The following is a 63,880-nucleotide window of genomic DNA, read 5'->3' as shown; positions in this document are numbered from 1 at the left end:
TTTGTTTTCAATCCATTACTCACCAACACCACGGTGCTATTCAACTTTATTATTCAACATATTTACGTTGCATTCGTGTTAATTAAGTCGCTGCATATCGTGTGAGCTGGAAACGGGTGTCTCAATTTAACAAACATCTGAATAGATCGCATGCTTAGGCTTCAGGCCTGTGGGTGCGACAAGAAACGTATATTTGGAAAAATCAGAATAGAGTATAATTGATTTTCTTGTGAGAATCTTAACAAAGCGCGTCTCCATCCGTTTCATTATACAATTCAATCAATTTCGAGGTAGACGAAGGGACTTGGTTCTTTGAACAATCAGTTTTCGTAAGTTTGCCTGCTCCTTGCACTCCAATTGAATGCAGTAACGATTATGATGCGAGAAATTTTTTTTCACATGCTTGTGCGAAGTTTTCTAAATTTTAGAAACCTGTGATTTGAATTCACATCAAATATTACCCGTCGAAAGTTGAACAGTTTCTTTAAATGTATTTACATTTTATATTGTCAAAATCTTTGCAACATACAATTGGAGAGTTCACTCTGAGTAAATCTGATGCGTCATTCGTTTAATGATGGAACGTGTGTAGGTTTGGGATTGGCCAAACGGAACAACATGTTGTCATATAGTGTAATTTATTTCAATCCACTAACGCAACGTCCGTAATAGAATCCATCGATCGATTGATCATTGAAAGATCAATGGCAAGCAATTGATAATTTGATTGAATATTGAATCGACGGTATACTGTTGGGAATATCAGAGGGGCATTTAAGAACGAGCTCAACGAACTGCGGGATTAGCTACAACGACGGCTTTGGATTCAATCACATTCTCATGTCCGTAAAGGTCGGGAAATATCAGAGAGAACGTAGAGATCAAGTCACATTCAGAACTCCGCCGAGAGCAACTTCATACGGATAAACGTTGGAAGCACAGAGATGACGCGCGGAACACATCACACACTTACCTGGTAATATTAAGGTGGAAGTGTTCGCGTGCTGAGTCAATCAGGTTTGGACAACTGGGTCCAAGACAATGATTGGGATACAAGATAGCCTGGAGTTCAAAGATTTATGAGTCGACAAAGGACTCGGTGTTCATATTCATCCAAGAACAGCGGTAACGTCAAGCGTCGAGTCGCTGCAACAAGCTCTATTACGGGTGTACTCATTTACTGTGTGACAGGAGTTGAACCTCCCGATAGCTTCGTACAATTTTTTTTAATACGTCTTTCAAGTGACAAGTGTCCTCGAATTCATCCGTCACATCGCTGAGACTCGACGATGTTGATCAACTTGACCCTTATTTGGCCTGCTTGACCCGTCTTCACGGTAAGCACTGTGGCAAGGTTTGTTTTTTCTCCGTATGCTCGATGGAGACAAAACACGATTAGCGGCAACTCACCATTCTGAAAGAGTTTCCACATTTTTTTACAAAATCGTATAGTATTCGTGTCGACACTCGGGCGGATTGATCATCGCGATACCGAATCGTCCCCTTATTCTTGTTCGGGTATGGATTGACATTAACTACCGGTTAGTGCATGTTCGAGATGCGCCGGCTCGCTTGCAAAATCTCAAAGTCGATGGATCGATGCTAATTTAAGTCGACGTAATTACACAAATTACGTGACACATATTCATGGCCAGAATTAAATGAAAGTTTCCACTGCACCACGGGGATAAGCGTTGAACGAATGCGTTCATATATATATATATATATATAATTAACATATAATAATACGGGATTCGTTGAATAAATCACGCGCATTGGTCTCCCGAGACGTGAACCATGAAACTTGACCTTTTCAGTGTCCGCTTGACCCAGATGTGTCTCAAGGACCTTGGTTGTTTAAAAAAATCATTCAGCAACGCTTCCATTTTCCTCTTCTAACGAAGTCTATAATCGCCCAGGTATAACACGATCTTAAAATGGAATCCATCGAAATTGTACAGTGCGAAGGTCAAGCCTGGTACCCCGTCCTGTTTTTCCAGCGATGATCGAGCTTGCGTAAGGTGGATGAAAGGAGACTCGGCGAAGTCGAAAAGTCCAGTGAGATTGTCTTTCCGGGGCGTTTGAAGAGGGCAGGGTAGAAACTAAGGACGCGTACCCCCCAAGCCTCGAGGATTCAGAACCAGAAGAGCCGGGCGCAGGATGCCGAGGTGGAAGTCCTAGCTGGAGTAGTTGCTCAAAGTACACTTTCCCGGGTTATGTAAAGCTAGGTGATTGTCGTGGATATAAAGGCAGACTCGGCCCCCAACCGGCAAATAGTTAGTCGCCATCTCCACTCCAGAGACCATCGGACTGATCTCCGGGCATTCTGTTAAACGTGCCGCACGTGCTCCGTCTTCTGTCGATAACCACTCCTTCCGCACCTCATTTGGCAAGATATAATGTACAGCATGCGCGTCCTCCTGGTGAGTGCATCGGGGCCGTTCGAAGCGGGACTCTCGTTCTTCATGGGTGACCCAGTCTCAGCCTATCCGCCCCCTTCCATTTCCCCTTCGCACCTGATCGCCGCGTCTCTTTTTCCACCTCTTCTCTCTTCAACCCCTCTGGCGCAATTTTCATTCCGGTCTCCTTCAACTGCAACGCTAAATTCGTTAACATATAACGTTACGCGACAAGCAATTGGCAGAGATTATCGTGTTCGATGGTCGCGGAAGGCGAACAAAGGGAGGGGGAGAGAGAATATTTTTTAATTTTTTGCATCAGATTGCACGACGCGTCGATCCAGATGTGAATCGCAGGGCTCGTTGATAGATTATATACAGTATATGTAATAGATAGGCGGCTTCTGGCTTTGCATTTCTTGTGCAGTAAGAGTGAAACTTTTTTTTACAACCTACCTTCGGGTGGCCTTGCAGATCTGCAGTGATTGATAACCGCTGTAGTAGCATTCGTCTATGTGAATTTGCGAGATCTGTAAGGCTGATGATGATATTTAATAAGAAAAGAGAACAGCCACGAGAAGCAAAGAAGTTAAAAATAGTACGAATCAGGATAGATCAAATCATTGTGAATTACCACATACTCTGCATAAGTAAATGACCATTTTTGCCCCGGGCAAAACGGTGTTGAAGCTAAATTGAATTTGAATCTGTGTCACAGTTTTGCCGGAGGAAATCTTGACATTCAACAAGTGATTAGAAAATAATAAATATCTCTTATAACTTCGTGAATTACGAAACTGAGGTACTCAAGAATGTTTTTTTTCCAACACAGTTATCGTTGACCGAATAACTGCAACGCCTCAAAATTATTTCTTCGAGTATCCAATCGCAACAATTTGATTCATTGTTTGCTTACGATTTTTCTTTCAGTTGTTGGCCTTCAGCGCCGGGTTATCATCGAGTCAGGAGTACTTCCGGGAGCCGGAGAAGGTGATTTCCGCAGAGCACAACCTTGGTGACAATAAAGGGCACTATTCGTTCAACTACGAGACGGAGGGTGGAATCCTGCAGAAGGAAGTCGGGAGCCGGAAATACGCCGGAACATCGGACGAGACCCAACTGATCCAGGGCTCTGTGCAATACAACGCACCCGACGGTACTCCGATTTCATTGAGCTGGACAGCCGACGAATTTGGCACCCAAGTCGCCGGGGCTCATCTTCCCACGCCACCCCCGATTCCCATCGCCATACAAAGGGCGCTTGAGTGGATCGCCAAGCAGCCGTCAACGACGGAAGTTCCGGAAGAAGAAGAACCCACCAAACCACCCCCAAGACTCAGGCCGGAAACGACACTGTTCAATCAACAGACGCGAAACCAGCAGCCCAAGAAATACTAACGATTGACTGTAATAAAAACTACTTTTTCAAACCCTCCGGATGTTGTTCAAACCCTTTTGTCCTATCCACGATTTCGCGACAGCGTAACCGAACCCTGTGCAAAGTTTTGCATGATTGGTTATTTTCGAACTGAAAATACGCGCATTCATCGTTAGGCTGATAATGCAACTTGAAGGCAATATTGGGTTACAACGTTAACGTCTCCTATCAATGAAAATGACGAATTACTAGGTGGCAAGTTAGATACACTTGAAAGCACACATCCAAAATTGCTTCCAATTATGAAGCTAAGATAGATCGATCGAAAGTGTTGAAAGATCATTGACGGTCACTATAGATTATCGAATTGGATATCGTGACTTAAAGCGATGCAACATCGCTTCTCTTACATTATCAGAGTTCCAGCTATCCATTTCAGGCGGAAGTGGATCATACGGATGAAATTCTTCCTTAAGTGTCGAAACGAGTTTGGCTACCTGGAATTCCGTGAGTCAACCGGAGATTGCAGATCTTTCCCAGAAATCGTTTTAGCTCGTTTAGCTAACCGTTGGAGTAATTGCAAACGGGTGGTTCCGAGGGAAAGTGCCTTAAGGGTTTTGGCTTGCTGTTCAACTTTTCTGACGAAGTTTGTGAGCTGAAATTAGAAAAACGGAGCTTCCCGTGCAGAGAGATAGAGCACGGCGATTTTCGCTCCGATAAATCTGCCAAAAGTGGCGTGCCTATTTCCGTACGTTTGAACCCAGCCCAACGAACGCTGCACCTGCTGCTGTCTTAAGACGGTAGAATAAATCAGTTCCTAAGTCCAGTAATCCCCCGGGTATTACTAGAAAGGAAATAAATTGTTAGATCTCATAAAGCCCTCCCTCTAACGTTCCCCAGTCGAAATACAAGTTTGGAATAGCCTATCATCGAGTAGCGGAATTCCTAGTGAATTATAGACGGATAATATGAGCGAAATTTGGCGATATTCTCACGGAAGGGAAAATCTTTTATTCCGTATCACATTGAATGGTTGTAAATCGTCGGTATATAGATGGAACTCTAGGGTTACGCGACTCGGAACCAAATACACGAGGGACGTGTCTGGTGTTAGAAATAAGTTTGCCGAAGTTACCTCGCGGTCTTCCTTGGGTGCAAAAGTGTCACGTACTGCGTGTGACGGCACTCGATTCACCGGCGAATAATAATAACAATGACACATCTAATGCGAATTACGCGCATGACGATTTGTTTGACTTGAACACGTGTCCCCGTGTTCAGAAATAGCAACGTCCGAAAATTTGCACGCCGGTCCGGCCGACTAATTGAAACGCGTGGTTAATCGTCCCATTCACAAAAACGCCACAGCTGTTCTCTCCTCTCATTCGGTATTATCGAAGAGAGCTGCCGGCCTTTGGAGAGTAAGAAGAATAATTCATTTTAGTACGAATGAGGACTGATGCGTGGGCACAAAAAATCAGGGTCGGGGGTTTGTCAAGAAGTGCCAAACGCGAGACTGAGGCTTGGAAATCAATGAAGGATTTGGAAGATACGAAACGCCAGTCCCGTTTGCTATGCAAATCAAGTAAACCGTCGTTTGCCGTGCTGCTGCGAGGCATGCAGAGGGCGGGGAAATTGCGTAAACGCGTTTATAAACTCGGCGTAGGTGGACAGAGGCCTAGGTTTGAGCCTTTTGAGATTACATTGGATTATACCGTCGTCGAAACGCACACACAGCATCAATTCCATTCAGGTGTAAATTTATCAAGAGTAACTCTTCGCCGGCAGATCGTTCTTGCCAAATAATCATCCATCGCCGGAGCTTCGCGTATCGATAAACGCGACAAACACGCCCCAAAGTCACATGCATATTCCAAATAATAATACTTTCACTTGCATGGCTAGACCGAGATTAATTCATACAGGGGAAAGTTAATGTAGGTAAATACCAATCTAACGCTCGCCTTTCGACATTATATGAATTTGGATGAATCGAGGATTCGGCAGGAGAAAATTTGATCTCATGAATTCCGACTCGGTAATACTTACGTTAATTTCTGGACTTCACGTCTATCAATTATTTCCGTTCCAACTTACCCCCGCCTCACCGACGATCTTCGTTGGCTGTTCCTCTCAAGATCAATCTAGACATCCGGTCGAAAACTTCGAGTTCAACGTAATGTAGAAGTTCGTACTTCGGACCTTATTCTGACAATGAGAAGAGCTTGAAGGTCGTCGAACCGCGTGGCTGGAATGTCGTAGATCCTGAAGTGTGACGGTCTCCGAAACTCTGCACGGTTCCTCATCCTGACTTTCCACCTCCAAAGAGCGTCATCGTGGATGAATCCCCAAGGCGAATGATGCGTTTGGAGTGTGAGATGCCCACTTGACTTCCGGAGAGTCATCTCGAAGACTTGACGAAGACTTGACCAGAGAAGTGAGCTTCTGGGAGATACTATCGGGTACCTGCTCAAGTGGCAGAGGCGGCATCCAGACACTGCAGCTCTAACGTTGTGGAATTAAGACGTCGTATCGTCTGCGGACGGACGTTGAAGCGGTTGTGCACATGGTTCACAGACTGTCGCGCCGACGGTGCGGCAACGCCGTTCAAAAATCAGTGGACGTAGGGTGATGAATATTCATTGGTGTCGATCGGTGCCGATTATCATGCGTGAGCATCATTGAGATGGGTGGATGCCGGATGGACCTGGATATAACGAACGCTTGAGTTTTTTTCTAATATTTATCAAGTGGATCTCGCGTAGTTTTTATTAACTTTCTCGTCGCGCGCGGCTCGCTCTAACGATCCACTGATCAAGTTTGATGCCACTGATCATGCTACTGGATGTTTGTTTTACCTTCCATTTAGCCGTTCGTTCATCTGCGGCAAGGTTTGGTCTGGATTACGTAGGTATAACAAATTACGTATGCGCGATCGACACGCCGCGCAGACTTCTCCAAGACTCGGCCTCGCATTGATTCATGATTTTACTTTTACTCGGGGCCAAGCCCCGTGTCGGCTTTCTCGAAAATGGTTCTCTCTAATTTTTCGTTGCTTCGTTAGACACTTTTACTCATAGTTAATTAACTCGTACGCGCATGGTATACGACAAATGATACCTTGTCCGCATCTGCAGACGTCCGAGTGTCTAAAGCGTCTCGGGTTAATGAGGCATCGGCTTAGGCTGCAATTAACCGCGAGACGAGTCTCGTAATTAATTAACCATTCGAATTACCATTCTGCAGCGATACCTTTCGACCAATCCAATAAGTCCAAAGCTTTATACATGTATGTGCGTATCATGCACCGTAATAAGGTTTTAAAAACGCGACACGTTTTTGTCGATAATAATAAAAGATTTCTCTTACAGTTGTTTTAAAATAATAATTTATTTACACGGCATCATTTTTATGTTCTTTGCGTAGAAAACGTTTAAAATATACATTATACAATATATATATACATATATATATATATATATATATATATATATAATTATTATTTAACTATATTATTATCATGTGTAATAATAATCATACAGCGAGTATTGTGGAGACGGAAGGAGGATTAAAGTGAAGGCAAGCCAGCCGTGAGACACGGTAAACATCTTTTCCTGGGATCAAAGTTTACCTTCGACCGGAGGAAAAACCGCACAACTATTCCGCGTCTAATCCGCGCGTCTGACGGCTCGCTCGGTTATCCTCCCGCCTCTGAGCGAAGTTAGGATACTGGATGGATTGCAGGGTAGTTCGACGGCTGCGGAGAGTGTATCCTTAGTTGTACGGCTGCTTGGGCGCGTCGATGTCGTTTTCCTCTGGGTGAGCCGCTATGTACTCGAGAGCCTGGAGGATCTCCGCGGGGATTGGGGGTGGTGTCGGGAGATGAGCACCCTGGGGCTGGAATCCATCCTTGTTGGCGATGTACGTAACTTGGATTGGCACGCCGTCTTCTCCGGTGTAGCTGTAGCCTCCCTGCACGGACATGCCTTCGGCATCGGTTCCGGGATTCTCCAGGTAGCCCTGCTCCTGGGCCTGGATTCCGTTTCCGGTCTCGTAGCTCCAGCTGTAAGATCCGTCGGGGTTCGGACCGTCCTGCGCCTGCCGGAGGATCGGGATCGGCGTTGTGTTGTCCAGAGGAGCGGCCAGGGCGACGGTCGCCAAGGCGAACAGGCCTACGATCTGAAAGAAGAAAAACGGAGTTATTCTCACCGCGATTCGAGTCCTGGAAAGTTCGCAGGCCACCCAGCTCGCTCGCTCCGTAGGACGGTTGTCCCACTTTCGGGGGAAATTGTAACTCGGTTTAAAAACTCTTCCTCTCAGCGAGGACCGAAAGTCGCGATACATCGTTGGTGTTCTCTGCGACAAACGCGAGTTATCAATTCGCTGGACTTGTATTCTTTCAGTTCTAACTGATCGGGTCTAAACTGTCTCTCCTTGACGCGTAGTTGTGGGAGTTGGCGGACAGACGTCATTATTATCCGCGAGAATGACGCGATCTTTGAAGAAGAAGTTATAGTCCCGTGAAATTGGCTTCCTGCTCGACGAGTTGCGAAACGGTACATTCGTACAACGAGGCTCTTTCTTCTTAATTAGCGGACAGTGATATGAAGGCAGGTTGCGCGTGTTGGGGTCCGTTTGTTTCGTAACCGCGGGATGTAAGCCGATTATTTAGCGGGCCCTAACACACGAACCGGCAAATTTCTCACCGCACAGCGTGCAGAATCGTTTTTAATGTACAAACAGCGTAATGGTTATCGTTGCGAAAATCCCATCGCATCCTCCGTGTTTGTGCGCGGTTACGATCGATAAATTTTATTACAGGTACAAGTACGCAAGCAATTTGATTTTAAGCACTTTCCCGCAGTAAAGTTGACACGCGTTCAATATACCCGACCATTTGCGGAACCGTTTCTCGTATAACGTGTAACAGTGATCGAGATGTAGAAGAAGAAATAAAAAAAGAAAAAAAGAAAATCGAAAAAATCTCGGCGATCAGCGATGAATATTCATCAACTTTCAAATCGTCCGTGAGATTTTCGAATATAGAAATTTCCCGATCTAAATGGTAGAATTAATATAATCCACGAAAGTTTGAGGACGGTCACGTCGCAGCTGACTCTTGTTTATATCCGGTGACTATTTCGAACGAGGAGCCGCCGATCGGTTCGTCGGTTTTTTTCGCACTTTACTTACCAATCGATTCATGGTGAGAAAATTGAGTTCGTCTTGTGGGAGTCGCAGACTGCACTGACTTGATGATCACAGTGCGCCCTGCGCTTTATATATCCGCACCGCTAGAGTCACGGATCTTAAGGAGCGAGGTGGTACCATAAACACACACACACGCACACACGCGCAGACCGTGACCAGCCCCCACCCCCACCCCCTCTCCATGGACCCCGTGGGCCAGCAACGAGCGGTTCGCGGGCCCACCACCACGGCTACTCCGGGTCCCAGGCCGGGGCCTCAAACTGAGGTCAGGCCCGACCCAGCCAAAGGTCGGCACCTGAACCTCCTAATGCCTCATCCTCCGATCCCGTCCCCCCTCCGACGGCTACCGAAGATTCGCCCGTCTTTCTCGCTGCGGATATATTTTCGGCCTCTCTTTGCCTCCCGCGGATTATACCTACTCGCATGTGGCTCAACGGAGATTTATCAGGCACGCCGGGTCGCGGGATGTACCAAGGAGAAGTTATGTGACGGGCATTTGAAACGAGAGTTTTTAGGCGGACGATGTCTGGTACGCGTCTCGAGTTCTCTTCTGCTTCCTATTGTTATATTCCGTTGCTTATGGTATTATTTTCTATTACAGCAACGAGGGTGTCGGAGGCGTCCGATCTACAACCAGTCGTTTAACAACGCCCAACGGAGATCGTTTCTAGCGATAGTTAACGACAGCTGCCCGTATAATCGGACGTTCATCTTCCATTTAAATCTGCGGTAGCTGATATGTCCGTAATTGCCGGGTGCGCCGAGATCGCTTCACCGCTTATGTTACAAAACCCACGTCATTGTTAAGCTTCCATGACTCGCGAGCTCGCGTCAAGACTCTTTTTCACCTTCTTCTTCGTCCGAGTGAGAAGAAAGTCGTCGGTCGGCTAGTAGAGGAAAGGTCGATAATTCGTCATCCCGAAAAAGAATTTTTTAACAGACACCGCTTTCCTCTCCTTTATTACCACTCCCAATGGCAATACCGTCAGGACAGGACGCGTGGGCGTTATCCTGAAATTTCACCTTCCCACAGACTCTCGCCGCGTCTTTCCGAAAACGCGTCGAGCTCTATGATCCTCTTCTCCTTAAAACAAGCATCGCTGCTGCGGCCCGGTGACGAAAGAACGCCGAAGCAGATTTCACGCCGTATAACGTAGGTCATGCTTGTACCACACCTACGGTGTTCCTTCGCGCGTGATAATTGAGTCAAGGCCCAATACACGACGCCCCATAGTCCATTGTTTACTCGTATGCAGAAGCTGTATATCTTAAAGTACGCTCGTTTGCAGACTCGAAATATTTCAGAATATTTCGTTCGGTTGATCCGCCGAGGCATGTTCCCGCAACCTGATAGAGGATCGACGCGATGACGAGTCGATTTTTGGTTCCTTTCGACGCGTTGTTTGATCTGGGTTAAATGATTTGGCGAGCATAGAGAACCTCGCTCGTTTCTCATATAACACCGCGCCCGACATGCGAGCGTTGTTGCCGCCTCTGGGATCGAGGTTGCAACCGTCAGATGTGAACATTTTTTCGCCACTCTTCTCATGATCCTCCCACGAGTTGCTCAAACGCCAGAAATGCGAAATAACGATAGAGTTGCGCAGCCCTCTGTCGTCTGCCAGACGCCACCTCTGACACCATAGACACTTTCACACGGCCAAATCGCTGCCTTTTGTCAGGGTTAAGCGACAGCCCTTAGGTTCGATGAAAACTGGGTTATTATACCGGACCGAACGGCTCTCGAGTTCCTGCAGTCGGCAGGACGGAAGCGATATTTTATTTTCACGTTCTGAGAGAGCATCTTGATCGGTACCTCGGACGATGACGTGACGCGTTTATGTGATCGGTGGGCTGAGAGAAGAAGCAAAGAAGATAAAAATAAATAAATAAATAAAATACAAAGAAAACAATCTGGGAAAAGTGAAGGAAGTCGTCTCGGGGCAACTCGCTGTGTATACCATACTTTGCGTTTGACAAATTGCCTCGGTGCGCGATTTCTGTTCAGGGCGCTTCACCGCGAGACAGCGGTTCGTCGTTTTTCGTATAATATTACATATGCGGACAAGTGTTGCGAGACAAAAGATGATGACGCTGTGACCTGGGTCTGGAAGATGAAAGGAGCGTCTTCTGCGCCGTCGGATAATGCGAGCTATTGCAAACGCATGATGTACATCGACGTCTTATCCGGGCGATTATCGTCCTCTTTCGTAAAACACGGGGTGAAAGAAAAAAGAAATTGAAGAATGATCGGCTTTTGTCGGTGGGATTCTACTTTGCCTCGGAATCGTTCGCTCGAGCAAGCAATACGCGTACGAGTGTGTAATGGCTAATTTTTATGTAACGATCATATCTGATCCCTGTAGGTACGCATAAAGTACCGTATTTCGTAAGATCGTTCGCTGAATATAAACTGTATGGTATAAAGATTTAGTGTCGGATTTTCGCGGTTTTTTAACTTGTTGAAGCAAGGTGTGTGTGTGTCGTTTTTTTCTCTCTCGAATAGTTTTACAAGAATTCAGCACCGACTATTGGTGCCTCTTTTCACGTTTCCCACGGATTAAGAAGATGGAATATACGCGGTATTCTGAAACGAAAGGTCCTCGTCAAAAGTAGAGAATAGAAGAAGATAAAAAAGAAAAAAATTAAAAAAAAAAAAAAAAAAGGAAGATAGCAAAAAAGAAAAAACCACAGATTATACTAGTCGCGCATCAGAGCCGTGGATAATCGTGTATCTGCTGAAAGTAACGAATTGCTTCTCGTTACGAAACACCGATTGTCGTAACTGATAAATGCCGACAATGATACCAGCTCGGTGTAATTTATAATTCAAACGTCAAATAATGCGGCTGCAGTTTTCACCTCGTGCGATAAAAATTTTCACGCACAACCGTGGAATGAAGTTGTTACACGCCGATCCGGCCGCCCAATTTGTCGCTTGACATCGGCGGTGAAACGAAACCGGGGTGAAAGTTTGCTCGAATTTTTCAAGACGTCAAACGAGTAAAAATAAACAAGAACAAATGAACAAATATATGACAAACCCGCGCAACGCGTGCGTGATCTCTCTAGAATCCTTTGATAATGATCTCGTTCGCTTCGGCATAAATTAGCGCTTATGAAATGAGCATGGAGAAAAAGTGCGAAACCCGCGTGTGACCGACACCCATTATAATTGCCAAAAACGACGATTTCACGAATTCGGCTGCGGGAGTCCGTCGCTTTAGTCCTGAGGAAGAACGACAACCGGATTCGAACCTTTCCTTTTGGTAAAAACATCGCTATCGGCTGGTGCAATTATTTTCTGCGTTGCGCAGTAGCCGAATGCAACTTCGAAACAACAGATACAGTGTGATTATACATCGTTACTGCACAGACTCCCGAAGCTTTAGGCAAGAATAGATTGGCGAACGCAGAGCCGCGAACGAAGTTCAGTTACCTTTGCAATTAGGCAGGTATAGACAAGAATCGAGATGTTCGAAGATCCAGCCCTCATCGTCGCAATTAATCGTACTTTAATTACGCGCCACATGTATAGCTTTGAAATCACCCGGCATGAATATAACCGCGTGTAATATACGACCGACGTAATACCTGTGTAAGTATCGTACTTTGATTGCGTATAAGTGAAAATTTTCTCCGAGGGCAGCCGCTTGTTAACCATATTATAGCGAGTTTGCTCGTTGTGTGTAATAAGCAGATATTAAAACCCGAATACATGCATTGACAGCTGATTATGAAATTAAAATTAATTTGTTAACGTTGCCTCGACTCATGTTTTCGCATCGGCTAAAATAATTATCCATTTATCATCCAACGACGGCGCCTAAATGAGACACAAATTATAATCTTCACGCCGCAAAGACGATGCTATTTCGAAAATCCGGTGGGGCAGAGCGATCGATCGATTGACTTTGAGCGAACGAGTGAAGCGAAAACCGATAAGAATTGAGTTAGCTTTGCAAAAGCGTTGCACGCGCGCGAATGATCCAACTTTTATATAATTCTCATAGAGGTATGTATGTATATACGTGTAGGTACAGAGCTCGGGTCATGGTCAACTCGACGTAACTGCCCACACGGTTATACCGGAATGTAGAATCAATTAAAATTCAAGAGTCGCTCCAGTTCGGGGAACAACGAACTTCACCTGTCGTCAATGGTTGAATTGCCAAAATTGGAAAGTGGACGAAGCGAGAGATGTTACAGCTAACCACCAAGTAACCGTGCAGATTCATGTTCCGTTTTGCGACTGGTACACGCGTATAATACCCAACTGTTTAGAATGTAATTTTTATTTCTTTTTTTAAGAATGCGGTGAAAGTTATTTCGTTTCAAAGTCAGCAGATATTATGTATCGTGTGTGTTATTGGGCACCGTTTCGACTTTTGAGCACATTGGCGGGCGCGCTTTCTTGGTAGGTTCTACACCTACACCGAATCGGCGTGAATCTTCTCCGTTGACCCGGAGATAATGTATGAATTTCACAATCGTTGTGTCGGCATTGCAGATGCATACCTATACGTATACGCGTCTCGTTGTCTTGCGAAATAAGAAAAAGACGCTACCAACAACGATAATCCGAGAAATCGGTAGGATGTATTAATTGTTGAGCTAATACAACGACTTACACCGATAATCAAACGATGCCCGCCTAAAAATTGTTACGACGAAAGTTAGATTCATCCTGTTAATCTGATGCCACGGTCTTTCGGGTCACGGACGTACCGACAGGTAGACACGATCTTCCAGAAGATCCTTGACTGCAGGACGTTCGTGTTTCATCACGCGTACCGCGCACAGTCGACTTTGTACGTCGCGTAGCTCCTAAACGTGGCATCCGAGTCCCAAGAATCGATGCTTTCGTATCCAGTTCAGGATGAATTATATATCAGTTACAAAAATGATTCTGGCGGTCTGCACACAGTGTAACCTTAGTCCTTCGAATACGTCCTTCCCGCCCAGCATGTGGTCGCAATCGTTTATCAAGAGCTGATACGATTGCTCAGCGATTTTCGAAGGGAACGTTCGGGGCTAAACGGGGCTTCAGACAATTCGCTGGATCTATTTTCACTCCCGTCACGTGGTTACAGTCGGACCGCCCGTTTCGAAATGAAACCTACTCTCGGCCTGACTGACGTCAGCGCCATCTTTGACAACGAAGGTATTCCCGGTCGATTTCCCCGACTTGATTTTTTTTGTAATACGTTACAGTAGACACTAAGAACTAAGCGACATGTCAAGGCGTGTCAAGGGATGATTAGGAATTTTTTTTTTCACTTGAGCAAATTACATTCGTCATTTCTCATTGTGAGAAAACTTTTCCAGTTGGATCGGTTAAAGAATATTACGTTATTCTTGAAGCGTTTAATGTCAGATGATAAAAAGTACTTGTCGATCAGTCTTCAGTCTACTGTAAGATATTACTAAAGAAATCGAATCGGAGAGATCGACCTGAGATACCTTCCTTGCGAGTCGAAAGCTTTTCTTATTCTTATCCGTTTTGTTCCAAAGGTGAATGCGACAAGTGACTAGCCACATATGCACGTCACATCGATGCACCTGCGCCTCTCGTCTAACGAGTCCATGTGTCTAATGTTCCGTAATGGGAAGGAGTAGTCGCAGGAAAGACGGCGAGACACCCACGCGTCTGAGTCTAGTGACGTAATCGAGTTATCGCTCGAGGGCAGACATACTGGTTAGAAGTCAATTTCTTGCATCACTTCGCCCAGGCAAAGGGTCTCCGAGAGTTGATTCCCAGGACCTTAATCGTCGTTCCTGCACAACCGACCAAGTCTCTGAGCATTTCTTGTACAACCAAAGGAGATGACGCACTACTCACTCCACGGGAAAAATATACGTGATATTACTTGACTTATTGTTTGAAAGTGTCTTCCGCAGACTTCATCCTCTGATCGATGGGATGGTTTGTCATATCGTACAAATTCACTCGCGTTTCCGGTTCACAGCTGGGATTCAACGCGGCGGGGAATTGTGGGCGTAGAGCCTGCGATTTCGAGTCGAAGTGAAACTTTGCGCTGCTCAATATCAGCTGTTACTTAACTTGAGAATGCACGGGGAGCCAAATCACCGTGATACACGAAGCTCGGCCTGTGTTTTCTCAATAAATTCCACACGCACGTGAGAGTACTCATTACGCGTTAGTCACACTTGTGTCATCGATAGCTCGTATTAAACTGTAAAAAAAAAAAAAAGAAAAAGATCCTCTGCCGTAAAACTAAACGTAAGGTAAACGTCCGCGAACACGCGGTCGGGGCATTTTTACAACTCTTATCAATTTCTGTGCATTACCCCATCGAATAGAAACTTTTGGCGCATATTTCATGTTTTGCGAAATATTCTACATTTTACATTTAATGCGCGGTGCTGTCCGCACGACGATAACGAAAATCTCATCATTAGGCAATAAATATTCAACAGAATGTGGTCAAGAATTTGTCACGCGTGTATATATACGCATACATGGCGTCATCCACGCGATGATAGAAAATGTAAAAAAAAAAAAATTTCTGAAAAACGTGAAGAGTAGAGCCTCGAAGAGCAGTTTTTTTAGGGGTTTCGAATTTTCTTTTCCACGCTTTCACGCGCGGTAAATTAATCACGGGTTTAATCGTCGCTATATTCATGAATTTATAACGTGCTCCTAGCTTTCGAAGCCTTGTTGCCAGGATTTTCTGACAGCTTGTATTACACGTTTCCGGGGAAATATATAGTTATTGTACAAGAGGGCGTCAGAATATGCTGCGCTGTTTACAAAGTAAATCCACCACCTGTTGCGTTGCACGTTTTTTCTCATGCGGCTTGATTAATCGCTGTAGAGAAATGACGTTATAGACGAAGCAGGTGTATATAATATTCCGTCAGAGGTGAAGTTATTTACTGTCAGCCGCGATGCAATATAAAAAACGATTTGAGGCCGTATCGCACAAGAACCATCGGCCAAATTTCGTCACCTTATGCAAATGACATTATATTTGAAATCATTAAAACATTCTTAATATCGTTAATAAATTACCGTTACAGCTTTTCTCCGTATTATATTATCTCATCTAAGACGATAAAAAAAAAAAAAAATACCAAGCAGTTTACGATAATTGTTATAAATTCATTGTTAAAATATGAATATAACCGAAGAAGCAAGTAACAGGAAAACGGAACGTTCTATACGGTATTAAAATATGTATGTTCGAAGCTGATGCATTGGAACATCTGGTTCTCAAACTTCTTTCGCCTGATCATTGTCTGGATGAACTTAACAGCATAACCTTGTAGCTGCGAATGCTATGCGATACCCACAACTGCTGGTTACGTTCTCCGCTCGATTGAAGGTCGGGATTGATCTCCGTAATTTGTTACTAGCACATAGGATATAATTACAGAAGACGATTGGATAACAGAAGTAGCTTAACCGATATAAGCAGCCTTCGTTTGAATTGTTTCAAGCAAATCGTTTGGGTAGTGGAAAAATGCAACGATTGAGACGCTGCTGCATCGGATCGAGTTCATCTTCAATTCCCCTCTTGGGTTGTCTGACACCGATGCACACCGAGTGCATGCGGGGATCGGATAAGAGTTTCAAAGCCGCCCGTTTCGGTCGTTCATCCAAAAGACAGCCGTAAGTTTCGCGGTTGCGTTAGTCGGGCCACCGGCTGAGAAAAGAGCCTGCGAATTGCAAAACCGATGAACGATGCGATTGCCGGGCGACCCTTTTTCATCCTGCACCGTCGAACTTCGTATTTCGCCGTCACGCCGATAATTATTCACCGTTTGCACACGCGACTGAGATTTTTTTCGCGTCTTTTGCTCCCGCGGACTTCTGTAGAAATTTCACGCCTGATTGGTATATGCGGGATGTAAGTTAGCAAATCGGGAGACTTCGGGATACTTTTTTTTCTTCTTCTCTGTGAAATACAGAATGTTGAAGTTCCGGGGATAATTTTTGAGGAATTCTTTTTTTTTTTGTTTTTTTTTTTTTTAACACAAGGTTTAATCTCACTCGCTCATTCAAATGATCAACAACAGTCGGTCGGATGACGGAGGCTGAGATTCTGGATAACACGCATCGGGATATTTACGAGCTACTGACGTCACGGCGCAGATCATGACTGAGTCATTAAAACTAGCAAATTACGTTTGCTGATTGCCCAGCGACGCATAGCTGTCTGAGTATATTTACAGATTATCGGTGTTTAGGATCAGGATTTCCAGCAACGTCCCGTACGAGCGTATTTTTTACCGACGTGATTGCGCGTCTTCTCTTCTGGCAGATCGAGAGAAGACATTCGGAGAGGTGATTTGGACATCGGAATTCCAGCTCTGTTTCAAAATCTGCGCGACTACAATCTTTCGACGTTATTAGATAGCCGGTCGTTTTTTTCTTTCCTCTTGTTTTGCATCTCGGTTATATTATTATACTTCTTGCATGGCTTGTTTACACCCAGTTTTTATCTACGTATTTATGGATATTACCGCGATTGTATTATTCGCAATCAATAACATTTTGCGTGACTTTGACTACTGATCGTCATTATTGCCAGGCGCGCATACGATCATCGTCTTTTATAATTACAATAATCGAATCATGGCTCAACTACAATGGTATTTTACTACTTTTATTTCTACGTCGTATTCACTGCACAGCTATCTGCGCATCATCTTTTTTTTTTCCTCAATTCTATTTGCCTATTTTGTACGATCTCATCGTATACATTATGGCGTTTCTATTCCTTGAAATCGAGACTTGCTTACAAATATCCATAGTTTCGTAGCTTCAGACCCGATCCGTTGATCGAAGATGTGGAAGGCTATTAATATCACTGATGGAGTTCTTTCTGCGTTTCATGATGTTCGAGCGATATGCCGGCGACAACTACAAGAAAAACCGCTAATTAATCTCTCCTTATTTACATTCCAAAAGTTCCTGGAAACAATCTGTCGTGCTTGCGAAAACTCGTAAGTCAGTAAGTAAATGCAGTAATTATATTTATTCCTAACAGAAAAAACATGCGATACACGGCAAAACACAATTTTTGATCACGTCTCGTATTTTGAAGTGTTGGATTTTTTCATATTCGATAAAAAATTGAGTTGCCTTGTTATTCCTTGGCGTTAATTGACTGCCGAAAACGTTCATTAAATTTTTTAGCAAAGCGAATTCAATCATGTGCTTAAAAGACGGAGAAAAATCGTTGTTGTTGTTGTTTTTATTATTATCATAGCGACCCATTATTAGCGCATACCTTGGCGATTTGCTAATCATTTGCATTACGGCAAGATCATTTTTACACAAGGTATGAGGTAGTTACTTTGATCAACCTGTTTGGGTGCATTGCAATAATCCATCTACCCATGACGTAGAATGTGATTGGTGAAACTCAGGCGTGAATTATGATGATAAAATTCCGTTAAAAGGTTCTTATGATTGCGTAAGTGTTTTCGCAAAAGAAAAAAAAAAAAAACAACAGAAATGCTATACATGTGTAGTCACAGGTTATTCATATCGATTTCCAAGATTAAGTAGAAAGACACGAATTCTTTCATAGGGGGACAATTCACGAAAAAAAATCCCGGAAGTTACTAATTTCTTCTCGCGGTTTCGTTGGCGTCAAAAGTAGTCAAGATTTCCTGGATCCTCGTGTGCATCGAAATCAAATAGAATTTGTTTGAAAGATCGTGATAGGGAAGCAAACGATGAGGAACCTCGTCGATTTAAGCCGAGCTATAAAAACTAGATAAGTCGAAGTTGCGCTGCATAAGGCAGAAACATGTGTTCCTTGTTGTATATTTGCCTTTGCAGGCCTCGCTGCGCGGCGTGCGTTTCGCATAAATCCAAGTCACCGCGGGATAATAACGAGTAAATGTCCCATGCCGATTCTTGGGCCCTCGGAAATTCAGAGCGCGTAGAGACGAGCCAAGGTTCCACAAATTCGGTACATGGCTGAATCGTTAAAGATATATGTAATATAATGGCTGGTTCTGAAGTGAAGAAAAAAAGAAAAGAGGCAAAGAAAAAAAAAAAAAAACAGAGGAGAAGATAAAATGAAGACTCCTGACTGCAAAGTATCGGGAATGGCAACGAGATCGGATCGAGGAGCTGGGTCAATGGAACGGCGAACGTATAATACCAGCGTCGTTCAGAATTCCGCCAACGATTCTAGCAATTTTTGTCAAGAATTAGATACGCGCTGAATGTGAAATACTCGAAAATCTTGCATCACCTTGAAATGATTAGATTTAGTCGTAAATCGCCGATTCAACATTTCTGTTAGAGATGGCCACTAAGCTAAAAATAATCGGTGCATCGATTAATCGAGATCAAAAAAATAATTGCGAGGAAAAATAATCGTGTCGGTCGATTAATCGAGTATGAAAAATAATTGATTGGACTCGATTAATTGGGAAAAGATAATCGATTATTGTTCGTCATTCCTAATTGCTGTTACAGTTGGCCATCTAATCGTCTCGGTTAGCTCAAAGCTAAAAACGAATATTCATTCACTTCACTCGGATAACTGTTTTCCTTAAACTATGCTAGCATATATCAATTTTTACAGGTGAAGCGAAAGTAAAAATTCTAAGTACCCGTTCACCTTGCTGACAAGAATTAATCGTGGAGCTGATTGATTTTTTCAAGATTTAACAAAAAATCGGAATGAATAGCGTGTACTGCATGTAATTCGTTGTAACAACGATGTACCGACATCGTAATTCATTGGATGCATTTTTCGGGATCGTTGAGTGAATAAAACATTACCAAGATATTGATGTCGAGTATATTTTTTGTTACGCGACTATCATGGTATAGGCGTATGGAAATTCATGTGCCTAATTACGATTACTTTCGACTGGATGAACGAGGCAAAAATATCTTAGACTGAGTTACGACGGTCTCTGGCTGTGATTTTCAAAATCCGTGCGTGAGGTTTGTATTTGAACAAGACCGAAGGTCGTTGATTTTTGTTTGAATATAGGGAACTGATTGTTCTGTTTTCACGGGTAGCTGTCCGTATGGTTGCTGAGAAACGTCCTTCGCATGCGGTCTTCCTAGATCTGGAAACAAGACGCATGTATCAATTATTAACTCGTTAGATTATCTGACCGCAAGGAATGGTAATTCCCGAAATCCCATGGCAAAGGTGTCGATTTGGGATGATAATTTCCTGGATACACGATTTGAGTTATTCTCGGCGAAACCCATTAATTTCAAGGTGATAATTTGATCAACCGCCTGATCGAAATAAAGAGAATCAAGGTTGAAAAAAATTTTTCATGAATCGAGTAAAAAAATTGAGCATGGATTTCGAATCCTACCATTACTTATCAGATCTTCTCATAATTACTGTTTTTTTTTTTTCACTTTACTCTATGGCTAAATCGAATAACTGGTAAGAAAGAAATTATTTTTATGGTCGAAGAAAAAAGAAGGTTTACTGCAAATTTGCGGCAAGGATACTTATAACTAAATTCTACTAGGATAACGATGCCGCGGTGATGAGGAGTAATTTCGAGTAATCGATTGTCTAGTGCGTGAACGAAGACATACGAGAAGAATTCCTAAACTTTCCCCGGAAGATTTTAACTTCCCTGTTCGCGTCTGCGGTACGTCTGTCGTCGTAGACAAGCGCGTTGTGTTCATATGTAACGCACACCGTAATGCGTCGAGCAAAAATTATTGAAAAAAAAAAAAAATATATGACGAGCCGCGTGTGAAACGATACAGCCCGAAGCAGAGTCGATAATAACCGTGCGTTTCGCATCGTCTCATCACGGTGTAAGGCATACCCTAGCTGACCGATTATTGTTTATGACCCGAAGCTTGACACCGGTTCGCACGTAGAGCGTGGACGTGGCAAACGCCGGGAGAGAGATGAGTCGCGATTTCATAATAGTCGAGGAATACGCCATAAAATATGACGAATCGTCGTCGTGCCGTTGCGTAACCGGCTGACCAGAGGCCGGCATTTATGCCGATAATAGGTCCAGCAGGAGCTCCGAGATCGGTGGAACGCTCGGTATTGTGGTCCACGTGTCAAGAGCACAATGCGATTACACACGTCGCCCGTCGAAGGGGACAAGGAACCGTCGACAACCTGCGTCAAAGGTGGCATCGAAGGATTCCGACGAGACGTCGTCGTCGATCCGAGGAGGAGCGAAGCGAACGCGCCACCTGTGAAACACCCAGACAGATATACATTCGGACCTGCCACGCTGGCGACAGCTTCTTTGCTTTGGCCGTTTCGCAACACAACAGCGTTATACGGCCGTGCAATGTATACGCGTATTTGCATGGCGTGCCGAAGTGGAAGAAGAAGAAGAAGAAGAAGAAGAAGAAGAAGAAGCTGGAGTAGAAGTCAATACTCGTCTTTGACAACCCCCACCTGACGGGACCGGAGGGGGGCCATTTGCGACAGGAGGTTTCGGAGTCCCTATAAAGGTGAGTCCTCCGACGAAGATGTCAACGAGACGAGGTACGAAGCCAGCAATGAACACTTTGGTGAGTGGACACAGTGTGGAAAGCGTTCGCGAAGCGGCCGATTGTCTCTCGGGTTTAGCCACGTGGCTCTACCGAGCACCGGTTTCGGTACATCTGGACCCTCCCCTTTCTTTTATCTCCATTAAATCCGGATCAAAGTCAAAATGGTGATATTATAACAACTATCGTGAGATCGGTGCAGAGCGGTGGTGCGAGAAGTTTCGTGAACCCAATCGGTACAATATCGATTTGATCGCTAGAATTTCAGTCACGAAGTCTAGACGGACCAAGTGTCCAATGGAATAGAATAGCGTCAGGCCGATCTCGCAGGTCAGTTGCTATAACGACTTATCACGGTAACGGCAGCCTCGCGAATGATTCATCGCGGAACCAAACGGAGATCGTTATCTTGATAGAGGGCTCCACGTCCGCGGTACCCGGTCTAAATTTCACCGATCATTCGCCGATCTCATGCCGATTTTTCGTCTTGCAGATCCTGACCTTCTTCGCCCTGGCGGCAGCCGCCGTAGCCGCTCCTCTGGATCAGCAGCCCCCTGTGCCAATCGTAAACCAGTTTCTGGACGGACCGAATCCCGACGGCTCCTACAGCTACGGTTTCGAGGCTGGGAACGGCATCAAGGTCCAGGAACAGGGACAGCTGGAGAACGCCGGTACACCGGAAGAGGCCGAGTCAGTTCAGGGCAGCTACAGCTACCCGAGCGAAGACGGCAACCTGATCACCCTGACCTACGTCGCCGGTAAGGACGGCTTCCAGCCGCAGGGTGCGCACCTTCCCCAGGCACCGCCAATCCCTGAGGCGATCCTGAAGGCGCTCGAATGGATCGCTGCTCATCCCGAGGAGGACAACTTGTAGTGTGGGGTTGGATCCTGGAGCGCTCGATCAGAACTGGTTGATTACGTAGCTGCACTTACCTCTCGGCCAGTTCCACCGTCGACGTGTTCAAGCGTTTTATAAGTTCGGCGCCACGTCGCTTCGCCGGAAGGGCTCGGTGCTCGAGGTGCATCTTCATCGGCACTCGAACAGCGAGCACTTTTGGCATCGGGCGTGACGCCATCGGCTCAAATCATTACGTATGCAAACATGGCTGCCATGCTCTGTGTGTTTAATGAAATCTGTACTTTTTTAAGCAATTTGTAAATAAAGAAACGGTTCCGCTTCAACGATGGAATTCTCTTACACGTACCTGCGGTGTATACGTAGGCAGATTACAGGCGTGCGTTTACCCACCGTCAACAAAACGCCTTCGTCTGGGTTCTGCGATTCTAAATGATTTTAAAATATCAGCGCACCGTGAGATGTTACGTCATCCGCGATAACTTGTCTCCCGTATGTTATGACAAAATTGTTCCAAGCCAAAGCCGAGCCGGGGAATATCTTGTCGAACAAATTTCAATTCATTAGCATAGATCGTTATAATATCACGCATTACGCAAGGGAAACACGAGGTAGGTACCTAAATGTTACCTTCGTTATTTGAAAAATATCTTTAAGGACGTCGGCCGCGATTTATACGAACCTTTCAATTATTTCATGATTTATTCCCGCTCACGATGTGCTCATCGTAATCATCCTTGGCATTTGGCTTTCTTGTGTCACATTGTTGTTCCATCAACCGCAATGTGTTAAAGATACACGTCTCCTTATCTTCTCGTCACGGTTCCATCCCAATGTTAAAGATAGGACTTGCGATTAGTCTGGTAAATAATAATAAACGTTATATATCTAACACGAGCTGCAAGTTACAGTTATCGAGGTATTGTTCACTCGAGTATCGCTTCTGCTGCTGTTTGAACGCGGTAAATATGAATGAGAAATGTCTTGAATCCTGAAGAGAGTCTCTCGAGAGGTGGATTCCTGCAAAATCATGAGTTATTCTCTAGCATAACGAAACCGATACCAGCTACGTGCAGCCGACTGTAGATAGAAGCTTTTACTTTCACGCAGGAGACTCTTTAATAGCCACGAATTAAAGATTGGAGTCAATCGGTCAAAGAATTTAACCGACCCGCGCAATCCAGCGATTATCTTGAACGCTTATAATACACACGAAGATAGGTACACGCGGCGTTTGTCGCAACTTCGAACTCCCGAGCTGGATATCTCCGTAAAGACCTTTCGGCAATCACCGGCTCGTTTTCACTTTCGTTCATGTGTCAATCGAGAATTTCGGCGCGGTGATCACTTGTCGATAATACGTATAATCTGGCCGGCTTGTCAAACGCTAACGTGACGTTGGGATCAGATATATCTAGCGGTACGTAATCGCAGCCTTGTGTGCCCAGGGTTCTCGGTGCCCTCGATAAGCTGTTCGGCTCTGATACGAGTTCAATTTTCCTCGAAGCAAGATTCGGGCGAAGCCGCGAAGCTTCGACGGCGGAAAAAAATCGTCATATTCATCACCATCCTTCAGGAAATTACCGGATGTCTTCTTTTCGCACTTTACACAGTCCTGGACGCCGACTGGAATGTGCAAAATCACGCGGGAGAGTCGCTTACGGTACAGCGTCGAATAAAAAAACACAAGCTGCAAAGCTCTGAAAATATGTCACATTTGAACGGGTTAATCGCATATTCAACCAGTTTGCGCAACGTTTGATTTCTCGAATATTTTTTCGACAAAAATTTACATTTCTTCCAACGCCAATGTCGACTCGGTTAGCGGTATCAGCGAGTGTTTCCGGATTCGAGTTGTACCTGAAATAAATAGTATGGCCCCTGCGTTTTATCCAAGATAAAAATAAGAACCGAATCGAAAGTGCAGCGTATACATATTCAGCTTACCTGTGGTTTTAAATAATTTCACAAATTCGCGTCGCGTATAGCGTGCTAAAGTAATCGCTAACCCATACTCGGAAGTACATATAATGTCCAATAACGAGTTATCCCCGAGTATGTAAGTCCTTTCTTTTCCTCCCGCGAGGAGTGCAGGCACAAAGGTTATTAGGCCGGTGACTTCGGTTGCGCAACAGCGAGAGAAGATCCTCAAGCACAATCAGGCCATGGAGGGAAGTCAAAGTAGCCAGAGCGTCTAATTATGCCAAAGGGGCGGAGCGGATTCTTTCGTTCTTTTCTCTTCTTTTTCTTCTTCTATTCCGATCTTGGAATGAGACTTGCAGCCGAGCAAGAGAGAGAGAGATGGAGAAAGTTCAGTTTCCTGATCCTGCGCCCCCGTCCAGAATGCGAGCTTCCTTGTCACGACGTCTTGAAATTGGCCGATCTATCTCTGGATTATAATCGATGAGAACGAGGACCGGAGTAATTTGATATGTCAAAACACTGTCCCGGTTTCTTGTATGAAATAATGGAGCTGTAATAATATGCTCGTAGGAATGATCCTGGAGAGAATCCATCAAGAGGATCGTTTATGTTTTAGTTCCAGTCCAGGCTCACTTGAGGCCGAGAATAATTTATTGCTCGTACACGAAGTGAAATAATACGCAAATGTTTCCACTCGATTTTTGAACGTTTCTCACGACGGTGAGATTTTTTCTCGTAACGCCATGAGACTGCACGGTGCATTTTATGGGAACGCTCGAAATCACGTGCGGATAATTATAAGCATACTCGTCGTTTTACGGCATGTCGTTCAAACGGTTGAGAAAAATCAGAGCCTTATTTTTATCAGAAACATATCTTGGCCAATGACACGAACGGACATAAATCGCGAGGAGGATGAACCGGCGATACCACTTCGATAAATCACCAAGTTTCGAAAGTGCATCTTTCAGCATTATAAAATGAGCATCGGTCAGCGCGATGTGTCGCAATTAAAATTTAATGCACCGCTTATCGTCGTTGCTCGAGGATGCAGTCTTTAAGACATAATTGCCGCACCAGGTGCAGGTAGAAAATTAATATGATAAATTCAAGCGTGCATCAGTTGCCACCCGATAAGGTAACTTCGGGTGTAATAACGGTCACGATCGTCTCTCAGTCAACGAACCCGACTTTCTTCTGGCACTCGAAGGAAGACGATCCGATTACCTTCGGCTTAAATTTCTCACGACAATCAGCTCGAATAAGTCGTAGAACTTGATCCGCGGCATAGTAAAATAATTTACGAGACATCGCCGGGCGACCGATTGGCCGGAGAGATTCCGAATGGCCGATTTCGTTATCGACATCTAGCAGCTACGTATTCGATCGTTAATTCCGCAGTGAGCATCCGAGGATCCGTATCGCCGAGGAATTCAACTTGTCGACGGAGTTTCGGCGTCGATATCTCGACGTTCACCAAGTTAACTCCGGCGAACCCGAGGTCGGTAACTAAGCCTAAACACCCGTCGAATTTCGTCGTATCGAACCACCTGTTGGACGAGCAAATTAGCGGACGCGTTTCCGAAGCCGATTCTCTCTTTCGAGAGAGTCGATCATCTCCCGTATATATTACGAAAAAGTTGAAAGTCCGAACCTGATACCGAGATCTCGGAGCTTATTTGTCGTATTAATTTGCATCGAACTTGAAAAATTCACAAACGTGGATGAAATCTTCGTCGACTGAGAGAAACGAGATTCGAATTGTGTACCGTATGTAAGTTTGAATATTCGAAAATCGAATTAACCGGGATTCTGCAGCTTTTTCAAATCGCTTAAGAAAATATAACAGGATTGAAACGTAGAGTAAAATTTATTCGAATTTATCAATTTTTATACGTATGTATATATAACGTGTATATTATTACATCATCCAGCCAAAATCTGTTTAGCTGGCGAAATCAAGGCTTGCTGACGGGCTCTTTGTAGGGGTGTTCCTCGATGTACTTGAGGGCGCGGACCACGGTGTCTGGGACAGCAGGGATGGACGATCCTTGAGCAACGAATCCGTTGCGGCCAGCCACCCAGGTCACATCGACGGGCTTGCCTTCAGGGTCGATGTAGTGATATTCTCCCCGCATTTCCCCGGCAGCGTCGCTCTCCATCTTGGTGACGATGCCGTTTTGCGTCTCGAAATCCAAATTCCAATCCCCTTCAGGACGTGCGTCCTGGTTATACTTCAGGATTTCGATAACGGGCTTTTGGTTTACGACGTGGGAAACGTCGGCCACGCAGGCGCCGGCGAATAAGACGGTGAATACCTGAAAATAAGACAATCACTCGTTATTGCGATACGACGAAAATCAAAAAACTAGCGCGCAACGTCACGTTTCGGAACTATGATTAGTGGGAAAAACGTCGTACTGCACGGGGTTTAGCTTTTCGTTGTTACTGGATTCGAAAATACACTAATCTGTGTTGTTGAAACAGCGTTTCTTATTTCAACCCTAAAAATCACAACTCGTATAATATATCCACAAATCAATTGTTCGATTCACGTCACATTCGCACCGCCCCCGACAAACTCGGTCAGCCTGAGATTCGCTGAAGTCTATAAAACGTCACCGCGATGATCAGAGAATAAAGTTACGCGGCAATGGTACTTCTGCGACAGTAATGAGAAATTTTACGAAATTTTGAACCAGCACAAAACAGATTATAGAGACGAGACGATTGTTTTTCAACGAAATCGCGTTTCACATTTGAAGTTTGAGCGAAGAATTAACGCGGCTGGAACGATCGTCGGAAAATGGTGACTGCGCTGACGGTTTAGTATCACGTTATAAGCGAAGGGCTTACCAGTAAAGCGTTCATGATGGGACAGAGGATGAACCTGATCTGACTGCATCAGCTTCCCCTCGAGCTTATATAGCAAACCAATCGCCCCCTCGGACAAAGCCTTCCACAAATTTGAAACTCACGGTGTGTGTCCATGCATGTGAGTCTAGCCGTAAAATGTCACGCATGCACTTCGTAGGCCCACCAAACTGGTTTGTCGTTGGGTGCAGGGTAATGAATACAGAGCATCTATTTTTTTTCGGTGTACTCGGAGGACAAGCTCTGTCGTAACGCCGGCTGGTATTCGTAATCTGTCGAACTATTCCTACTTCAGATACGCGTTACGTCCACCCCACCCTTGGACAGCTCCGGGCGGTTATTTCGTAACCACCGGAATGCGAGACAAGTATTATTTTATTGGCCTTTTTTTTTCCTTACATCTTGGGACTCTGTTTCTCATCGGAGCTATTTCGAATAGCGATACCTATTCAGTTTCCTATTAATTACCCCCGGTTAGTCCGGAGACAAAATAAAACAAAAACTTCGATTATGCATTGAAATACCAAAAGCGCATTATCGACGTGCGGCCATCCGTTGAATGCTTTATGCATGCACGATTTAGTACCGGCTTAGAAGCTAACCAGTTTCGTCTGATTATTAGTCAGTTTTTTTACCGTAAGTCTCATCTCACTGTATGAAAAATTTTTGTCCTGCTTCAGGCATAAATTATATGTGGTAATCAAAATTTGAATTTTAAAAATTATTGGATGTATGTATCCTGTAAATTGGTTTTACTCTCTTTTCTCGAATAGTCAAATGTTGACCTTTTAACCTTGAAATTATTCCACGTGCTTGTGGCATTGCAAAATTATCGTTGTGTGATTGGCTCTTCGATCGTTGTTTATTTTTTAAAACCGAACGAGCAGAAGTCCGTTTGAATTTTCAAATTTGATGTTTTACCATTTTTTTCCCAACCGACTGTACCCTTTTATTAATTTCGTTTACTCTGAACTAATTCGAAAGACGTTCCAAAACAAGTCAGCGGAAATAGAAGATAATCTCTTTCACTGTATATTTTATACTCATCGGTGTTTCTTTCGTTATTAGAAAATTCTGTAATTTGACAAAGCGGAATGACAAAGATCGCAAGGATTTCAACAAATCAATACATCACACACCGAAAGTAAAAGCTGCACCAATGACATTTCAATTACCTGTACGAAGAAATCTCTTCGAATGCCGAGGGTACACCTATATATCAACAGAAATTTTGGTAGCTGCAGAATGCCGAGAATCATGAGACGAAAACGACGCAATTATTCGAAACGACTAAGTAGGCGCAAAATTTCTCGTCAACATTGATTACAAAGTATTACTCTTCAATGAAATGCCTGCCTCGTAGGTCAATATCTCGAAAACGAAAGTTGAATTACGTGTCTTACACATTCACCAGGCGAGTAGGCAAGTGCCGTGTAAATATCGTCGGTGATGGTGGCGAAGATGAAGGGGCGAGGGGAGGGGGGGGGGGGGGGGGATTTAATTGACTCCTGGAATAAACTACCGTATCTTCTCGCCGGTATTGCAGGCTGCTTCGTTTAGGGAGAATCGCAGATGCTCCTCGAGTCTGTGCCAATCTTCGAGTGCGAATTAGCGATCGCGGAATCAGAAGGCCACGTATTCGCGGCCCAGGTATTCCCGTTGCGATATTATTTTACCTGGCAATTTACGCGAGCCAAGCTGCTGCGAGAATTGAGAATCGTCTAATACCGGGGGGCATTTTTCGTTCCAGATAATTAAAAGTTGCGCAGTTTTCTCACGCCTGTGTGAGCAGAGTTATTTACCGCCCGATCCTTCGGCTCGGACTCTGACAAACGCCCGAGTCGTACGATATCGTTGTGTAAGTGCCAAAAATACTCCGCACATGCACCTTTTCACGTTATCTCTCTCGCCTCGATCTGATCTTTATTCAACACGAAAGTGCCGACAGAGCCTGTTGCGGAAATGGAACGAAAATTTTTCGTTTTCGTATTAGGCTAATGATTGGACTTAATTACCGCTTAACGCTGGCGAAATTGGGCCTGATTGCAGGCGGCTACGACACGCCAACCTTTGTACTGATATATTATACAGAATTCGGAGCGAGTGTAAAAGATACATTTGGATACAGGTATTCACGGATTTCGTTTCGGTTAGCGATGGGGATTGAATTTCGTGGGATCGAAGGCCCTGAAATTTCAAAAAATTCGCCGTACAGACAATACAGCGTTGTGAATTTGATTCTATACGTAATAGTAACGCGTAGACGTCGGCAAGGTCGGAACGTGCAAATGGTTTAGAGTTACGCAGATTGGGTAACCGAGACTGATAATCGAGAAAGACACGAATTGATCGTACCCTTATTATGTATTAGCGACGAGTATAAGGTGTACGGTTCGCAATATCGCGCAGATGATCTGCGAGATCATCGTGGGCTAATGGTATTGTGTTACTGGCAGAACGAGTAACGCGAGTTAATCTTCGATCAGCCGGGCTGCGACTTGACTGTCAGCGGAGAGATACCTTGTTTGAAACGCATTTCCCCCGACGTCGAGGCGCCGTTGTGACCTAAGGGTTCGAAATTGGAGAGGCGAGGCTTGGTCCAGTCGGAATCTGCATTTAAAATTGATACCACAATTTGCCTTTCCTAATCTTTTAGAGGGGGGGGGGGGGGCATTGGTAATCTAAATCCAGAATTTATCGGGGTATTTATTTTTGTCAAATAACTCGCCCATTTTCAATTCTGCACTAAAAATGGTCGTAACTAAGTCTGCAGGAAATTTAGTTCTCTATATCTTTCATTGTCATCATTTTTTGTTAACGACCGATATTTTCCGACTGAAACCGGCGGCCGAAGCTATTGCAGAATCTGGCTGAAATTTTGGACTTAGACTAGCAATGACCCCCCCTAAAATATTGGAAAAGGAAAATTGTGGTATCGAAATATTGCACTTTCAGATTTTCTTTTTGTACGTAATAATTAGGCTATCTCGCATTCCAGTACTGCAACCCCGGGTACCAAGACGGTGGTTATTTCACGAGCCAGCACGAGGTCGCGAAGTGATCTCACAATCAGTTAGGTACCGCAGGTAAATGTCAAGTGGGAAAAAGCCGACTGGTGGCACGCGGGTAGCCGCTACATGTTTAGTAACGGAGTTATGGGTACGTGGGCTCATCGATGGATGGATGGATGGACGGACCGACGGACGGATGGCGTCGCGGCGGTGCTGATCGGCCGTTTTTTACGCCTCAGGCCCGAGGGTAGCCTGCCGAGACGAGGTTCGCGCGAAGATGAGACCGTGGTAAGTTTACGCGAGTGGGGAATAAAAATGGCCAAGGACGACCTTGACATATAAAAGTGAACGATTCTAGCCGGCAGCGCCAAGAAGCTGCTCGCGCGAGGCGTCGCGATGTAAACGAGCCGAATTTGAATTCATACTTTCATTTACAACACCCGACGAACACGTTGTCGCGATGCGTGGGTCAAATTGCCAGTAAAACCCTTCTCCCAAGGTGGGGCAAACTCCGCGGTCAGAGAGCTCGTCGTATTATTTCTAATTCACACCTAACCCGCAATTAGCACAATGCAATGTGCAAAAATTGCGTCACTTCAAATCACCCTAAAACATCCCCTCCCTCGCTTTCTTTCACGCCAGTGAAATTGGCCAAGGACAAGACGACGGTGCCTTCGGGTGGCGGCATGCAGAGAATGTCGAAGGTTGAGTAATGCTTTAGGATTGCACGAGGATTGTTTTTCAGCAAACTTTTTCCTCGCATTCTTCAACCGGTGTTCGATATTCTGCGCAAAAGGTTTGGAAAGGATATAATGGTTACGCATTGTATCGCCCGATCCGGAAAGTCCTTGGCCCATCATACCGCACCGGTCTTTTTTATCCAAGAGGATTCTGACTTTCGCTCAACATCTTTTTGTTTCACGCGATCATTTTCAGGGATTGTTTTTAAGAATAAGTATCTTTCGTCGCGATTGGCTCGCAGGTAGGAAGAAGGTTTACGGTGTGTGTGAAACTCAGGGTAACGATTATACTCACCCGAGTATCGGAGAACCAATAATTCTATGCCGTGAATCAGTCGTGCGCGTGTATTATCTTACAGCGAAGAAACAATTGGCGATCGAACACATGATTATCTGATCTTCGCGAGACTCGGCGTCTGTAAGTCTGGACCCTACCAGATGAAAACAACACTTCAACTTGCTTGCAGTCGCAATTACTTATACTGGACTACAAAATGACCCAAACAATTACGCGTAACTCTTAGCTTGGGCAACAAGGTCTGACCGTCGTACGCCAGGATATCTGTATCTGTAATTTTTCGATAAACAAGTCTTAATGCGCAGCGAATAATTATGCTGTTGACTTAAACTGCAGGCGTTATGCAGACTTGGATAATCGTTATACAAAGCCCGAGCATCTGGTCATGTTGAGATCTGGATATCAGTTTCGTGTTCGTCGGGTATTTCACCTAGCATTTTCTGGCTTGTTGAAGGGGTGAGCGAAAGCCAAGTAAAGCGTGTCGATTCTTTGATATAGGAGGCAAGCCTCTTGTAGCAAAATACGTGTGTATCGGTTTAGCTTATTTCAATAAACGGCTTGTGAGTTGCTAAGCCTATGGAAGACGAACAAGCCGCCTGTTCAGCTCTTTGGAAGTTACCCTTCAAACTCACATCTCGTAGGACTGAATTTCCGACATGTGCGTTCTTGTCAGGATTTACAACGCTGACGGCTCCAAACAGCATGTAGTGAACAAGATTTATCTAACGAGTGTGATCGCTGGTTCGAAGCCGGCGAATTGGGACTCTACTCAAGACGAAGATAGCTGTATCCGATTGCTATGGGCTGAAATACTTACCAAGGGTTTCGCGATAATGGTGCAGCACTGTGAGCACTTGGGTCTGAAATTGCAACACTCCTGAATTCGACAGGGTTTGTCCAGTGATATTTGAATCGAATTTGCAGGCGGGGGCAAATGTCATGCATTCTACCGAATGAAATAATGGACAAAAAAAAAAAAATAAGAAATGTCAACCGCGCAACAGAATTTTTCGCGCAGGCTATCGCAAAAAGGTCTTCAATCTTTGCATAACTCATGATGTGAAAATGATCCAATGTGGTCGATGTTGGGATTCATACTCTCGAAGCCTCCATAGACTCAAGTCGTAAAAGTGTAATAACTTCGACGATTGTTCACTCAGTAATTTGACAATGGCAATTAACTATCGATGTCTATAAGCGACAGCAGTTTTCAACCTAAAATATATCATCACGGTTTAATGTTTGTGGTTGAGTGTAGTTGCGTGGCCAGTTAAAAATAAGAATATAATTTGAAAAACGACTCGGAACGACATTCTCAAGCAAATTCTGTTCATTAAATTCCTTGAGAAGCGATTACGTCGAACATAATTTAACGTTTAAATCAGTCGGCATGCTATTATATCGGCCTCGTGTGACACTTCGTGATTCTAAAATAGCAGTCTGGCGTACACATCGAAAGAAATTTTGATGTTTGAAGTAACCGCTGTATCGGTATTCGAATATTTCGAATACTACTCTGGGGTCTGAATTTTTGCATAAATTCTGTTTATTACTCGTCGACTAGCTATATAAGAATGATGAACTTTTCGAAAACTTGTACCTCGATTATCTAAGAAAATACAAATGCAGCTAGAATTATACTAACTTGGCAGATCTTGCAAGACTGTTTGTGTGTGATACCGTCAAGGTATCCCAAATATTCATATTTATAGGCAATCGGCGAGTGGTGACGAAGATCTTAGATTTGTACGAGCAAATCTAGTCGCTGGTTAGAATTTTTGGAACTGACATTACTGTTAAGCTTGTGGGCAGGTTTTCGTTTTCTATTTTTCCAAGAGAATGTCTGACATTTGCCCCTCCATCACCGAGTATACGAGAGGATGACTATAAAAGTCCTGTCGAAATCCGTATCGAAATACAGAGCATTATACAGCCGAACTGTCAACATGAATTCCGCTGTAAGTTCACTTTCGGTATTCGGCTTCGTCATAACTACGCCAAGTCCCGGCTTGGCACGTGACTGCAATTTCTAACGCAGCTAGATCCGATATTTTTCACGTCGTAAATAATCATTATTAATATACGATTTTTCTCGTTCACAGCTGTTTGTCGTCATGCTCTTCGGAGCCGCCTGCGCCGCCGGCCTCGAGAAGGACGCGCCCATCGAGAGTCAAGTTCTGGAGACCGATATTGACGGTGGTTTCAGAAATGCCTGGTCCGGCAACGGCATCTCTGTGCAAGAACTCGGCTCTGTCAAGGCTGGCCCCGACAACACCCTCGTCCAGGTTATCCAGGGGGAGTATTCGTACAAGGCTCCGGACGGCTCGATCATTAAGACCTTGGTCTACGCCGACGAGAACGGCTCCAGAGTCGAAGGTGCTCACTTGCCAGTCGCCCCACCAGCCCCTGAACTTCCCCCTTACATCGCCAGGGCTCTCGAATGGGCCAAGGCTCATCCCTACAACGAGGAGGCTGTGCTCAAGAAGACTTACGCATGAGTTGTACGTTGGTTAAAACCTAATTTAACCACTTCGATTTTTCAATAAAGAGAATATGCTTTTCAATTTACCCAATTATCGTATTTTTTTCCATCAGACCTTCAACTCAATATATATTTCCTTCCTGAGCATATCACATAGTGAGTCTTGCTCGATAATTGTAAGTCGATTATCGGTAATATGCTTGACGCAAATCAAGGATTATAACAATTTCGTTCGAGTAATGGGCTATAAATGTTTAGTTCACATTCCGAAACGATCACGATTAGTTTAATTGAGCTGTTAACAACTTCAGTCATCAGTCCGTCTCCAAAGGTCAAAAAATAAAGGTTATACAACGAATTCAAACCAAAATGCCTATGTGCCGTAGCTATACGTATGCATTATAAAGCAATGCGGTGTAAGAGCTCGTTCGATCGAACTCTATCTTCCGGATCTTCGTCCTTCAGAAATCATCGCGAGACAGAGGAGGCTTCGAAGCGAGAACTTGGCGCCGTATAAAAAGTTCAGATCTACGCCTGCAACAAACAGCAATGATGAAAAATTGGCATTCCGACAAGCTGTAGAACTGGAAGTGTAAATCCTGCGTTATAACCCGTCGGCCTTGTTTGTTGGTCTACCCTAACCGTTAGATGCCACATTGCCCGTAGGAATTTGCAACCATGAAGAATTATCTTTACATTACACTTGAAGAAAAACGCATTCAACGTTGGTTGGTAATTCACGACCGGAACCGAGCAAGTGAAGGAAATCGTTGGAATTCGATTTCCATTTTCAAATTCTCTTAAAAAAAATTTCCCTTACATCTCTCTACGGTAAGATCATTTACGAGTGATAGCAGAAAAGGTTCAACCATTGTTTGGCAGACGTTCCGTCCGCCGGTTTTGCAACGATATTTGATCATGGTTATAGTACTATACATTATACTTACCGCGTACTTATTCGAGGATGCGATTAACATACCTACGCTGCGATTGCATCAGCGAATGTCGGTGTGCTATCGAAGCGACAGCAGCGGTGTATCTTTGCGCATTTTGTATGCCCTGCGTCCCGAAGCCGACGCCAACGCCGAATGAAAGTGACAATGAAATAGACACGACCGTAAACCATTCGTGCAGAGTAGGTGCTGTTTATGTAACCGAGGCGATGGATCACGCCGCGAAACTTTGCTGATTACTCAGAGAATCTTTCCTCACTTTATCTGCCGATCGAAATCATTCTGCCTTTGGCGATATATCTATAATACGGACAATCGATAATCCCATATTCAAGACGGTCTAACGATGCAGTGAGATTACAACGATCTCGTCGAATCAAAACGAAAAAAGAAAAAAAAAAGAAAAATAGCGATGTGCTGGAATCTAATTGAATAGTAGTATTGATTCGATTTTTATAACTGCCGTCCGCACAGTCACGTAACTCGTTATTGCTGTAACTGATTGCCAATCTGACCACTTCTAACTGCGTTTGTAGAAAATTATGATAAATACGTACTGCGGTAAACGATCATGCTGGCAAAATAAAAATAGCCAATTAAATAGTCAAGAACACGAAGAAGCAAGCTTTTAATCGACTACGCACATCACGTACACAGCTTCGGTCAAGATGAGTCGTTGAATTGAAAAATGTCAAATTGTTCACGACTAATTAGCAGCTAAACATCGAGAATAAATTTCGTTCATTCAATATATAATTTTAGGGAGTAATTCTTACCTGGTCTGATGCAGTGTACCAAATATTTAACATAACAGGGACGAACATCAGAATTTACCCGGTATTTGGAGGTGAAAAGTATAAACTGTCATGAAATGACGAGTTTTCAATCTATCAACTCGATCCTTGGCTGAAATGAGGTTCACGCTCCAAAAGCCGAAGGTCCTGAGTCACCGGCCGGTTGAAACAGCCCGATAGAGACAAAATGTGCAAATAAATTCTGACGATGTAAGGATAACCACAAGAACGCGAGACGTTGCCCAACTTTAGTACGGGGCTTGAAGAAAAAAATTTTTCTCTGAGATAGATTTATAGTGTTTAGCAAGCGACTGTGAGGAAGGAATTTTGTTTGTCTGACAATAAGTCTTGCGTGAATGTGTTCAAAAGCTGGGTTCAAACGTATATCTGAAGTATGCTTTGAGAGTCAGTAGCTCCGTAGGATACGATGCTAATTTTGAATACAATAGCGCCGTGAACCCCCCAGATTCACGAATGAATTCTTCCTCGTCGCAAGCGCCTTTTGAGAACAGGCGCTCTGTTTCCAAGCTCGAGCGAAGCTGAAATTTCTACGGCTTTGAACCCGTTTCAGTTGAACGGAACGACACGTTGATATGAAAATAATGTATATCACCCAGGAATCGCTCGACGCCTAGACGACGCGGAAGAATCCGACGCATCGGCGCTCTGTGGCGGGCGGACGGTTGGCCAGAAGAAGAATATACAGGAATGATTGAAAAGAGAATAATTGCAGTGGCAAATAAATGTCGATAGAAAAGTATTTATATATGACAATTGAGTAAGCCTTCCTTATTGGAGACCCGATGACATTTAACGACTCATACGACGTACGGCGATCTCTGGAGGTTCGTACCTCCGTATCTCCGCATCCCCTCGTCGCAGCTTCCATGTCTCGGTGTTTCAACGTCGTGTGTTGTTCGTCGTCTTCCATGTGTGGAGGCACCTAACGATACCAACACGTCTGTCATCGGCTTCCATCCTCGCACACTTTCGACACTCGTATGCAAGCGATGCCTGGTGTGCCCTTGTTGGTACTTGGGACGAGACGCGCGCGTGGTCGTGTGTATGGATTATTCATGCGTAAGTCAAAGTGCAGGTGGTGTTAAGCCGTATGCCGACTTTGGTGTTGGTGATGCCTTCGGGGGTATAAATATGCCGACGGCCTACCTGCTTGACAAACACTTGCTGTTGGCGATTACGGCTGCATCATGTACACGGCATTGGTAAGCGAAGAGACACTGTCTTCGGGACTCATTGTCTTTTAGACGATCCTCGCAGTCATTTCGGTGCCGCGTCTCGCGCTTGGTTCAACAGTGCTGAATTGGATTATTCATTTCGGACTCCGAGCGGTCGGGAACTGTATTCGACAATGCGAACATCTCGAAGTTGGATGTAATATATCTGTGGTGTCATCGAGTGCAGACGATCTCAAAGTCACGATTTGACTTCCCGTTAAAGGATCCGGGTGTCGTCGCGCTCCTCCGCGAGGTGCCTCGCGCCAGATGAAATTTCGTCCCATAACAAAATACGACCGAACGGGCATTGGTCGACAATCGATAAATCACCGGGAACACTCGCGTTGTCCTTTCGAAGCTTTGACGAACAAAGATTTACTCTCGGCCGTCCATCCGACGGTGATTTGTTACCCCAGGAATCGATTTATCCTCTAGCCGCGATGATCCGTCGCGGTGTCGTCTTGCGCTATCCGTCATAAAACTCCGCGACAGCGAAACGGTGACGTAATCTAATCCCCCCTTTCTCCTCCAGGTAACACTTCTCGCCCTGACGGCTTGCGCCTTGGCGCGACCCGCCGACGAGCCGATCGCCATCGTCGCCCAAACTCAGGATGGACCGAACCCCGACGGTTCCTACAAGTGGAGCTACGAATCGGCGAACGGAATCAAGGCCGAGGAGGAAGGCTCCGTGGTGAACGCCGGCGCCGAGAACGAGAGCACTGCCGTCCAGGGTGGATACAGCTACACCGGCGAAGACGGCGTCGTAATTTCTCTGACCTACAAGGCTGGGGAGGAGGGCTTCCAGCCGGAGGGTGCGCACATCCCGACCGCCCCGCCAATTCCCGAGGCCATCCAGAAGGCCCTCGAGTGGAACGCGGCCCACCCTTCGAAAGAAGACGAGAACCAAGTTTGATCCTGATCCACCCTAGACCTGACCCAGCGAATTCCCGTCCACCCAGAGCCACCCCCAGTGCCTACGATATACTAACATTGGTTTAAATGTTGTACATATTTATTATTTTTACTGCATACACATATGCATATATACACACAAACACACACACACACACTCCACGTGATAATATAAAAACAAAAGAGTCAATGCAAAAGCACAGCCAATTGTCTGTACGATAAAGAACAAAAAAATGTATTAAAAATTGTAAACTATACTTTGTGGATTTCATGTTATTATTTAGCCTGCGGAAATTCTAACCTACGATTCACCGGGCACAGTGCTTCTTTACGCTCGATGCCAACTGGTGCACCGCATGTTTCAAACGATTAATCGCTTCGCGGAACATGTAATTAAATGAGCGAACGTTGACCCGACCACGGTCAATTCTAGGGTACGCGTTAGAGCCAGTGAATAAGTGATGAAATACTATGAGAACCGTTAATCGAGATCCTTTGAGAAGGTTCCTCGACAAGCGTACAAAGCGCCAAGGTCTTTACTCCAATGGCAAGGACTAGGCGGAAAATCGAACCTGTTATCTATCGACTCGAAGCTTTTATGACTCGGTTTAATGTGCTCAATGGTATTTACATACTTTCGTTAACGCGGAATAGTAAAGATTGTTCGAATCTTGAATAATTTCAAATTCGCTAGACGGACGAGAAGCTTATTTTAACTCCGGCAGTATAATATCGATCGAAGATCAATGTTGTCTGGGTGACGATTAACTGAATTATGCGCTTCCGTATAGACGGGGCAACATGTATTACCAGTTTTACGTTTTAATTTGTGATTTGTAGATTTCTGATAATGTCAACGAGTTCTGCAGGACTCATGTTCGCCATCCCATATATCTTTGCCGCGACATCCTTTGCATTTCTGCATTGCGCCATAACCTTTTGCAGTGATGCGTATTTACACAAATTTTTTTCTCAATGATTTATGTCATTGCATCATTCAAAATAAATATCACGATGAAGTTTGCAGATGTTAGGATCGAATGTAGGAAATATTTGTCTCTTTTTTTTTTTAAATGTCAGATGCTGGAATTTTTCAAATTTATGTACCTCCTTGACGGTTTTTTCCGATATTATATTCTCGTTGTTCATACGCTAGCATTCACGATTGATAATTAATTTCAAGATCGTTATTAGAAAGGCGTTGCGCTTATTTACGCTACATCTGAAGTCAATACGAAATAAAATCTGTAAGAATATTGACTATTATTACTTACACCGTTATGAATTCTGACTTGATGTATTCAAAACAGTTCCTTTGATTTCCGTGTTCTTCTTTTAATTTACGTTCAAACGTGTAAATCCATACGAACAGTTTGAAGGCGATAAGTTTTTCATAAGCGGTAACTTACGTATGTAAATGGATTTCAACGACGAGGTTCCATCGCTCTCGCTTCAGTGCGAGAGTCAGAATTTCATACTTATACCGCAATCGAATTAATTTCGGCAAGCAGTATGCTTTCGCAAGACCCGATAAACCTAGAATATTTTCGCTGACCTTTGGTTACGTTAAACAACGTGCATTCCAAATTCTCAAGATAGGTGGGTATATAAGCAATTTTAGATTCGAGTTTAGCACAGTTAATCCTGAGCAGTTCTCCCAGCTTCATCATGAACACTCTTGTACGTTGTGAATGGATTACGAGCGGTGCTTACTCACCGTGATATAACATATACATAATATACGATCAGTTGCAGTGAAATTGTTGTAGATATAATCCGTTGTTCTCGTCAAACAATTCTTTTCGTATAAATAATCTATAGCAAAAAATATCTTCACCGGGAAATTAAGTTGGATAAATTGATCGCTGAATCGAGAAAACTTCGCGTCAAATCCCACCCCTCGAAATTTATTGACTAAATTGCGCAGCTGAACGACCCAAATTAACCCTGATTGGCTATAGGCAACCGATTAAAACCGTTTATTAAACTTCCAGATCTTCGTCACGATGCTCTTCGGAGCCGCCTTCGCAGCTTCTGGACTCGACAAGGACGCGCCCATCGAGAGTCAAGTTCTGGAGACCGATATTGGGGGTGCTTTCAGAAATGCCTGGTCCGGCAACGGCATCTCCGTGCAAGAACTCGGCTCTGCCAAGGCCGGCCCCGACAACACCCTCGTCCAGGTTATCCAGGGGGAGTATTCGTACACGGCTCCCGACGGCTCGAACATTAAGACCTTGTACATCTCCGACGAGAACGGCTCCCGAGTCGAAGGTGCTCACTTGCCAGTCGCCCCACCAGCCCCTGAACTTCCCCCCTACATCGCCAGGGCTCTCGAATGGGCCAAGGCTCATCCCTACAACGAGGAGGCCGAGCTCAAGAAGACTTACCAATGAGTTCAACCCGTCTTCCACTAACCATGGACGACCGTTAGTTTGTATGTTGATAAATAAAGCGCAGTATCTGCCTGTTCCATAACACTTTGGTAACCATTTCACGCAGTCTTTACACTCCTACAAATCTAAGATCCTCGTGTCCCTTTCATGATGGTCCGAAGTCGTCGTCTATGGATGATGAGGACGTATCCGACCGTTGGAAACACGCGATGTTCAGTATCAAGTGGTATCTCGCAAACGTTGCACGACTTCGAACTATCGTGAACCCGTAATGGCTTAAGGATAGCTCACCGTACCTAGGTCTGAGCGTGGGTGCGAATTAAGGACAAGGTCTTTTGCGAGGATGAGAAAACGGCTCACGTGTTCCAGCCAACTGGTTAGGAAAACCCGTTGGCTTTCGTTGTATTGTACCGAGATCGAATTAGGTGATTTCACAGTTTCGTGTTCTTTTATTTCTTCAAAGTAATAGAACGTCGAAGCTTCTCAGGTCGATAATTGCACGTTGCGCGTTGGATGGAAAAAAAGAGAGATGAGATTTTCATTTCTGGCCGATATTTAAGAATGTTATGCTAGGTGAGTGTTTTCAAGCATGTTTGGTACGTCAAGGATAATGAATGATGACTATTGCAAGACCCGATTTGCGTATGCCAGAAGGAGGTCATGCGGTTGGCTGTACGAGGAAGATCCTATGTTGCCTTTAGTTGCTAGTTACAAGAGGTGCTAAGACTACCGGCAGAGCCACGTATACGTTCACCTTCGCTTCTACTAACACGTGCGTCCGGCACCTGAAGAGGATCTCTTGCAGGCACCGCAGCCTGTACTTTCATGCACAACCCGTGTACACTCTTCGGCCGCAGAGCTATTAGCGAAACTTTCGCAGTATGGTAATTGCGAAATCCTCTTTACAGGAGATCAAAAGCGATCTTCGACCTCAATTCCAAATCAATGTAACGCCTTTGGTGCACGTGCCGCCATTTTTACTTTTCTTATTTTCACGTCTCTCTGTTATTATTGTTGTTGTTATTATTATTATTTTTCCTACTCTAGCGTCATAAGTTTGAGTTATGTCAAGTGGGTGAATAATCTCCCATTCATTACACTTTGAGGATTAAAGTAGTGACCGCAATCATGCAATCAAACCGATGCCAAATTGACTAACGAATTCGCGCCTCGGGCGGATCGGTAAGCGGAGAAGCAATTAATAGTTGTCCAGATCCTGCACGAATCTTTCGATTTTCAAATGGAGGAATAAACAGAGTTTGTACCATTGAATAATAAACATGCGTAGCTTGAATTTTATTTTTACCGCGATCCCCGCGGCTTCTATGCGAATTTTTATTCGGTTAATTATTCAATTATTGGCTAGTAATATTTCACGTAGTTTCACTGACGGAGCTTTTAAACTTGGTGTAATTGTGGGGCCATTCTGTCTTGACGATTCACAAATGGCACCGACAATTCGATCGCCATGGTCGTCAATCGGAATCTCAAGAACAAGACGATAAAACTCGAATACATTTGTTTATAATATTCAATAATCGTTTATTTCGCAACGTTAATTAGCATAAAATTTTCCACCGGGAACCTAAAACTTTCCCTTGGGGCTGGATTCCTCTTTATGAGGGTGGGCAGCGATCCAGTCAAGAGCTCGTTGAATGGCTGCTGGTATTTCCTGAGGTGGCGGCGGCGTGGGCAGGTGAGCTCCCTGAAAATTGGCGCCATTCTCGTCCGCAAGCCACTGCAAGTTCAACTTAGTACCATCCGGCGCTGTCCAGGCGGCCGACCCTTGAATCACCTCGGCCTCGTCCTTCTGCCCTGCGTTCTTGAGCGTCCCACTTTCCTGCACCGAAATTCCGTTCGCGGTTTCCCATTTCGAGCTGAAACTACCGTCAGGGCTGATGTCTTGCTCCTGACTGACGATCGCTATCACATCGTTCGGACTGGCAGCCGAAGCTACGGCGACAATTGCAAGGGCTGCTAGAAGGACGCTGTTCATGGTGATTGACCTGCAGCAATGGGAATAAGAAGATAGTAGGTATTATTCTGTACTCGATGGTTTTTGTCTCATGCAAATACGATTTCAAAGATCACCGACGTGACTGCGACTGATTGTCTGTTTAGCGTTTATTCCGTTTATATCTATCTATGGCGGATTATCTGCTTGGACCGAAGATGCAACTTACCTGTTACAGATGCTAGTCGGGACTTTGGAAGCAATAGCTGTGAAGTGATGACTGTGTGCCGATTGCACCCAGCTTTTATAGGCGGTTCAGAATCTCGTTGCAAGACTTGACATATTAATCGAAATGTCAATGAACGCATGGCGTGATACCGGTTCATGCAGATAACGGTAATTTAACGGCCCCTCCCTGTTCCATGAGATGCAGTAACTACGCGATTCTTCGTACGTGAAGCATGAGGGATACTGTCTCTTTCAGAGGCGATGCATTTAACTTGAAAACTCCATCTCCCGTAATGCGGATGAAATGGAATTCGACTCGAAAGTGAAATTAATCAACTTTCTGTTAATATTTACCTGGTTACGAATTAGGTCACGTCATTCATTTGATGCCATTCTGAATCGAAAAGTTCTGCTCAATGTCTGTTGAAGGACAAACGCATGAAGGACGCAACTGAATTAGCAACATACATAGTTTCGCATTTAACAAAAAAAGTTCATTACGTTGAATCCGATTCTCACGAAAAATAGGGTTTAACGCGCCAGATTGTTGATTCCACAAAATATTTCGATGATTAATGATTTTAAATACAGAATGCGAAATCATTCACGCATCGCACAGTTCATGACTCATTTCTCTTTCTACCGTTATTTCATATGAAAGTATTTTACCGGCTGAAAAGTTGATTCGTTCCGTAGAATCTGATTTCGAAAAGAAAAAGAAAGGTCGACACTGGCAAATACGAGTAAATCGTAGTTGTGTAACATTTGGACCATCTTCCGATTTATGCCGATTGTACTTTCTCAAAGATCTTGAGAACGTTCGAGGGAACGTTGAGCAATTAGTGGGTAGGTGAAGGTTTCTTATTCATTCCGAAGAGCGTAAATTCTTGAATCTTACTTCAGATTAATCGCTATTAAAACTGATTAAAGCTATCTTAACGTCCATCATTGACGAAAAGACGTAACATTTAACTTCAGAAATACACTCCGGGTCTAAGCTGAAGAGACAAGTACCCGATTGCGCACTCAATAATTACTCAACATGCGTAACTGAGTCTGCGTGACTTATTCCCCCCTCGATCGCTTCTGGTCGGCGAACTCAGTTATTGCGCGTACGTTTTTCAAAATTCGACGATACAACGAGGGGTAAACAATACTGAAATTATCGACTCGTATAATATAAAGCATGCGTCTACCTATATTCGAGCTATAAATAAACCTAAGGGTGTACAATCGAGCTTCGGTAATTGCATGTAATTTTTGGAGTGAAATTTATGTGCAGCTTAAGACGCGAAGCATAAAGTTGAAGAGTAGGTATAATTTTGGTAGTGCGTAGTTAGATGCGCTCGGTAATTGCCTCCCATAGATATTGTACCTAAAAACCAGTTCTTGTGTTTATCTAGACGACGACTGGTTATCAATTAGCATTAGTGAAATTGGCATATGACGTTGCATATTCCGTATACTAATATGGAAGGAGACCGGCTACTTGGTCATTCTAGAGTCTCTCTCGGTATACGGAAAGTGAAACTGACTAATAACTATAAACAGCCACAGAAGAGCTGGCGTTAAATAAGACGAAAAAAGAGTCTGTGGTCAGGAAGGAACTTGATTGTCTCAATCTATCGAATACCAGCTAATTAAAGGCTTGACAAGTTTGACTTCAGCTAGAAACTCAAAGCACACCGATTATCAATCTTTCTGGTATATATGTGTCGACGATGATCGATTTCAATCGATACGCAATCGATCCGATGACAATGGTACCGTCTCAACGTTGTCACGTAACAAAACCACAACGGTGTTCATGTTACGACGTCAAGAGACGAAATGAGTCCCAATACGGGAACGCTACACAAATGAAACGGGTGACTGTCCGATCGAAATATATCGAAGAATATTCGAAGGCTTATGCGAGGGTACGGGTACAAGTGTGCTTATTATACAGTGAAAGTAAAAGAATGTTGTATTCTATGTCAAAAGAGAATTTATTCACAGGAAATTAACATACGAAATGTGTGTATTTGTGTAGGTGTGTGTGTTTTCGTGTAAGAGTAGGTGTTGTGTATAGTTAACACAGGTATTGAGAGTAGTCATCAGGTTAACAATTTATTGGGCTTCATCGTAGTGCTCGTACGGAGTTTCTGTCGCCGTGGAGGTTCTTACAAGGGCTTGGGCTTGGGGTCCTCTTCGGGGTGAGCCGCGTTCCATTCCAGGCTGCGCTGGATGGCCAGAGGGATTTCTGGTGCTGGAGGGCCGACCGGGAGGTGCTCTCCTTGGAATTCAACACCGTTGGGTCCTGCGATCCATTTCAGGGCGATGGGAATGCCTTCCGGGGAGGTCCAGGTGGCGCTACCTTCGATGACTTGGGCTTCGTCCTTTTGGCCCGCGTTGATCAGACCTCCCTGGGATTGCTGAATGGTTCCGTCGGCGCTCTCGTATGCCGATTTGAATGATCCGTCAGGGTTTACTTCCTGAACCTGGCTCACGATGGGAACAAACTTCTCTTGCTCTCGGACCGCGGCAGCCGAAGCTCCGGCGATCAGGGCGAAGAGGGCGATTATGAACGTGTTCATGTTTGCTGAGTGAACTGTACTGAACACTGGGAACGACTGATACCTTCCATCGTGGACCACCAACCTTTTATACCCAAACTTTGGGAGATAAACTACACGCACACATAAACGCACACGGTCAAACCCGTAAATGTCACCGAATATTTCGACTGACGAGTATACGAGACGAGGCAGACAACTCCCCACTTCTTCGATGCCCGTTTCGTTCAAGAAATAAAAACACGACTAAGAAGCTGCGAGTAAAAAGAAAACGCGTCCAAGTTATATTGATTGAGGATCGCCGATTCCATAACCACCCGGCAAGGTGGTTCATTAGCTCGTCCTGTACCATATCCAGCGGCAAGTTATCTCGCGCTGAAGAATGCAACCCATGTCCGTGTCGAAAGTTAAATATTTTTTCATGGCCAGCAGTCTGGAGCAAATCGGTAGCGTAACTCTCGCTTTCTTCATCGAAGTTAGCGGATACAGCGCTATTCTCTAATCCATCGAACGCCGTAGGGAGTAATATATCGTGATATCACGTTTTCTGTAATCCGTTCCCAATTACTTCCAAAGGCACGAATCGAGAATTGCTCATCGAAACCGGTTCGGCAGCGCTGGGAGAAAGAAACTACTAGTAAAAGATAATCGAACCTGCCACGCATTTAGGATCCTCTGTCTTCTTCGTTGGGTTTAACGGCGCTGGAAATTGCACTATAGGAACAAGGCCGAATACAGTAATAAAAAAATAACAAAATGTTTGCTACACCGCGACGTGAGGTATCTGGAAATTTGGCAATTATAATACTCCTCGCTTAGGCCGGCGAGTCGTAAAATTAACTCATGCTCACGTCATCGACAGGTTTCCGAAGCAGCGTAGGCTCGCGGTTTCCGAAATTGTCAGGGCGTGGCCTCGGTGCGTTACATGATACCTTAACGATCTAGACTTCAGCCTTTTACTCTCCGCGGTTGCTGTACTCGCAGGAGCATCAATGAATAGTACTGAAAGGAGAGTAAGATCAAGATCAAGACCACGAGCAAGGCAGGCGTGGCTGTAAGTAGCGTTCTCCGTTTATTCGTCAATCGTTTCGTAATCACATTGCAGGTCGGAGAAATGTAGCATCGCCGGATGCACTAATGTATTATACGAATAACAACGCTCGTTCGTTTCGTCAGAAGCATGCGTATCTCGAGTTTCCGTTCCAACTTGCAGTGAACGTGCTTGACTAGCTGAGCCATCCGATGCCTGGACGAGTGGATGGTACTTTCTAGTGGAAGAAACTCGAGGTACTTCCACGAACGTGTAGGTATACGTTGAATACGCCAGAAATTCATATTACACTTCGTGCATTTTCATCTTCAATTTCTCTTCTGTTCCTCTCATCTAAAATCCAGACTTCATCGTCAAGGCTGGTGAGTCTCACGACCTGACGACACTTGATTAAAATTCAATCAATTCAACTTTATTATGAAATTTTGGTTCTGTATTACCGAAGGCGTCATGGCTATTCGCGAATCGAACCTTTACAGACGATCGAGAATCAACCGGTTCTGAGGCTGATAATCGTCGGTCGGACCGATTATCATATCGTGTGAGAGATTTTTCAACGAAAGTCGTGTATCAAAAACAGTCAAACGCCAGAAATCGCAAGCCAGAAATAAATATCTAACCGGTATTACATCCTGGATGATACTTGCTGATTTTGGCTTGGCGTTCGCAAGACCGAACTAACCGCTCCTAGCCATTATACCATCAGCAAAAAATGGACACCGGACTGATGCACGGACGAACAAAGGATTCTCAACAAAAACACCTTCTGATTACATCTTCACAGGACTTGCCGCCTGTTCCTAGAATCTCATTGTAACTTGAATACTGCGGATTGAATGAATCGCTCAAATTTTATCCCCAGAGGTGTCTTCTGAAGTAAAAGATTTTTAGACTTCTCATTGTCTTTAACTTCAAGCTTTACTTTTAACCTTCTTCTCGGTATATTCGTGACAAGATCGCATTGTGATCAGATTACGCTCGCTTCCTGGTAAATGCAAGCACACGCACCAGGTTTGTGCAACCGAAAGTATGAGGAATGTCTTCGATTAAGGTTAAGGATTGTTTGCATGTTCGCGTCTAGTCGTAGACATTCATAATTATATCAACAGATATACCTAAAATATCTAGGACGACGAAGCACATTTTTCGACGTTCAAGTTGTTTCCTATTCAAATCTTGCACCATTCTTTAACACGCTACTGATATTCTTCTTCTCCGTGTTATTATTAGTATAATCTCCTCCTCTATGAGTTTTACTTCGATCTTCACCTCAGTTTTTGAATGTCAACCGAAGTCGCCATTCGACTTGTATTCCGTAAGGTATGTATTTATGTATTTAATGATGTGTTTTTTTTCAACAATTTTAACCGTCAGACGTGAGCCGATTATATTTCGGCGAGAAGATGATGCACTAAAATTTTAATACATCCAAGTCGTCGAACGTTGAATCTTGATATCCCCGGATGACCTTTACACTAGATTGATTTTTGGATGACGTTCATCCTCATTAGCTGAAAACCTACTGTTTAATTTTTTATCATTTGTACGTAGATGACTTTTTTGTAGCAGATATCTTATTCATTATTGCGGAAGAATTCCCCGTACTCATCTCACACAAAGTATGACATGAATAGTAATTTACCATAATCATGAATTATTAATGAAATTACAATAATGTCAATGCCGAAATACCGACGAGGTTTTTCCAATTCGAATGAGATTAATGAGAATCACGAACCTATTAAGCTTCGAGTATATTCTTTATTTATTTACATGTAAAAAAATCACAATCTAGTAGCACTTGTAGCGTTTACAGCGCATCGGTACACCACCATATCGCATGCACCAGTGTACCTACACAGGCACGTAATTTTAATGAACGCAAGACCTGGGCCCGGGCCACGTTCAATTCACGTTTGCGGTTGAGTTGCGTTTTTATTTTTAGGTACGAGTGGTTTTTTTAGTTTCTGTCTTTTTCACGTGTGTGTGTGTTTGTGTTTTTTTTTTCTCTAAAAATAGCGTTATGATAAGAAAATTACATGCGTGTAACTGGCTTGCTTTGTTATTTGTATTCTATAGTAAATATGAAACCTAGATCTATTTTTGTAGACGTGTCCAAGGATTGAGTCGGTTGTGTCCGTGGCTAGGTTGACATTTGCTTAGGTCTGGTCCTGTTCGATCAAGGCAGGCTTCAGTTTATCCTGAAGAAGCAGAGAAGAAGCGAAATTACAAAATTTAATTTACGAAATTTTTCATTGTCAAGTATCCTTAATTTAACACGCATCGATCATAGATTGTTCAAATTGATCGAAGCCAGATGTTATCGAAGAGAGATGTGACAGGTTTAGACGCCGTTCCCACAAACGTGGCGAGGCACGGATTATTAGAAGTCCAGGCAATTACAGTGAATTCCTGGTTGATATTCGGGGAAATGTCGGTACAACGAAGGTGAAAATAACTAGAAAAACAGGTTTTAGAATCTTTGAATTCCTGATTGGACTTTTAAATGTAGTCTTGGCAAGATCACACGTCCAACGAAATCGAAACTTCTTCTCGGTCGACATACGACATTCGTTTACCGATTAAAGCTACTCATGAAAGTGAAGATAATAATTTCGGAATACACTTAAACTTTAATCCAGCCATTAGAATTCAGATTGCCAGCCAACTCTGAGGTGGCCTTTTCACTGGATCACAATCGTGGGATTTCAGATAATCCTCCAAGTTTTAAGGTCTAGCGTGGAGGGGACTCGATAATTCATAAATTGGTTAAAAACAATCCCGTCACCGACTCGTGGCGGGGTAAACGGTCACCTCTTGGGGGCGGTCTGCCCTGACCGCCGTCTTCCTCCTCAGGGTGAGCCGCATTCCATTCAAGAGCCCGGAGGATCTCTGGGGGAATTGGAGGCGCCGTTGGGATGTGGGAACCCTGAGGCTGGTAGCCGTTTTCGTCAGCGATGTAGGTGATGCTCACTTGCTGGCCGTCCGGCGCCGTGTACGAGTCGGCGCCCTGGACCACCACAGGAGTTTCGTTGTCGACCTGCTTCGGCTGTCCCGACTCTTGGTGGCTTATGCCGTTGCTGGTCTCGAAGCTGCAAAGTGAATTATAGCCGTCGTACTTCTGGATTCGGTGACGGTTCGTATCAACAAGCTTAACCACGCAGTTTTACTCACTTGTTCACGTAGTTCCCATCGAAATTTACTTCCAGTTGTTGGGCGGTGATGACAGCGTCCTTATCCGATCCACCGGTCGGACGCTGTGGCGCCCCGAAAGTTCGCGTCGCACACAGTGCGACGACCACCAGTACCTTGGAGTCAAAATATCATTCGCGATAGTCTTGTCAACTGTGATTTGTCGAAAACTTGTCGCCTCGAGTACAGAGAGACGCAAGAGACTACTTGAACCACGGAAAAAATGTTACGATGGTTCGGACACCGCGACCCATTGGCGTAATGAGCCCGTTTCTAAGATGTTTCACGATTGGTGTCAGTTATTTTTTTTCTAGGCTTCTTGTAGCGCGCTGCTTGATGGCGTTACGTTAGAAGAGACGAGATTGTGCAATGCAAACTGATGGTTAGGCGTATTAACACAGCAAGGATGACTAGGTCATTTTACCGAGGAAGATTACCGTTGCCACTGGCAGTGGCCATTCTAGACGTTGGACTGCGGCTCGTTCGCGAATAAGATATTTGGTGAGGTCATGCGCAGGGTGAATTGGATCTTGATTTCGCTTTTATTTTAGGCCGTGAAATAAATCGTTTGGGCAAGATTCGGAGGAACCAAGTTACGTTTTCATGGTCACTTAACGCTCGTATCGTACCGTTAATCACTTCGCAATGACACTTAAGTTCGCACTTAAAAGCAAAGCAAACTTTGTGAGTGTTCAGTGTTGAGGCTGACGCTAAGAGTGGCAAACACGAAACCAGGAAGCAGTTTCATGGGCATTTTCAAGCTAATTGCGTCGCTATCATGTTTTCTCTGTTCGAGTTTCGGAGCACGTTAAGACTGTTTTTGTACGATCGGTAGAAGCGTTGTAAAACCAAAGGAGCCACGATAACCGCAAAAAAAATATTTTACATGGTCTTCGAGCAACGTATCTCAGAGTCGGTATAATTTTTCGCGTTCAAGCTACTTAGTTTTCGTTTCTGGATCATCGCGATCGAAAGTGTATACGCACGATGGTTTTTGCAGGACTTACCTGAACAGTGTACATAGTATCGTAGTATCTTAGTAGGAAGGACTCGACTTGCAGTTGGTTTTGTACTTGTGATTCTTGTTCGGAGCGAAGGCTCTTATATACGCTGGCTATGCAACTTGGTGCAGTGAAAGGGGTCATCCCTGCCGCTGCACAATGCACTTCTTCTGACCGACGCATCATCGAACTGATGCACTTCGAACCCCGTAAAATCTCGCTTGAGGTGATTTGACCCCTGAGTCCAACGTCGCAAAGCTTTGACTCGGACTCCGCGGTGGGCCAGGACCCGAAACGCGGGTCCTAGTTCCGAATGACGAGCAAGTTCGAAGGTGTATTTCGAAGAAACTAGCGATGTTCATACCGCAGCAGCGGAGAGGATGCCTGCTCGCATCATCGTCGACAATAGACCGCTGACGTTTGATGCTGAAAACGCAATGTCTAGGTCAAACTGTTCCATTGGCGGCAAGTTTCTCAGGGTGTGGTTCATCCAATTGCAGTTACGGACCTCGGTCAGCCTTGATCTCTCATTCTTCTCCCTACGGTTACTTTACGCTTGCAGTGTCGAAGCCATGATGTCGCTAATTCGCTTTACCACAGGCTCTAGGATTTCAGGATTGAACCAAGGATTGCAGATGAATTCCAACGTGGTTTCGGCATCGGAAAGGTCACCTCGAGTCTGATTGTTTAAAGGGGAATGTATTTATATATAACTGGGTGGAAACCCTGAGACGATTCGACAATGCAAGATTGTTTGCAAGTTCCATTCCGTTTCGCAAGCAAACATTTGCTGTAAGTCGGTGCATTCGACGTTTTACGGCCGCGTCTTTCATCCGTGCGATTTATGTCTCAATAGGCAGTGGTCCATTAGGATGCAAACTCATCTTGCGGGGGACTGTACCGCCATTATGGACGAATCATATTGCCACTAAGCTACACTAAGAGTAGAGTAGCCGGTATGAGTGGTACGACTTTGCAAAACGATGCACAGCTGCTTTGCAGCCAAGAGCCGGCGGACGGGTGGCTTCGCATCCCGTATTCGTCCTTTAGAGTTGCTTGTCGGGTTGCATAATCATATTTAATAACTGCACTGAAGTGCGGTGGATAGCTGTCTTCGTCGGCTCATGCTGCTTCGCAGTTAACACACGAGGAGGAATCTCAACTCCCGCTACAAGTCTGAAATATCATCGATAGAAAACGTCGTCGTAGTGATAATTTGTTTCTCTTTTACGGTCGTTTTACGATTGGATAAATTTCATCCTTCTACCGAAATCGTGACGTTATTTGTATCCTCCGTTTTGAAATTTCGCGACATTTGAGACACTGAGATCTGCTGACGCAACGACGAAGTCGCATGATTTTTTCACAATTATGCATGGATAGGGGGGTGGGAGTAAGCCTTCGAAGAAAATTACGCTCTTGAGGTTATTTTGTAGTGACATGGGTGGGCGTTTATCGCTGTGAATTTAATATGCGGTGTATAATTTCTCAAATGCTGAAAATATTTTCTACGCGGAGGTAAAATGTTGATTGCGCAACGTCTAGTGCAAATAACTAACCTTTATCCCTTCCCAGAGCTTATCCCTGTCACGATGGCACGCCTAGAAAACAATCCGTCCAGACTCATCTTTTTGCTTCGAATCACTCTTCTTTCTCTTCCCCTTGTCATGCGATTCTTAAAGTCATGCAGGTGATTCGTGGCAAAGAATTCTCGCGGCTCGACTGCGTTTCAGCGTTCGCGATTCAATTACTCTTGTTTTTAAAACCACACTTCCATTAGGATTATCATTTCCGTTTGTTTCCAAGGCTTTCGGCTTCCATCAAATATACTAAATGTTAGCCACGATGACATATGAATGTGCAGAAACCAACCACATAACTGATTATTCATGAAAAAGACCTTCATATTCTGGTTATAAGGAAGCGATGAGAATGATCAATTTGTTTATTTATAAATCAGGATTACCGAAGTGTTTTATTGCGACATCTATATTACGATACGCTTTGGCACAGCAAGAGACAAAGAAAGAAACAAGAAAAAAAGAATACCAAAAATTTTGGGGCCGTATAATTTAACGAACCCCACCGATGGGAGATGACGTGTGATTAACCAACGCGTATCTAATATGGTTACTTGTCATGTTAACCATCTTGGTCACGTACGGTAATAATCGTCAATTAACAATGTGATTAATTGAATTTGTGGGCAATTTTCTCACCTCAAGTTTGCTTTCAACCAAACGGAAGCGCGAAAACTTTCGACCATACCTGTACTCCGTAAACCTGCATGCATATAAGACGCGCATGACTAACATCCGCCTGCCGATGGGTTTATGAAATATTATACGTCATCTGTATGCGATTGTATAAGGTCGCGGCTGCAGCATCGACGGAAAAATCTTCAGCAGTTATTAATGAAAAATTCAAGTGGTCGAGTTAATTTATGCGCTGGATGCGTCTATACTCCGGGAGGTAAATGGCAGATGCTGAACTGACTCGTTGCCACGTTTTACGGCGAGGGAAATCATCTTCGCAAATGCGCGACCATCTGCAGGGCGTCGGCGTTGCGGAATGCGCGGATGAAATTACGCCGACACAGATGCGTTTGCCGATTGATTTCCAGTTTCCATTGCGATTTGACTCGCCAATTATTGGACGTTGCATATAATCTCCGTGTTCCTTGGAAGCTTTAATATCAAGGACCTCGTCATTAGCATTGATTGCCAAACTTTCAACATTCAGCCAAAATGACACGTGCCGGTATAAGTTCCGGAAATATCGAACGCAACAGATAGATATACCACGTGTTTCGCTGGACACAAACGTCCTTCGGCACTAAAACAAATCTCCACGGGCACATTTTTTCACCGTATACATAGGCTTGTGGTACCGGAGACTCGAGTGGAAGAGCAAATAACTTACGTCATTGTCCATCCAAAGCGTAGTTCAAGAAATTATCAACACCGAAAGAAATGTAAGTCTGTAACAGGTATGTAACAATTATTGTATAAGTAGGTAACTATACTAATAGACTGCAACCTCAGAGCCAGCTCAAGTCAGAGTACGATAATTGCTGTTTCGAACACTCAAGTAGGTATGTTTCAGATTTTTGCGTACTTAGAGAACTCTCCGAATTCTTTTCTGTTTTTATATCGGGGCAAGTTTACCAAAAACATCAAAATTCTGAACCTCCAATTCTTCGATCGCGAGTTCACTTACCCTCAGTGTGACGGCTTAGTAGAGAGCCGTGGTAACAGTCAGTCGGTCACCCGCCGGTCCAGGGATAACACGTATAAGTTTGGTAACGCAACATTGTCTGATTTCATGTATATCGTCGTGTATCCCTTCGAACGAGTATATTTTACGTTTACCATAAAAGCGACGAACCCTGAAGGGAAGAATCAAGTATAAAGGAACCCGGGGCCGACTCAACACTGTACTACGATAAATAAAGAAAGATAAGTTCCTAAGTATTTATTTTATGTAACATACGGATCTGTTACATCAGAGATTAATGCATACGGAAAAACGTTGTCAAAATTCCAAAATCTTTACCGATCGAATCGTTTCACGGTTGTAGTCACATTCCATAGAGAATTTCATGCGGAGAAGCAGAAAGAAATTTCCTTACCTTTATTATAGTCTGAACGCTGGTTTGAATTGCGCCAAGAGAACTAGGATTTCGATACTGCAGTTTCAGGAAGAGTTTTCTCGCTTTGTTTTTACGCAATAAAAATTAGTGATTATACATTTCAATATTCCTAGACTACGTGAAGTCTCTTTATACTTGTAAAATTGATCACCGTGTACAACAGTCACATTTCGTTCGTTGTCCGTTTACGACAATACGCTTGACTGGAAATTGAATTTTAAACACATTATAATGGCTCGAGGTCCGTTTCAAGGGTCATGTTATTAGCGGTGCGTGCAGACGTTCATCCATCCGCAACTGTATAACAATTAAGTATGTTTTCAAAAAAATATTATTCTACACAAATTTCACGAGTCATCTTATTTTTAGAGCATCCATCCGAAATTCATCTCGCGTGCGTGTGGCTCAATAACAAAAAGTCTATCTAAGGGTCATTGATACCTCATGATTCTTTGACCGTGAACACTAACGAGTAACAAAGTAGCAGAATATAATTCTCGCTCTCGATGGCCACGTGCGAGTGGAAAAATTCCTTGCTAATTATGCAAAATACCGGTATCGCCTAGAATTTTTCTTGCGAAAGTTTCAGAGGAACAGACCGAATGCTTCGAAATATTTCATTCTATTTAGAATCGAGTTCGCACCGTTGCAAACCGAGAACATATTGCTCACATTGATACGTGATCGAAGGTCACTGACAATGCATCGCATCCAGGAGTTCTACGTCGGATGGCTTGCGCAATTTTCCTCTCAAACGTTTAGCGAGTGACAGTGCAAATGCCTGGTATTTCCGTTCAAAGTAAATCCCACCCTACGGCAGAAATAGAACGAAGCACCGAAAGCCTTGTCAAAGTCCATCAAACTTGCAAATTAAGCGTCCCGATTCCGTGCATGTTACACGCCTGCAGTGATTGCATAATAAAAAGTGTTCCCCAGTAGTCGGTACGAACAAACATTGACATTATCCAGCAGCGAAGCGAATTTGACATTCAAATTCTCGCGCGCTCGCGAAAATCTTTTGCTACTGCTATTCGAACACTTATGATTCTGTGGTAAAACCGCAGTTTAGAACAGTTAGACTCGCAAGCTCGACGGCAATTCTACGAAATATTTATCGTCTCCGTAAGCGGTAAAAGCTTCGTGCGACTAGGATGCAGTAATCAGGGTAAAGTTTTTTCAACTATTTTCGCAGGGGGGTGTGAAGACTTCGGGAAATTCGAAGCTGGCACCTGGGGATAATGGCACGTCGCGTTAGAGACGTTCGTGAAAGGTTAGTCAACGGGTTCCGAGGATGTATATACGCGGTGTAAAACAAATGCCACCGTCGTCCCATACAAACGCGAGTCAACCCATTGTTCTCTTCTTCTCCTCCAGCTCTCTGCCCTTCCATGCAGACTCCATTCATCCTCATCCTTTTACCGTGCACGACCTTACAATGAGCTGACGAGAGCAATTCGAGAGAATCAGCAGTGTAGGCATGGTGAAGAACAGGGTTCGTTACTTCGACCTAGAATTCCGAGTAGTTGGTACTTCATTCAGCCGTTGATGCCGTGGAGCTTCTCGGATTCATTAGATCGAGTAATGCGTACCATGGAAGTAGCTTTTATTCGCCAAGCGCATAACTCTTTTACCAAATAAAACGATCGCTTTAAACACAACAGGCCGTGTAATATCGGACAGTTTACCGCAGGCTATTACGATGTGAAAATAGAAGAACGTGTTCGTTCGCATCGGTTAAACGTTTCTACTCGATAATCAAGATGGCCCTTTAACGATTTTGGCCTTGTGAAATTTTCTTTGATCATGCGAAATTACCCTTCACTCGCAGCGTTGAATGAGTACACCATCGAAATTCTTCGCAAGCTCACCCTTCGATCGTTTCGAGCATGAGGATTAAGATCACTGAAAGATTTACAGGGTGGGTTAACTGTGTCAACTCTGTGCACAGATCATCCCGTCGAACGATTGCATCTCCGATACCGAGACTATGAAATTGAATTTGAATGCTGAGGGAAGTTAAGATAAAGCTTGCCCTTCGTTAATTGGCTTTTGTGCTTGATATGCGGGTGATCCCGCAAATGAATAACTCCCGAGAGGTAGACTGGTCTAGTTCACCGACACGCGGTTAACTTCGTTGCGCAATGCGCGGTACGTTCACCTCGGGTCGTTGTCTCTCGGCCGTTGCCTTTCCTCGTTGGTATTAGCAGTTCTGCCCATGCCTCTACAATATGTACCTACTACACATCCCATTCAACATGGATTTGTAACGGTATTAGTGTACCGCTTGCAATCCTGCCTGGAAATAGCAGAGCTCGCTCAGACCTTGAGACAGTTCGCTTTCAAGACTAGGTGAACTACTGTTTAACATTGATCCAGATCTCACGGAGGTTATATAATTCCTATCCAGAATAACCGTGAAAGTCGCGACTCTTTACCGCTGGTCGAGATTTTCTTCACCTATTAATTGATGGGGCATTGAAGAGCAGAGACGGTATCGAGCAGTGTTGGACCACTGCCTGGTTACAATTCGTAATTAATTTCGTTGTAATTATAAATTACACGTATGATTTGTGAGTAGAGAAGAAAAAGTACAAATTACACTCGCACTTTCCAATCAGAAAGTAATGAATTACATATTACATAAGTATTTTATAATTAGAAAGATTTAGACCACAAATTATACTTGTCTTCTGTTATTAGAATCATTACACTGCTGTAATTGTAAATAAAAGGATAATTTCTAATTTTTAACCGACTAATAATGGTGTTGCCCGAAACTGGTTTATATCAAGTGAAAACGGTTACTTTTTCAAATGAGGAATTTTTTCTTCATCACTATGTACTTCGTGTTACTGACTTTTTAAAAGATAAAGTTTTCACGAACTATCGGCCCCAGCTGGTATTCGTGGAATTCGGGAAAAACTCGAAGCTTATCGACTCTGAAAAGTCTCTTCACAAAGTACAAGACGCTTCAGCGATGCCATTTACAAGATATCACAAGTGACCTACTCATCGTAAAGTGCCGCAGGTGCACAAGGTCGCCAAAAAAGTGGTACCGCAAATGAGGTAAGTTATTTAATACCCGTGGTGACGTGATTATAATTTTTTTGTTTTATTTACTTTTTCTCGTGTGGTTTTTTGGGTTTCTTCCTACTATAAGAACTAAAAATAGTACTACACACGCTGGTAAGCGGTTGTCCGAAATACACGAATGAAACAGTATCAAAGACAAACAGCGTAATACTCACAAGATTATATTTTAATATTTGCTTGACTAATGGCATGTCAACGGATTTGTTATGTATGTTGTAACGCTGGGTGAGATCCCAAGCATTGATTATACGCGAAACGCCTTAAACTCTGGCGAAATGATGAATTCTCAACTTGCCAATTTTTCGGACAGACAGTAGCTGGCGAGCTGCTCGATAACCGAAGTCACTTTGACCAGCAAATCACAGAGACAGTATAGGTTGCACGATTGATTAAGTGATCGCAAAAAATTTCAGTATTCATTGTTTAAAGTCGATGTGTTAATTTACAGCACCGCACCCAATTTAATTTGATCTATCTCAAGAGTTTTCGTTTACTTCAAAAGAATTCAAGCGAACTCTATGAATAGAATTTTGGTTATGCTGAACACATTTGAATTTTATGCCACTGTAAAAAATTGGTGGATTTTTGAAAATTTACCGTATACTTTGCATAGCTATAATATTTAACCACAAATAACGCTATGAATTCTTTGTGTGGTTAGCGATTGTAATTAGCGAATTGCTGAAATATTTAAGCTATAGACTCTTTTACGGTTTTTGTTGCGTTGATTTGCTTTACGCTTAGAATTGAATACCACTGGCGAATATTCTTCGATTTTTAAACCTCTGTAAACTTACGTTGGAGTATTATTTATATTTAGCCTTCTTTTCACGCTGAATTAGGAGGTATCCGATTTTTTTATTGTTTATGTGACTGCAATATTGGGATACGTTGGATATGTGCATAATACATCGCGTCTGCATAAGATTAGATCATCAGAGGTGCAGCTGAGGCCAGACTTCGTGTTCTTTGTCGGAATACAAATTACGGATTCAAAGAAAGAAGTTGATTTCACGAGGTTACTTTTTTTTCACTCACACCGTTGCAGCGTGGTTCTCAGTCACCGAATTCACTCCAAAGTCAACTCTAGTCACCCATTCATATCGCCTATGGTCCTGGTGCAGGATCCAATTAGATAACTTCCTATCTCTTTTGGCTACGAATATTGATTTTAGGTAGAACATTTCGTTAGACCTGTGAACAGGCAAGACTGTCATCCGTAACGATATATCAGCAATTGATATGTGTTTGTAAGTGAAAATATGCTGATTGAACATATAGGAGTTATTAAACTTTGTAACCAGAACCGTCCGGTCAGCTACGCATTTGAAATTTTTTTAAACTAGCCGGCCTGTAAAATTGATTCTGCATTATCAAAATGCATTATTCGTTTGTTTGTAGGATAAGTGCTGGGGCCCAATTCTTCCTTATCCCCCGGTTGCATATAAATTCGGAGGCCATGCTCAAGGTACCCTCAAAAGTAACTTGACATCCACAAACAAAGCTAAGAGAATACTAATGAAGATCGAAAGTCACAAAGTTTATTATCAACACAGCGACTTCGCCGAAATCGTTTGTTAGCTTAGCATACATTATATACGGCACACTATCGACTAACTTATGCATCGTTTTGTCGCGAGAATTATGTGTCGATCATCGTGTTTGCTTCAAAAATTAATTCTCAGTGTTGTATTGATTTAGAGACGAAGTGTTCGCGCACAGAGCAATTGGTAACCTCGCAATGGAGAATACCTGATTACAAATCTTACCAGCAGGATTGGTGGGGTGTCGAATTTGTAGTATAAATACTGCGAGAGTATCGTCAAAAGGCAGTAATTGTCCTACCAGCAATCAGCCATGAACACACGTGCAGTAAGTCCTTCTTCCAACAACTTTTATTTCAACATCGTCAATCAGTCTCCATTCAATCCTAATCAGGCACTATCGATCCATCCTCTCGCGCCTCCTCTACTGTCTCGCATTATCTTCAATAAATTTCTGCGCGTTTCGACGCAATTTACCAACAAAATAAATCACACTCTACTCCCCGTTCAGGTCCTCGTCTTCTTCGCCTTCGTGGCCAGCGTCTTTGCTGCTCCAGCCGCCGAGCCAGCTGCCGCTCCAGTTCCCGAACCAGCCACCGTTCCAGCCCCCGTTGTGTCGGCGGCGCAAAGATCATCCCCTGCAGTTGACCCTAAGGAGCCGATTGCCATCATCAGTCAGGAGTCCGAAGTCAACCCGGACGGAACTTTCGTCAACAAATACGAAACAGCAAACGGGATTTCCGTCTCGGAGGAAAGCAGCTTGAAGACTTTGGAGGAGGGTGAAGTTGTCCAGGTGGTCAAGGGTTCCATCTCGTATCCATCCCCCGACGGAACCATCATCGAGACGATCTACACCGCCGATGAGAACGGCTTCCATCCTTCCGGCGATCACCTTCCCGTCGCCCCAGAGACCCCAGCCTACATCTTGAAGTCCCTGGAATGGTCCGCTGCCCACCCGGAAGAAGACGTGGAGGAGGTTGAGAAGAAGCTGTAAAGTGTTCGTGTTCCGCGTTCTCACTCTGGCCAACAGTTTACTCTCCAAACATCCCTGACAACCCTAACGTTCTGGCTTCTGCGAAGCCGCTTCTGTATATTAATCACCTTTTTCACTTGAATAAAGTTTCGCACACTATTGATTAACGGCATATAATAGAGGAAATTCGTTTACAAGTACCAAGAAACCTTACCAGTACCCAAATTAGTACAGCGAAATTGCGTTGCGATTGTTTGAGCTCGTAACGGAGCCTTGAGTCCTCGTCGTCCAATTGTCTGCTCACCGGCAGCTTATTATCTACACACGCCTGCAGGGAGCGTGAATTTCTCGCAGATTTACGAATGCAAATTCCTTATTGTTTGAGAATCGGAAGTTGCAGTATCCAAGTAGAACGTTTGCGTTGTGCAACTCGTCGCTGGGTTGGCATGATGGTAACGCGTCTTGCTTAAGGCGAAACGAACAGGGAGCTGCGTATTCAGGGTAAAAAACAGGTTAAGTAGCAATGAATAATAATAGCCATTTGCTTCACGGCAATTGTTGCTTTCTCCGTTTTTTACGTTTACGCTTGCAACTCTCGGTACGTCGGATGATTTTCAGCACTTCATCGTAGGTATAGCGAGAAATTTTTTATAAATCTGGCTTATTTCTCATTTTTCAATTTTAAGACACTTAGGAATTTCGATGATCACAGTCAGAGCTCATTATTGCTCTGCTCGTGTTACGTGTTATTGTTTAGTTTCACAGTTCTCGTATGCAATTTGTGACGTAAGTTTAAACACGTATTCGCTCTCTTCTCGATGAGAGATTGAAAGTTATTCGTAAATCTATGTCACGAGGATCAACGATCCTCTTACCACTGCCCGAGGAGGTTGTCTGGCACGGTGCCACCATTTTTCGCATTTGTACTCAGTCGTCCGCGTAATGTACATACGTAAGCGTGAAAAACAAGATGGGGGGGCGATTTTTAATTTTGGTCAACGGTAACCCGCGCTGCGGATAATGCTCGCATAGCTTCTGCATGAAAATGCGAATACGCAGGTATATTCAAGGAATTAATTTCGTCTAGAGTCCTTGACGATATTCATTACTGCAACTCACGGCCGCGCGTACTTGCAGGCCCGAATAAAAGCGATATCAATTACCGGCTGTTCCCGCATAAAATACGGAATTGCAGACGGCTTACACATTCGTACAATGTACGAACATGCGAATATTGAAACGTGAGTAGATTTCGCAGCCGAGATGCCGGCTCGTGACGAGGTCGAATCTAAACCCAGAGATCTTTCCGGACTCTGTACATCCACCACTGCAGAGGTTTTCCAAAATCCGCGCGAATTGTTTATCGGGAAGGTAAAACAAGCCGAGAAGGTATAACTTTTGGGTCACGATCATTTCTTTCGTAATCATTTTCTTTGGAACGCTTGTCACGAAAGGGGCAGAAACTGTTCTTTCTGTTGAAATACAAGAAATTCCGACTTTGTTCCACCGTATCGTTGGTTTCTTACTACATACATGCACTAGCTTTTATACCGAGGAGGCGGTCTCTTCTCAAGAAATCTTTCAGATTTATAACACGTTATTTTAATGGTGAACTACTCGTTCCGTGCCAAGTGCAAGACAACAATCCACAATTTAGGTAGCAACTGGTATCCACATCTCTGACACTGAAACGCGTCACGAGATGAAATCACGAAATTAACTCACAATGCAGCACTAAGCACCAAAGTTCCTGATCTCAGACTAGTTGCAGAACCCAGTAAATAACTGTCTCGAAGCGGGATTTACGGCCAAGAAATTGATTTTCGTTTTTTTGCGTAATTGTACACTTTTGTCTCTCCTCTGAATAGATTTGTGTCGATCTTGTCCGTAAAAAAAATTTCAGTCATGTATTGACCTTTGTAGTGACCTTTGATTCATATGAGTCTGCATATTGAAACTATTTGAGAATTTAAACTTTGAATTAATTTTTCTTCACTTTTGATTTTTCACACTTGCGCGTTTCTCCTACAGTTTCTGACCGATTCACCTGAAATTTTCACACGTTGTTTGTTTTTTAAGTATTCCTTATTTAACGAGGCAAATTTACTCTAAAAAATACGAGAAATGCATACCTAAAACCTAGAAATTTTTTTAAAACTTTAACTGTATGAGAAAAAAAATAACTAAAATACCCACGAACTTCCTAAAATTCCTGTAAATGCCCCATTAATTGAATCGGTCGTTTGAAGGAGCTTGTTCGATAAAGATTTTCCGTTTTTTTCGCGACAAATCCATACTTCAGCAGTTGGTTTGACACTGAGTTTCAAATGCAGTTGACGCAATTAAGATAGTACCCGAATGATTGTTCACCGATTGAGCAATACAATTTTTTTCGATCACTCAGATGTGAGTTCGTTGCTTTAATTCACGGTGTATATTGAAATTGTGCCTTCGTATGAATCCAGAACTCTCAAGTTCATTTGAGGTCGCAGGAGGGATTTACATAAGTCTTCAAATGTCATCTAATTTGGTTTTTCCTGATAACTCGGAGCTAATTCGAATAGGTATTTGATTGATAGCTTATAAATATGGGGCCACTGACCTTGTCCATTGATAGTTTACAAAGTTCACAGAATAGGAGGTAATGTAATGAAATGTGATAATGATTTTCTTCCGTGGTCGAGCGTAAAATTGAACGGATGTACTATTATTTTCGAATAATTTTCCACGCTTATTTATTAGTGTAAATGGAAATTCATAAATACCAATTTCAATCTTTCATGTAGTTGCAGTGAAGGGGAAATTTCTTTTTATATATTATAACAATAGTAATATATATTCACGAAAAGATTTAAAACGCAATATTGTTTCGATTTTTCAGTTTCCGCGGTATCAGTTCAACAGATCACAGAACTAAAATGTGTTACTTCTGTCCCAAAAGGAATGAATTTTTATGACAAGGTACGTACCGAGTGCTCTAATATTTGTTGTATTTTGTTTTTTCAGAGCGTGATCGGGCGTGTAAATTAAAATATTCGTTTAAAACGGTAATGAAATAAAGTAAACAAAGATAGATGCTCAAGACTAGACAACCGGTAACTTTTATCGAAATCCGATAGGCGGGGTAAAGATTTTCTGTCATCGTTTCGTGGAATGTAACTCGATGCCAATGCGCGTACAATCTTGAAACGCGATTAGATTAACAGAAAAAAGGTAAAACAGCGTTGTGTAATAAAGTGAATTGAAGTGGATAAAAGCGTCGCATTGCCCGAATGAAATTTGAGCAACGCCAAGCTACATCCGCGGTACGGAATGGTACATAAGTATTGATAATAGTCGGGATAAAAAATTCCTTGGAAAGATCTTCGTAGGCAAGGTTATCGGACACCGTGCTTCGGAGTAAATGCATCGGTGTTAGGGTATTCCGACACTCAAGAATGGGGCAATGCTAATTATCACGAGCATTAGAGGAATTAGGGAGCCACACATTTTGGTGGGGGTTGCCTTATATGATGCCCTGTCTTGGTAGTTTCAAGCAACACGTCAATAACCGAGTGCCCGAGTAACTCGTCGATTGAACACCAGCAGCATGAACACCGTCGTGAGTAGAAAGATAAATTTCTCACAGTTTTCACAATAACATTCATCACTGATTTGAATCTCGCAAAGAAATTAGCAAAATCACTTCCCATTCGTACACACTCCCCGTCAAGTCTCAATCAATACCCGTTTTCCCCCCACAGCTTTTCACCCTTTTCGCCATAATGGCGGTCACCGTCGCCGAAGTCGCTGACCCGACGGCGACTCCGATCGCTATTCTGAGCCAATCCCAGTCCATGGAGTCCGACGGCAGCTTCAAGTCCGAGTTCAAAACAGCCAACGGAATCTCGGAACGAGTCGAAGGCATAGTGAAGAAGATCGCCGACGGTAGCGACGTCACGGTTGTACGCGGCTCCGTCACCTGGGTCGACAAAGACGGCAAAACCAAAACGTTCACCTACGTCGCTGACGAAAACGGATATCGGCCCGAGGCTGACTTCTTCCCGACAACGCCGCCGGTGCCTCTTGCCATTGCGAGAGCCATCGAATGGGCCAAGACTCATCCCGAGAGCACCACGATTGAGAGCGAGGAGTGAGGCGTCGTCTGTGCGGGGCAGAAATCGCCCAGCGGACTTACTTCAGTAACATCTAAGTTCATGATTGCTTCTTCTTCTTTTTTTTTTTTTTTTTTTCTTCCTTTCTTTCTTAGCTTAGAAGTTTTTCTGTACGTGCCATGTACTAATATACCTACCGAACGATTTAACTAATTTGAAACTAATAAAAGTTTTTTTTTTTTTTTGTACCAAAAATACGCTCCTTGTACGAATATTGATATCGTTATTATAATAACCGTGCTTGCCACGCCTTCTTTTCGAACCGAACAATAGTTTCTCGGTATTTTATACACCGTAGTTGATGGCTGTTTCATCTGGTCATTTTCAAGCCTGCAGGGGTCGAATATTAGTGATTAACCTCGGTCTTGTAGGAAATAAAAATTTTGGTATTTCGAAAACACAAGTTGCTCGAGCAGTTTGAAATTTTCGCCTTGTTTGCTAGTTGGGAGACGAATCTTGTTACGCTAGTTATGCAACTATCGCCAGTGGGTGTTTGTCCTTTTAATTAGCGTTAGACTCCGCGTACGAATA

General features: G+C 43.8%; 12 protein-coding genes and 1 long non-coding RNA gene across 14 annotated transcripts; 7 read left to right on the top strand and 6 right to left on the bottom strand.

Annotated features, from left to right (window-relative positions):
• The first annotated feature begins 2,262 nt into the window (after nt 1-2,262).
• On the top strand, nt 2,263-3,829 carry CPR17 (cuticular protein 17). The gene is made up of 2 exons (XM_069133020.1): nt 2,263-2,423; nt 3,330-3,829. Exons 1-2 carry the CDS (start codon nt 2,400-2,402, stop codon nt 3,795-3,797), a joined length of 492 nt encoding a protein of 163 aa, XP_068989121.1. The 5' UTR covers nt 2,263-2,399; the 3' UTR covers nt 3,798-3,829.
• A 3,319-nt stretch (nt 3,830-7,148) lies between these two features.
• LOC124210723 (endocuticle structural glycoprotein SgAbd-8-like) lies at nt 7,149-9,110 on the bottom strand. The gene is made up of 2 exons (XM_046608996.2): nt 8,971-9,110; nt 7,149-7,956 (listed from the first exon to the last, which is right to left on the bottom strand). The coding sequence occupies exons 1-2, from the start codon at nt 8,980-8,982 to the stop codon at nt 7,552-7,554; spliced, it is 417 nt and encodes a 138-aa protein (XP_046464952.1). The 5' UTR covers nt 8,983-9,110; the 3' UTR covers nt 7,149-7,551.
• A 12,231-nt stretch (nt 9,111-21,341) lies between these two features.
• Nucleotides 21,342-22,663, top strand: LOC124210722 (cuticle protein CP14.6-like). The gene is made up of 2 exons (XM_046608995.2): nt 21,342-21,502; nt 21,975-22,663. Exons 1-2 carry the CDS (start codon nt 21,461-21,463, stop codon nt 22,353-22,355), a joined length of 423 nt encoding a protein of 140 aa, XP_046464951.1. The 5' UTR covers nt 21,342-21,460; the 3' UTR covers nt 22,356-22,663.
• A 3,448-nt stretch (nt 22,664-26,111) lies between these two features.
• On the bottom strand, nt 26,112-27,273 carry LOC124210726 (larval cuticle protein LCP-17-like). Its single transcript, XM_046609000.2, has 2 exons — nt 27,117-27,273; nt 26,112-26,578 (listed from the first exon to the last, which is right to left on the bottom strand). Exons 1-2 carry the CDS (start codon nt 27,129-27,131, stop codon nt 26,219-26,221), a joined length of 375 nt encoding a protein of 124 aa, XP_046464956.1. The 5' UTR covers nt 27,132-27,273; the 3' UTR covers nt 26,112-26,218.
• Nucleotides 27,274-32,981: 5,708 nt separating this feature from the next.
• Nucleotides 32,982-33,759, top strand: LOC124210721 (pupal cuticle protein Edg-78E-like). Its single transcript, XM_046608994.2, has 2 exons — nt 32,982-33,141; nt 33,286-33,759. The coding sequence occupies exons 1-2, from the start codon at nt 33,064-33,066 to the stop codon at nt 33,679-33,681; spliced, it is 474 nt and encodes a 157-aa protein (XP_046464950.2). The 5' UTR covers nt 32,982-33,063; the 3' UTR covers nt 33,682-33,759.
• LOC138190704 (uncharacterized) lies at nt 33,374-35,046 on the bottom strand. Of its 2 annotated transcripts, none has more exons than XR_011176764.1 (2): nt 34,613-35,046; nt 33,374-34,199 (listed from the first exon to the last, which is right to left on the bottom strand). It is a non-coding gene; the product is annotated as an uncharacterized lncRNA (long non-coding RNA). The 2 variants fall into 2 exon arrangements; XR_011176763.1 differs by having other exon boundaries at nt 34,645-35,046.
• Nucleotides 35,047-36,506: 1,460 nt separating this feature from the next.
• On the top strand, nt 36,507-37,816 carry LOC124210725 (endocuticle structural glycoprotein SgAbd-1-like). Its single transcript, XM_046608998.1, has 2 exons — nt 36,507-36,635; nt 37,180-37,816. Exons 1-2 carry the CDS (start codon nt 36,621-36,623, stop codon nt 37,558-37,560), a joined length of 396 nt encoding a protein of 131 aa, XP_046464954.1. The 5' UTR covers nt 36,507-36,620; the 3' UTR covers nt 37,561-37,816.
• Nucleotides 37,817-39,154: 1,338 nt separating this feature from the next.
• On the top strand, nt 39,155-40,034 carry LOC124210724 (endocuticle structural glycoprotein SgAbd-1-like). The gene is made up of 2 exons (XM_046608997.2): nt 39,155-39,239; nt 39,554-40,034. Exons 1-2 carry the CDS (start codon nt 39,228-39,230, stop codon nt 39,950-39,952), a joined length of 411 nt encoding a protein of 136 aa, XP_046464953.1. The 5' UTR covers nt 39,155-39,227; the 3' UTR covers nt 39,953-40,034.
• Nucleotides 40,035-41,219: 1,185 nt separating this feature from the next.
• On the bottom strand, nt 41,220-42,252 carry LOC124221386 (endocuticle structural glycoprotein SgAbd-4). The gene is made up of 2 exons (XM_046631345.2): nt 42,136-42,252; nt 41,220-41,958 (listed from the first exon to the last, which is right to left on the bottom strand). Exon 2 carries the CDS (start codon nt 41,946-41,948, stop codon nt 41,538-41,540), a length of 411 nt encoding a protein of 136 aa, XP_046487301.1. The 5' UTR covers nt 41,949-41,958; nt 42,136-42,252; the 3' UTR covers nt 41,220-41,537.
• A 1,846-nt stretch (nt 42,253-44,098) lies between these two features.
• LOC124219742 (endocuticle structural glycoprotein SgAbd-2-like) lies at nt 44,099-44,764 on the bottom strand. Its single transcript, XM_046627792.2, has one exon. The coding sequence runs from the start codon at nt 44,708-44,710 to the stop codon at nt 44,297-44,299; it is 414 nt and encodes a 137-aa protein (XP_046483748.1). The 5' UTR covers nt 44,711-44,764; the 3' UTR covers nt 44,099-44,296.
• A 2,717-nt stretch (nt 44,765-47,481) lies between these two features.
• Nucleotides 47,482-50,092, bottom strand: LOC124216498 (endocuticle structural glycoprotein SgAbd-3-like). The gene is made up of 4 exons (XM_046621067.2): nt 49,940-50,092; nt 48,915-49,048; nt 48,555-48,832; nt 47,482-47,941 (listed from the first exon to the last, which is right to left on the bottom strand). The coding sequence occupies exons 1-4, from the start codon at nt 50,075-50,077 to the stop codon at nt 47,937-47,939; spliced, it is 555 nt and encodes a 184-aa protein (XP_046477023.1). The 5' UTR covers nt 50,078-50,092; the 3' UTR covers nt 47,482-47,936.
• An 8,301-nt stretch (nt 50,093-58,393) lies between these two features.
• On the top strand, nt 58,394-59,381 carry LOC124216506 (endocuticle structural glycoprotein SgAbd-1-like). The gene is made up of 2 exons (XM_046621078.2): nt 58,394-58,550; nt 58,734-59,381. Exons 1-2 carry the CDS (start codon nt 58,536-58,538, stop codon nt 59,214-59,216), a joined length of 498 nt encoding a protein of 165 aa, XP_046477034.1. The 5' UTR covers nt 58,394-58,535; the 3' UTR covers nt 59,217-59,381.
• Nucleotides 59,382-62,660: 3,279 nt separating this feature from the next.
• LOC124224882 (endocuticle structural protein SgAbd-6-like) lies at nt 62,661-63,536 on the top strand. Its single transcript, XM_046637104.2, has 2 exons — nt 62,661-62,796; nt 62,939-63,536. Exons 1-2 carry the CDS (start codon nt 62,785-62,787, stop codon nt 63,329-63,331), a joined length of 405 nt encoding a protein of 134 aa, XP_046493060.1. The 5' UTR covers nt 62,661-62,784; the 3' UTR covers nt 63,332-63,536.
• Nucleotides 63,537-63,880: the final 344 nt, after the last annotated feature.

This window comes from Neodiprion pinetum, chromosome 1, assembly GCF_021155775.2.
Source record: "Neodiprion pinetum isolate iyNeoPine1 chromosome 1, iyNeoPine1.2, whole genome shotgun sequence".
In the NCBI taxonomy this organism is placed as follows: Eukaryota; Metazoa; Arthropoda; class Insecta; order Hymenoptera; family Diprionidae; genus Neodiprion; species Neodiprion pinetum.
Note: the sequence above shows the minus strand (reverse complement) of the source record. Positions and strands in the feature narration are given on the sequence as shown.

Excerpts from the sequence above, each read along its gene's own strand:
- LOC124210721 (XM_046608994.2), top strand. The coding sequence starts at position 33,064 with ATGACTATAAAAGTCCTGTCGAAATCCGTATCGAAATACAGAGCATTA. Across the intron at positions 33,142-33,285 it reads CTGTCAACATGAATTCCGCT|CTGTTTGTCGTCATGCTCTT; the intron begins GTAAGTTCACTT and ends TCTCGTTCACAG.
- LOC124221386 (XM_046631345.2), bottom strand. The coding sequence starts at position 41,948 with ATGAACAGCGTCCTTCTAGCAGCCCTTGCAATTGTCGCCGTAGCTTCG.
- CPR17 (XM_069133020.1), top strand. The coding sequence starts at position 2,400 with ATGTACAGCATGCGCGTCCTCCTG. Across the intron at positions 2,424-3,329 it reads ACAGCATGCGCGTCCTCCTG|TTGTTGGCCTTCAGCGCCGG; the intron begins GTGAGTGCATCG and ends TTTTTCTTTCAG.
- LOC124210722 (XM_046608995.2), top strand. The coding sequence starts at position 21,461 with ATGTCAACGAGACGAGGTACGAAGCCAGCAATGAACACTTTG. Across the intron at positions 21,503-21,974 it reads AGCCAGCAATGAACACTTTG|ATCCTGACCTTCTTCGCCCT; the intron begins GTGAGTGGACAC and ends TTCGTCTTGCAG.
- LOC124216498 (XM_046621067.2), bottom strand. The coding sequence starts at position 50,077 with ATGACCCCTTTCACTGCACCAAGTTGCATAGCCAGCGTATATAAGAGC. Across the intron at positions 49,049-49,939 it reads ATACTATGTACACTGTTCAG|GTACTGGTGGTCGTCGCACT; the intron begins GTAAGTCCTGCA and ends TTTGACTCCAAG. Across the intron at positions 48,833-48,914 it reads GATGGGAACTACGTGAACAA|CTTCGAGACCAGCAACGGCA; the intron begins GTGAGTAAAACT and ends TTCACTTTGCAG.
- LOC124219742 (XM_046627792.2), bottom strand. The coding sequence starts at position 44,710 with ATGAACACGTTCATAATCGCCCTCTTCGCCCTGATCGCCGGAGCTTCG.